The sequence below is a fragment of the Petromyzon marinus genome, assembly GCF_048934315.1.
Source record: "Petromyzon marinus isolate PM22_M1 ecotype Great Lakes invasive population chromosome 85 unlocalized genomic scaffold, UKy_Petmar_22M1.pri1.0 chr85_unloc.1, whole genome shotgun sequence".
In the NCBI taxonomy this organism is placed as follows: Eukaryota; Metazoa; Chordata; class Hyperoartia; order Petromyzontiformes; family Petromyzontidae; genus Petromyzon; species Petromyzon marinus.
The window spans coordinates 1289902-1361990 of NW_027422646.1; the positions used below are offsets into that span (position 1 = coordinate 1289902).

At 44.4% G+C, this 72089-nt stretch overlaps 1 long non-coding RNA gene across 4 annotated transcripts; it reads right to left on the reverse strand.

Moving 5' to 3' along the window:
• Window positions 1–2012: 2012 nt before the first annotated feature.
• On the reverse strand, window positions 2013–33926 carry LOC142908520 (uncharacterized). 4 transcript variants are annotated; one of them, XR_012931862.1, is made up of 9 exons: window positions 33248–33926; window positions 28819–28952; window positions 25613–25746; window positions 15970–16103; window positions 13209–13342; window positions 10478–10611; window positions 7166–7299; window positions 3854–6052; window positions 2015–2740 (listed from the first exon to the last, which is right to left on the reverse strand). It is a non-coding gene; the product is annotated as an uncharacterized LOC142908520 (long non-coding RNA). The 4 variants fall into 4 exon arrangements; XR_012931860.1 differs by lacking the exon at window positions 33248–33926 and having other exon boundaries at window positions 2013–2740; window positions 28819–29332; XR_012931859.1 differs by lacking the exons at window positions 25613–25746; window positions 28819–28952; window positions 33248–33926 and having other exon boundaries at window positions 2013–2740; window positions 15970–16421.
• Between the last annotated feature and the right edge of the window lie 38163 nt (window positions 33927–72089).

Genomic DNA, 72089 nt, shown 5'->3' on the forward strand with positions numbered 1-72089 from the left:
CGATAAAGTACACATTATTACTTCCGTGATTTCCAGTACTCCAAGCTAGAGCGATGTTGTGAATGCTCTATGATGTGTTGGGATAAAAAGGAATTCCTTTTTAGCTCCAGAAGTGTTCACTTATTTCAGGATGACAACAATTTTATACTTCCATAGATGCGTTGCTTCGTCTGGTGGTTGTATCATCGGGACTGTTAAATGTGTGGTGTTTATGGTAGAAGGTGCCACGTGTTGTCATCTTCTCACAGCTACTTGAGTGTTGCAGTTTATTCTAGACTTCGTCACGTTAAGGTGGTGCTTTGTAGTCATATCGGATTACTTGTTGATGTGGTGTGATACACAGTGGTTGTGAGGTGGTCCAATTCCTGATTTTAGTGTCGTGACTAAGTGGCCTTGTTGAGCTAAAGTTGGAGAAAGACTGTGATCATAACGTTGCCCTATATTTTAAACATTTTTCTTTAATTTTCTTTATTGTTTGATTAAAAAAACTTCTTCAAAGTGTCGGTTTCAGAATGTGCGTTCGTTGTTCCTGTGTTTGATGGCTTGGACTTGTGGACGAATGGCTTCAGTCGATATAGACGTCAATTGGGAAGGATTAAGACGTTCACGTGTTTGATTTTGAGAATATTTTATGACTGTTGAATTACTGAAAGTGAAATCATTTTCCTAGTTCCTTAACTGTTTGAAAAAGCGAATTAATAAAGATTTTGACGCGAGTTTTAACGTTGATATTGTTGCAGATTAATAAAGTCCTGATTTGTATTTAAAGATGACTGATCGTACATTATTGCTACCATATCCTTCCTTAAAAAGAACATGGACGAGTAGACATTCACACACGAGTGTGCATCCTAACACAACTGTTTATATATGCAGCGGTGTGCATTTACACACGAGTGTGCATATACAGGGGTGTACATACAGACAGACATACAACGCAGTGTACATACACAGCAGTGTACAAACACAAGGATTGCGTTCCACTGCGAACACGCACGATTGTACCTGCATACATACATACACACATACGTATACGGGTTTTCATTCTCAGAAGAAGAGCCACTCCATGTTGTTTGGCATTCCCCTGCCACGAATAAAGTTCTGTATTAACAACCTTCAACTTCGTCGGCGTTCCCGGTCGGTAACGCTGTGGTGGATAAGAGCAATGTCCTTGAGGGAAGTCTCGTAGCCACCACAGCGGCCCACGAGGTCTCTGGACGGGTGCGAGGTGCTGGTAACACCTCCATATTCAATGCAGTTACCGTAACAAAAACACGTCCAAAATATAAAACACGTGCATAAATATTGAACACGAACACGAGGGTATACATACACACTGAAGACTAAATATGTATGATTGACTTTTTTGCGGTACGTTATGTTAAACCACGCTTACAAAGCTAAACCATTCAGATGATTATTCAAAGTTTATGACGGAAATTAGAACATATCAACCTCGTTTTCTAGAAACACCCCGCTCAACACGAGTGGCCTTAAATATATTTATGAAACCAAGTCAGTACACTGTAAATTTGCACCTCTTAGTCCAAATAAAACTTTTTTTTTGATAATTCAGACTGTGTATTGCTATTAAATCCTGAATAACTTGCAGCAGTGTAGAGGACATTACGGGGTGAATATTAGCAAATTAACAGGAAGCACGGAATTATGCATGGAAATGTACATCTTTATTCAAACGGAAGCGTACAATTATGCAGTGGTATGTACAAACATATTAAGGTTTAATCTAAATGGCCAGATTAGCTAAGCTATGTTGATTGATCTGCGGATTGTTAATGTAAAAATTAACAATTGAATGCAAAGTCCATGATAGGCCAATTCGAGAACAAAGGATTTGGATGCTAGAGGGGAGTTATAAGGGGCTTAAAATCAGACATCAAGACCATTTGGAGAGGAATTTTCCTGAGGATAGACGCTCGACTCATCGCTCTGCAGATTTCCCTTCTCCTGCGAGACTCAGCCTGGCGAGCACGATTGCTTGGCGACTGGTTGGCGACTTTGCTTCGGGAGAGTTCGTGGCGATCTCTTCAGACGGGTCACAGGGTCATCGATACACCGTGCATCGACAAGTAAGTGTCTTTGTTAGTGGATAACCTGGTAATCGCGTGTGTAGTCCGTCTCACGGGGCGTTACTTTGTCTCGGTTGGACGTTCGTGAGAGTTTGCTTTGTGGCGATTTGAGCCATGCAGCTTAGAGGGCACCGTTAACTCTCAACAACACCCGCGACTGTTACTCTGCTCTGTAGAATCAGTCACATGGAGCAGATGAACTCTCCACAGTGCCACACAACAAGTAATCCGATATGACTACAAAGCACCACCTTAACGTGACGAAGTCTAGAATAAACTACAACACTCAAGTAGCTGTGAGAAGATGACAACACGTGGCACCTTCTACCATAAACACCACACATTTAACAGTCCCGATGATACAACCACCAGACGAAGCAACGCATCTATCGAAGTATAAAATTGTTGTCATCCTGAAATAAGTGAACACTTCTGGAACTTAAAAGGAAGACTTTTGTCCGAACACATCATAAAGCATTCACAACATCGCTCTAGCTTGGAGTCCTGGAAATCACGGAAGTAATAATGTGAACCTTATTGATTGATCTAACAGACACACAAACATGCACATTCCAGGACTTCAAGAGTTAACAGAAGTACTCAATACTTTGACCCTCCAGCCACTCCAGCAGCCATTTCTCAGTATCCACCTGCATGGGGTCGAAAGAGGAATTGTGGTCAGGGCTCATTACATCCAGCAGTCTCTCAGGATCAAACTGCATGAGGTCGAAAGTGGAATTGTTGCCAGGAGTCATTACATCCACTACATCCAGGCATCTCTCAGGATTCACCTGTATAGGGTCGACAGATTAATTTTGTTCAGGACTCACTGCAGCACTTTGCATTTCACCTTTTGATTTCACTTCACTCTCATTGCGGATCTTTGCATGCTTGTTTCGGGGTGATGACCGTGTCCTCTTTAACGGAGAACAATTGAATGGCTTCTCGCCCGTGTGTGTTTTATGGTGTCTGTTAAGAGTTGTTTTCCGTGCAAATGCCTTCCCACACACAGAACAATTGAATGGCTTCTCACCCGTGTGTGTTTTCTGGTGTCTGTTAAGAATTGTTTTCCGTGAAAATTTCTTCCCACACAAGGAGCACTTGAATGGCTTCTCGCCCGTGTGTGTTTTCTGGTGACTGTGAAGATGTGATTTCTGTGCAAATGCCTTCCCACACACAGAGCACTTGACTGACTTCTCACCAGTGTGTATTTTCTGGTGTCTGTTAAGAGATGATTTCTCTGCAAATGCCTTCCCACAAACAGAACAATTGAATGGCTTCTCGCCCGTGTGTGTTTTCTGGTGTCTGTTAAGAATTGTTTTGCGTGCAAATGCCTTCCCACACAATGAGCAATTGAACGGCTTCTCGCCCGTGTGTGTTTTCTGGTGTCTGTTAAGAATTGTTTTCCGTGCAAATGCCTTCACACAAACAGAGCACTTGAACGGCTTCTCACCCGAGTGTGTTTTCTTGTGAGTGTTAAGATTTGATTTCCATGCAAATGCCTTCTCACACACAGAGCAATTGAACGGCTTCTCGCCCGTGTGTGTGTGGCACTGTGGAGAGTTAATCTGCTCCATGTGACAGATTCTACAGAGCAGAGTAACAGTCGCGGGTGTTGTTGAGAGTTAACGGCGCCCTCTAAGCTGCATGGCTCAAATCGCCACAAAGCAAACTCTCACGAACGTCCAACCGAGACCCAGTAACGCCCCCTGAGACGGACTACACACGCGATTACCTGGCTATCCACTCACAAAGACACTTACTTGTTGATGCACGGTGTATCGATGACCCTGTAACCCGTCTGAAGAGATCGCTACGAACTCTCCCGAAGCAAAGTCGCCAACCAGTCGCCAAGCAATCGTGCTCGCCAGGCTGAGTCTCGCAGGAGAAGGGAAATCTGCAGAGCGATGAGTCGAGCGTCTATCCTCAGTAAAATTCCTCTCGAAATGATCTTGAGGTCTGATTTTAAGCCCCTTATAACTCCCCTCTAGCATCCAAATCCTTTGTTCTCGATTTGGCCTATCATGGACTTTGCATTCAATTGTTAATTTTTACATTAACAATCGGCATATCAATCAACATAGCTTAGCTAATCTGGCCATTGTACTTAAACCTTAATAAGTATGTACATCCCACTGCATAATTGTACACTTCCGTTTGAATAAAGATGTACATCTCCAAGCATTATTCTGTGCTTCCTGTTAATTTGCTAATATTCACCCGGCTATGTCCTCTAAACTTGCAGCAGTTTAGAGGATTTAACAGTGACATACAGTCTAAAGAATCAAAATGAATATGTCGAGTTTGATTCGGACAAAGAGGTGCAAATTTACACTGTACTGACTTTGTTTCATAAATAGTTTTAAGGACACTAGTGTTGAGCGAGGTGTTTCTAGAAAACGAGGTGGTTATGTTCTAATTTCCGTCATAAACTTTGAGTAATCATCTGAATGGTTTAGCTTGTAAGCGTGGTTTAACATGACGTACCGCAAAAAAATCAATCTTCAATATTTAGTCTTCAGTGTGTATGTATACTCTTGTGTATGTGCTCAATATTTATGCACGTGTTTTATATTTTGGACGTGTTTTTGTTACGGTAACTGCATTGAATATGGAGGTGTTACCAGCACCTCGCACCCGTCCAGAGACCTCGTGGGCCGCTGTGGTGGCTGCGAGACTTCCCTCAAGGACATTGCTCTTATCCACCACAGCGTTACCGTCCGGGAACGCCGATGAAGTTGAAGGTAGTTAATACAGAACTTTATTCGTGGCAGGGGAATGCCAAACAACATGGAGTGGCTCTTCTTCTGAGAATGAAAACCCGTATACGTATGTGTATGCAGGTACAATCGTGCGTGTTCGCAGTGGAACGCAATCCTTGTGTTCGTACACTGCTGTGTATGTACACTGCGTTGTATGTCTGTATGTATGTACACCCCTGTATATGCACACTCGTGTGTGAATGCACACCGCTGTATATATAAACAGTTGCGTTAGGATGCACACTCGTGTGTGAATGTCTACTCGTCCATGTTCTTTTTAAGGAAGGAAATGGTAACAATAATGTACGATCAGTCATCTTTAAAAACACAAATCAGGTCTTTATTAATCTGCAACAATATCAACGTTAAAACTCTAATCAAAATCTTTATTAATTCGCTTTTTCAAACAGTTAAGGAACTAGGAAAATAATTTAACTTTCATTAATTCAACAGTCATAAAATATTCTCAAAATCATGCACGTGAACGTCTTAATCCTTCCCAATTGACGTCCTTATCGACTGAAGCCATTCATCGACAAGTCCAAGCCATCAAACACAGGAACAACGAACGCACATTCTGAAACCGACACTTTGAAGTAGTTTTTTTTTAATCAAACGATAAAGAAAATTAAAGAAAAATGTTTAAAATATAGGGCAACATTATGATGACAGTCTTTCTCCAACTTTAGCTCAACAAGGCCACTTAGTCACGACAGTAAAATCAGGAATTGGACCACCTCACAACCACTGTGCATCACACCACATCAACAAGTAATCCGATTTGACTACAAAGCGCCACCTTAACGTGACGAAGTCTAGAATAAACTACAACACTCAAGTAGCTGTGAGAAGATGACAACACGTGGCACCTTCTACCATAAACACCACACATCTAACAGTGCCGATGATACAACCACCAGACGAAGCAACGCATCTATCGATGTATAAAATTGTTGTCATCCTGAAATAAGCGAACACTTCTGGAACTTTAAAGGAATTCATTTTTTCTCGAACACATCTTAGAGCATTAACAACATCACTCTAGCTTGGAGTACTGGAAATCACGGAAGTAATAATGTGTACCTTATTGATTGATCTAACAGAGACACAAACATGCACATTCCAGGACTTCAAGAGTTAACAGAAGTCCTCAATACTTTGACCCTCCAGCCACTCCAGCAGCAATTTCTCAGTATCCACCTGCATGGGGTGGAAAGAGGAATTGTGGTCAGGGCTCATTACATCCAGCAATCTCTCAGGGTCCAACTGCATGAGGTCGAAAGTGGAATTGTTGCCAGGAGTCATTACATCCACTACATCCAGGCATCTCTCAGGATCCACCTGTATAGGGTCGACAGATTCATTTTGTTCAGGACTCACTGCAGCACTTTGCATTTCACCTTTTGATTTCACTTCACTCTCATTGCGGATCTTCGCATGCTTGTTTCGGGGTGATGACCGTGTCCTCTCTAACGGAGAACAATTGAATGGCTTCTCGCCCGTGTGTGTTTTCTGGTGTCTGTTAAGAGTTGTTTTCCGTGCAAATGCCTTCCCACACACAGAACAATTGAATGGCTTCTCACCCGTGTGTGTTTTCTGGTGTCTGTTAAGAATTGTTTTCCGTGAAAATTTCTTCCCACACAAGGAGCACTTGAATGGCTTCTCGCCCGTGTGTGTTTTCTGGTGACTGTGAAGATGTGATTTCTGTGCAAATGCCTTCCCACACACAGAGCACTTGACTGACTTCTCACCAGTGTGTATTTTCTGGTGTCTGTTAAGAGATGATTTCTCTGCAAATGCCTTCCCACAAACAGAACAATTGAATGGCTTCTCGCCCGTGTGTGTTTTCTGGTGTCTGTTAAGAATTGTTTTGCGTGCAAATGCCTTCCCACACAATGAGCAATTGAACGGCTTCTCGCCCGTGTGTGTTTTCTGGTGTCTGTTAAGAATTGTTTTCCGTGCAAATGCCTTCACACAAACAGAGCACTTGAACGGCGTCTCACCCGAGTGTGTTTTCTTGTGAGTGTTAAGATTTGATTTCCATGCAAATGCCTTCCCACACACAGAGCAATTGAACGGCTTCTCGCCCGTGTGTGTGTGGCACTGTGGAGAGTTAATCTGCTCCATGTGACAGATTCTACAGAGCAGAGTAACAGTCGCGGGTGTTGTTGAGAGTTAACGGCGCCCTCTAAGCTGCATGGCTCAAATCGCCACAAAGCAAACTCTCACGAACGTCCAACCGAGACCCAGTAACGCCCCCTGAGACGGACTACACACACGATTACCTGGCTATCCACTCACAAAGACACTTACTTGTTGATGCACGGTGTATCGATGACCCTGTAACCCGTCTGAAGAGATCGCTACGAACTCTCCCGAAGCAAAGTCGCCAACCAGTCGCCAAGCAATCGTGCTCGCCAGGCTGAGTCTCGCAGGAGAAGGGAAATCTGCAGAGCGATGAGTCGAGCGTCTATCCTCAGTAAAATTCCTCTCGAAATGATCTTGCGGTCTGATTTTAAGCCCCTTATAACTCCCCTCTAGCATCCAAATCCTTTGTTCTCGATTTGGCCTATCATGGACTTTGCATTCAATTGTTAATTTTTACATTAACAATCGGCATATCAATCAACATAGCTTAGCTAATCTGGCCATTGTACTTAAACCTTAATAAGTATGTACATCCCACTGCATAATTGTACACTTCCGTTTGAATAAAGATGTACATCTCCAAGCATTATTCTGTGCTTCCTGTTAATTTGCTAATATTCACCCGGCTATGTCCTCTAAACTTGCAGCAGTTTAGAGGATTTAACAGTGACATACAGTCTAAAGAATCAAAATGAATATGTCGAGTTTGATTCGGACAAAGAGGTGCAAATTTACACTGTACTGACTTTGTTTCATAAATAGTTTTAAGGACACTAGTGTTGAGCGAGGTGTTTCTAGAAAACGAGGTGGTTATGTTCTAATTTCCGTCATAAACTTTGAGTAATCATCTGAATGGTTTAGCTTGTAAGCGTGGTTTAACATGACGTACCGCAAAAAAATCAATCTTCAATATTTAGTCTTCAGTGTGTATGTATACTCTTGTGTATGTGCTCAATATTTATGCACGTGTTTTATATTTTGGACGTGTTTTTGTTACGGTAACTGCATTGAATATGGAGGTGTTACCAGCACCTCGCACCCGTCCAGAGACCTCGTGGGCCGCTGTGGTGGCTGCGAGACTTCCCTCAAGGACATTGCTCTTATCCACCACAGCGTTACCGTCCGGGAACGCCGATGAAGTTGAAGGTAGTTAATACAGAACTTTATTCGTGGCAGGGGAATGCCAAACAACATGGAGTGGCTCTTCTTCTGAGAATGAAAACCCGTATACGTATGTGTATGCAGGTACAATCGTGCGTGTTCGCAGTGGAACGCAATCCTTGTGTTCGTACACTGCTGTGTATGTACACTGCGTTGTATGTCTGTATGTATGTACACCCCTGTATATGCACACTCGTGTGTGAATGCACACCGCTGTATATGTAAACAGTTGCGTTAGGATGCACACTCGTGTGTGAATGTCTACTCGTCCATGTTCTTTTTAAGGAAGGAAATGGTAACAATAATGTACGATCAGTCATCTTTAAAAACACAAATCAGGTCTTTATTAATCTGCAACAATATCAACGTTAAAACTCTAATCAAAATCTTTATTAATTCGCTTTTTCAAACAGTTAAGGAACTAGGAAAATAATTTAACTTTCATTAATTCAACAGTCATAAAATATTCTCAAAATCATGCACGTGAACGTCTTAATCCTTCCCAATTGACGTCCTTATCGACTGAAGCCATTCATCGACAAGTCCAAGCCATCAAACACAGGAACAACGAACGCACATTCTGAAACCGACACTTTGAAGTAGTTTTTTTTTAATCAAACGATAAAGAAAATTAAAGAAAAATGTTTAAAATATAGGGCAACATTATGATGACAGTCTTTCTCCAACTTTAGCTCAACAAGGCCACTTAGTCACGACAGTAAAATCAGGAATTGGACCACCTCACAACCACTGTGCATCACACCACATCAACAAGTAATCCGATTTGACTACAAAGCGCCACCTTAACGTGACGAAGTCTAGAATAAACTACAACACTCAAGTAGCTGTGAGAAGATGACAACACGTGGCACCTTCTACCATAAACACCACACATTTAACAGTGCCGATGATACAACCACCAGACGAAGCAACGCATCTATCGATGTATAAAATTGTTGTCATCCTGAAATAAGCGAACACTTCTGGAACTTTAAAGGAATTCATTTTTTCTCGAACACATCTTAGAGCATTAACAACATCACTCTAGCTTGGAGTACTGGAAATCACGGAAGTAATAATGTGTACCTTATTGATTGATCTAACAGAGACACAAACATGCACATTCCAGGACTTCAAGAGTTAACAGAAGTCCTCAATACTTTGACCCTCCAGCCACTCCAGCAGCAATTTCTCAGTATCCACCTGCATGGGGTGGAAAGAGGAATTGTGGTCAGGGCTCATTACATCCAGCAATCTCTCAGGGTCCAACTGCATGAGGTCGAAAGTGGAATTGTTGCCAGGAGTCATTACATCCACTACATCCAGGCATCTCTCAGGATCCACCTGTATAGGGTCGACAGATTCATTTTGTTCAGGACTCACTGCAGCACTTTGCATTTCACCTTTTGATTTCACTTCACTCTCATTGCGGATCTTCGCATGCTTGTTTCGGGGTGATGACCGTGTCCTCTCTAACGGAGAACAATTGAATGGCTTCTCGCCCGTGTGTGTTTTCTGGTGTCTGTTAAGAGTTGTTTTCCGTGCAAATGCCTTCCCACACACAGAACAATTGAATGGCTTCTCACCCGTGTGTGTTTTCTGGTGTCTGTTAAGAATTGTTTTCCGTGAAAATTTCTTCCCACACAAGGAGCACTTGAATGGCTTCTCGCCCGTGTGTGTTTTCTGGTGACTGTGAAGATGTGATTTCTGTGCAAATGCCTTCCCACACACAGAGCACTTGACTGACTTCTCACCAGTGTGTATTTTCTGGTGTCTGTTAAGAGATGATTTCTCTGCAAATGCCTTCCCACAAACAGAACAATTGAATGGCTTCTCGCCCGTGTGTGTTTTCTGGTGTCTGTTAAGAATTGTTTTGCGTGCAAATGCCTTCCCACACAATGAGCAATTGAACGGCTTCTCGCCCGTGTGTGTTTTCTGGTGTCTGTTAAGAATTGTTTTCCGTGCAAATGCCTTCACACAAACAGAGCACTTGAACGGCGTCTCACCCGAGTGTGTTTTCTTGTGAGTGTTAAGATTTGATTTCCATGCAAATGCCTTCCCACACACAGAGCAATTGAACGGCTTCTCGCCCGTGTGTGTGTGGCACTGTGGAGAGTTAATCTGCTCCATGTGACAGATTCTACAGAGCAGAGTAACAGTCGCGGGTGTTGTTGAGAGTTAACGGCGCCCTCTAAGCTGCATGGCTCAAATCGCCAAAAAGCAAACTCTCACGAACGTCCAACCGAGACACAGTAACGCCCCCTGAGACGGACTACACACGCGATTACCTGGCTATCCACTCACAAAGACACTTACTTGTTGATGCACGGTGTATCGATGACCCTGTAACCCGTCTGAAGAGATCGCCACGAACTCTCCCGAAGCAAAGTCGCCAACCAGTCGCCAAGCAATCGTGCTCGCCAGGCTGAGTCTCGCAGGAGAAGGGAAATCTGCAGAGCGATGAGTCGAGCGTCTATCCTCAGGAAAATTCCTCTCGAAATGATCTTGAGGTCTGATTTTCAGCCCCTTATAACTCCCCTCTAGCATCCAAATCCTTTGTTCTCGATTTGGCCTATCATGGACTTTGCATTCAATTGTTAATTTTTACATTAACAATCGGCATATCAATCAACATAGCTTAGCTAATCTGGCCATTGTACTTAAACCTTAATAAGTATGTACATCCCACTGCATAATTGTACACTTCCGTTTGAATAAAGATGTACATCTCCAAGCACTATTCTGTGCTTCCTGTTAATTTGCTAATATTCACCCGGCTATGTCCTCTAAACTTGCAGCAGTTTAGAGGATTTAACAGTGACATACAGTCTAAAGAATCAAAATGAATATGTCGAGTTTGATTCGGACAAAGAGGTGCAAATTTACACTGTACTGACTTTGTTTCATAAATAGTTTTAAGGACACTAGTGTTGAGCGAGGTGTTTCTAGAAAACGAGGTGGTTATGTTCTAATTTCCGTCATAAACTTTGAGTAATCATCTGAATGGTTTAGCTTGTAAGCGTGGTTTAACATGACGTACCGCAAAAAAATCAATCTTCAATATTTAGTCTTCAGTGTGTATGTATACTCTTGTGTATGTGCTCAATATTTGTGCACGTGTTTTATATTTTGGACGTGTTTTTGATACGGTAACTGCATTGAATATGGAGGTGTTACCAGCACCTCGCACCCGTCCAGAGACCTCGTGGGCCGCTGTGGTGGCTACGAGACTTCCCTCAAGGACATTGCTCTTATCCACCACCGCGTTACCGACCGGGAACGCCGATGAGGTTGAAGGTTGTTAATACAGAACTTTATTCGTGGCAGGGGAATGCCAAACAACATGGAGTGGCTCTTCTTCTGAGAATGAAAACCCGTATACGTATGTGTATGTATGCAGGTACAATCGTGCGTGTTCGCAGTGGAACGCAATCCTTGTGTTCGTACACTGCTGTGTATGTACACTGCGTTGTATGTCTGTATGTATGTACACCCCTGTAAATGCACACTCGTGTGTGAATGCACACCGCTGTATATATAAACAGTCGTGTTAGGATGCACACTCGTGTGTGAATGTCTACTCGTCCATGTTCTTTTAAAGGAATGAAATGGTAGCAACAATGTACGATCAGTCATCTTTAAATACAAATCAGGACTTTATTAATCTGCAACAATATCAACGTTAAAACCTCGCCACAAAATCTTTATTAATTCGCTTTACTCAAACAGTTAAGGAACTAGGAAAATTATTTCACTTTCATTAATTCAACAGTTATAAAATATTCTCAAAATCAAACACGTGAACGTCTTAATCCTTCCCAATTGACGTCTATATCGACTGAAGCCATTCGTCCACTAGTCCAAGCCATCAAACACAGGAACAACGAACGCACATTCTGAAACCGACACTTTGAAGAAGCTTTTTAATCAAACAATAAATAAAATTAAATCAATGGCGACGTTATGATGACAGTCTTTCTCCAACTTTAGCTCAACAAGGCCACTTAGTCACGACAGTAAAATCAGGAATTGGACCACCTCACAACCACTGTGCATCACACCACATCAACAAGTAATCCGATATGACTACAAAGCACCACCTTAACGTGACGAAGTCTAGAATAAACTACAACACTCAAGTAGCTGTGAGAAGATGACAACACGTGGCACCTTCTACCATAAACACCACACATTTAACAGTCCCGATGATACAACCATCAGACGAAGCAACGCATCTATGGAAGTATAAAATTGTTGTCATCCTGAAATAGGTGAACACTTCTGGAGCTTAAAAGGAATTCCTTTTTATCCCAACACATCATAGAGCATTCACAACATCGCTCTAGCTTGGAGTCCTGGAAATCACGGAAGTAATAATGTGTACCTGATCGATTGATCTAACAGAGACACAAACATGCACATTCCAGGACTTCAAGAGTTAACAGAAGTCCTCAAAACTTTGACCCTCCAGCCACTCCAGCAGCGATTTCTCAGCATCCACCTGCATGAGGTCGAAAGAGTAATTGTTGCCAGGACTCATTACCTCCACTACATCCAGGCATCCCGTGTGAGTTTTCTGGTGACTGTGAAGATGTGAATTCTGTGCAAATGCCTTCCCACACACTGAGTAATTGAACGGCTTCTCGCCCGTGTGTGTTTTCTGGTGACTCTGAAGATGTGATTTCCATGCAAATGCCTTCCCACACGCAGAGCACTTGAATGGCTTCTCGCCCGTGTGTTTTCTGGTGTCTGCTAAGAGTTGATTTCCGTGAAAATGCCTTCACACACACAGAACAATGGAATGGCTTCTCGCCCGTGTGGGCTTGGCACTGTGTAGAGTTCATCTGCTCCATGTGACAGATTCTACAGAGCAGAGTAACAGTCGCGGGTGTTGTTGAGAGTTAACGGTGCCTCCTATGCTGCGTGGATGTGTGGCTCAAATCGCCAAAAAGCAAACTCTCACGAACGTCCAACCGAGACACAGTAACGCCCCGTAAGACGGACTACACACGCGATTACCTGGCTATCCACTAACAAAGACACTTACTTGTTGATGCACGGTGTATCGATGACCCTGTAACCCGTCTAAAGAGATCGCCACGAACTCTCCCGAAGCAAAGTCGCCAACCAGTCGCCAAGCAATCGTGCTCGCCAGGCTGAGTCTCGCAGGAGAAGGGTAATCTGCAGAGCGATGAGTCGAGCGTCTATCCTCAGGAAAATTCCTCTCGAAATGATCTTGAGGTCTGATTTTCAGCCCCTTATAACTCCCCTCTAGCATCCAAATCCTTTGTTCTCGATTTGGCCTATCATGGACTTTGCATTCAATTGTAGATTTGTAACATTTACAATCCGCATTTAAATAAATAAAGCTTAGCTAATCTGGCCATTTAAATTAAACTTTAATATGTATGTACATCCCACTGCATAATTGTACACTTGCGTTTGAATAAAGATGTACATCTCCATGCATAATTCCGTGCTTCCTGTTAATTTGCTAATATTAACCCCGCAATGTCCTCTACACTGCTCCAAGATTTTCAGGATTTAAAAGCGATACACAGTCTGAATTATCAACATAAAGAGTTTTATTTGGACAAAGAGGTGCAAATTTACACTGTACTGACTTTGTTTCATAAATATATTTAAGGACACTCGTGTTGAGCGGGGTGTTTCTAGAAAACGAGGTTGATATGTTATAATTTAAGTCATAAACTTTGAGTAGTCATCTGAATGGTTTTGCTTGTAAGCGTGGTTTAACATAACGTACCGCAAAAAAAATCAATTATCCATATTTAGTCTTCAGTGTGTATGTATACTCTTGTGTATGTGCTCAATATTTATGCACGTGTTTTATATTTTGGACTTTTTTTTGTTACGGTAACTGCATTGAATATGGAGGTGTTACCAGCACCTCGCACCCGTCCAGAGACCTCGTGGGCCGCTGTGGTGGCTACGAGACTTCCCTCAAGGACATTGCTCTTATCCACCACAGCGTTACCGACCGGGAACGCCGATGAAGTTGAAGGTTGTTAATACAGAACTTTATTCGTGGCAGGGGAATGCCAAACAACATGGAGTGGCTCTTCATCTGAGAATGAAAACCCGTATACGTATGTGTGTATGTATGCAGGTACAATCGTGCGTGTTCGCAGTGGAACGCAATCCTTGTGTTCGGACACTGCTGTGTATGTACACTGCGTTGTATGTCTGTATGTATGTACACCCCTGAATATGCACACTCGTGTGTGAATGCACACCGCTGTATATATAAACAGTCGTGTTAGGATGCACACTCTTGTGTGAATGTCTACTCGGAAATGTTCTTTTTAAGGAAGGAAATGGTAGCAATAATGTACGATCAGTCATCTTTAAGATCACAAATCAGGTCTTTATGAATCTTTATTAATTCGCTTTTTCAAACAGTTAAGGTACTATGAAAATAATGTAACTTTCATTAATTCAACAGTCATAAAATATTCTCAAAATCAAACACGTGAACGTCTTAATCCTTCCCAATTGACGTCCATATTGACTGAAGCCATTCGTCCACAAGTCCAAGCCATCAAACACAGGAACAACGAACGCACATTCTGAAACCGACACTTTGAAGTAGTCTTTTTTTAAATCAAACAATAAACAAAATTAAAGAAACATGTTTAAAATATAGGGCAACGTTATGATCACAGTCTTTCTCCAACTTTATCTCAACAAGGCCACTTAGTCACGAGGGTAAAATCAGGAATGGACCACCTCACAACCACTGTGCATCACACCACATCAACAAGTAATCCGATATGACTACAAAGCACCACCTTAACGTGACGAAGTCTAGACTGAACTACAACACTCAAGTAGCTGTGAGAAGATGACAACACGTGGCACCTTCTACCATAAACACCACACATTTAACAGTCCCGATGATACAACCACCAGACGAAGCAACGCATCTATGGAAGTATAAAATTGTTGTCATCCTGAAATAAGTGAACACTTCTGAAGCTTAAAAGGAATTCCTTTTTATCGAACACATCATAGAGCATTCATAACATCGCTCTAGCTTGGAGAGCTGGAAATCACGGAAGTAATAATGTGTACCTTATCGATTGATCTAACAAAGACACAAACATGCACATTCCAGGACTTCAAGAGTTAACAGAAGTCCTCAAAACTTTGACCCTCCAGCCACTCCAGCAGCGATTTCTCAGCATCCACCTGCATGAGGTCGAAAGAGTAATTGTTGCCAGGACTCATTACCTCCACTACATCCAGGCATCCCGTGTGAGTTTTCTGGTGACTGTGAAGATTTGATTTCCATGCAAATGCCTTCCCACACGCAGAGCAAGTGAATGGCTTCTCGCCCGTGTGAGTTTTCTGGTGACTGTGAAGAATTGTTTTCCGTGCAAATGATTTCCCACACACAGAACATGACTCTGAAGATGTGATTTCCATGCAAATGCCTTCCCACACGCAGAGCACTTGAATGGCTTCTCGCCCGTGTGTTTTCTGGTGTCTGCTAAGAGTTGATTTCCGTGAAAATGCCTTCACACACACAGAACAATGGAATGGCTTCTCGCCCGTGTGGGCTTGGCACTGTGTAGAGTTCATCTGCTCCATGTGACAGATTCTACAGAGCAGAGTAACAATCGCGGGTGTTGTTGAGAGTTAACGGTGCCTCCTATGCTGCGTGGATGTGTGGCTCAAATCGCCAAAAAGCAAACTCTCACGAACGTCCAACCGAGACACAGTAACGCCCCGTAAGACGGACTACACACGCGATTACCTGGCTATCCACTAACAAAGACACTTACTTGTTGATGCACGGTGTATCGATGACCCTGTAACCCGTCTAAAGAGATCGCCACGAACTCTCCCGAAGCAAAGTCGCCAACCAGTCGCCAAGCAATCGTGCTCGCCAGGCTGAGTCTCGCAGGAGAAGGGTAATCTGCAGAGCGATGAGTCGAGCGTCTATCCTCAGGAAAATTCCTCTCGAAATGATCTTGAGGTCTGATTTTCAGCCCCTTATAACTCCCCTCTAGCATCCAAATCCTTTGTTCTCGATTTGGCCTATCATGGACTTTGCATTCAATTGTAGATTTGTAACATTTACAATCCGCATTTAAATAAATAAAGCTTAGCTAATCTGGCCATTTAAATTAAACTTTAATATGTATGTACATCCCACTGCATAATTGTACACTTGCGTTTGAATAAAGATGTACATCTCCATGCATAATTCCGTGCTTCCTGTTAATTTGCTAATATTCACCCCGCAATGTCCTCTACACTGCTCCAAGATTTTCAGGATTTAAAAGCGATACACAGTCTGAATTATCAACATAAAGAGTTTTATTTGGACAAAGAGGTGCAAATTTACACTGTACTGACTTTGTTTCATAAATATATTTAAGGACACTCGTGTTGAGCGGGGTGTTTCTAGAAAACGAGGTTGATATGTTATAATTTAAGTCATAAACTTTGAGTAGTCATCTGAATGGTTTTGCTTGTAAGCGTGGTTTAACATAACGTACCGCAAAAAAAATCAATTATCCATATTTAGTCTTCAGTGTGTATGTATACTCTTGTGTATGTGCTCAATATTTATGCACGTGTTTTATATTTTGGACTTTTTTTTGTTACGGTAACTGCATTGAATATGGAGGTGTTACCAGCACCTCGCACCCGTCCAGAGACCTCGTGGGCCGCTGTGGTGGCTACGAGACTTCCCTCAAGGACATTGCTCTTATCCACCACAGCGTTACCGACCGGGAACGCCGATGAAGTTGAAGGTTGTTAATACAGAACTTTATTCGTGGCAGGGGAATGCCAAACAACATGGAGTGGCTCTTCATCTGAGAATGAAAACCCGTATACGTATGTGTGTATGTATGCAGGTACAATCGTGCGTGTTCGCAGTGGAACGCAATCCTTGTGTTCGGACACTGCTGTGTATGTACACTGCGTTGTATGTCTGTATGTACACCCCTGAATATGCACACTCGTGTGTGAATGCACACCGCTGTATATATAAACAGTCGTGTTAGGATGCACACTCTTGTGTGAATGTCTACTCGGAAATGTTCTTTTTAAGGAAGGAAATGGTAGCAATAATGTACGATCAGTCATCTTTAAGATCACAAATCAGGTCTTTATGAATCTTTATTAATTCGCTTTTTCAAACAGTTAAGGTACTATGAAAATAATGTAACTTTCATTAATTCAACAGTCATAAAATATTCTCAAAATCAAACACGTGAACGTCTTAATCCTTCCCAATTGACGTCCATATTGACTGAAGCCATTCGTCCACAAGTCCAAGCCATCAAACACAGGAACAACGAACGCACATTCTGAAACCGACACTTTGAAGTAGTCTTTTTTTAAATCAAACAATAAACAAAATTAAAGAAACATGTTTAAAATATAGGGCAACGTTATGATCACAGTCTTTCTCCAACTTTATCTCAACAAGGCCACTTAGTCACGAGAGTAAAATCAGGAATTGGACCACCTCACAACCACTGTGTATCACACCACATCAACAAGTAATCCGATATGACTACAAAGCACCACCTTAACGTGACGAAGTCTAGAAGGAACTTCAACACTCAAGTAGCTGTGAGAAGATGACAACACGTGGCACCTTCTACCATAAACACCACACATTTAACAGTCCCGATGATACAACCACCAGACGAAGCAACGCATCTATGGAAGTATAAAATTGTTGTCATCCTGAAATAAGTGAACACTTCTGAAGCTTAAAAGGAATTCCTTTTTATCGAACACATCATAGAGCATTCATAACATCGCTCTAGCTTGGAGAGCTGGAAATCACGGAAGTAATAATGTGTACCTTATCGATTGATCTAACAAAGACACAAACATGCACATTCCAGGACTTCAAGAGTTAACAGAAGTCCTCAAAACTTTGACCCTCCAGCCACTCCAGCAGCGATTTCTCAGCATCCACCTGCATGAGGTCGAAAGAGTAATTGTTGCCAGGACTCATTACCTCGACTACATCCAGGCATCCCGTGTGAGTTTTCTGGTGACTGTGAAGATTTGATTTCCATGCAAATGCCTTCCCACACGCAGAGCAAGTGAATGGCTTCTCGCCCGTGTGAGTTTTCTGGTGACTGTGAAGAATTGTTTTCCGTGCAAATGATTTCCCACACACAGAACATGACTCTGAAGATGTGATTTCTGTGAAAATTCCTTCCCACACACAGAGCAATTGAATGGCTTCTCGCCCGTGTGTGTTTTCTGGTGTCTGCTAAGAGTTGATTTCCGTGAAAATGCCTTCACACACACAGAACAATGGAATGGCTTCTCGCCCGTGTGTGCGTGGCACTGTGGAGAGTTCATCTGCTCCATGTGACTGATTCTACAGAGCAGAGTAACAGTCGCGGGTGTTGTTGAGAGTTAACGGCGCCCTCTAAGCTGCGTGGCTCAAATCGCCACAAAGCAAACTCTCACGAACGTCCAACCGAGACACAGTAACGCCCCGTGAGACGGACGACACACGCGATTACCTGGCTATCCACTAACAAAGACACTTACTTGTTGATGCACGGTGTCCCGAAGCAAAGTCGCCAACCAATCGCCAAGCAATCGTGCTCGCCAGGCTGAGTCTCGCAGGAGAAGGGAAATCTGCAGAGCGATGAGTCGAGCGTCTATCCTCAGGAAAATCCCTCTCGAAATGATCTTGGTGTCTGATTTTAAGCCCCTTATAACTCCCCTCTAGCATCCAAATCCTTTGTTCTCGATTTGGCCTAGCATGGACTTTGCATTCAATTGTTAATTTGTAACATTAACAATCGGCATATCAATCAACATAGCTTAGCTAATATGGCCATTGTACTTAAACTTTAATAATTATGTACATCACACTGCATAATTGTACACTTCCGTTTGAATAAAGATGTACATCTCCATTCATAATTCCATGCTTCCTGTTAATTTGCTAATATTCACCCCGCAATGTCCTCTACACTGATGCAAGATTTTCAGGATTTAAAAGCGATACACAGTCTGAATCATCAACGACACTTTGAAGTAGTTTTTTTTTAATAAACAATGACTAAAAATTAAGAAAAATGTTTAAAATATAGGGCAACGTTATGATCACAGTCTTTCTCCAACTTTAGCTCAACAAGACCACTTAGTCACGAGAGTAAAATCAGGAATTTGACCACCTCACAACCACTGTGCATCACACAACATCAACAAGTAATCCGATATGACTACAAAGCACCACCTTAACGTGACGAAGTCTAGAATAAACTACAACACTCAAGCAGCTGTGAGAAGATGACAACACGTGGCACCTTCTACCATAAACACCACACGTTTAACAGTCCCGATGGTACAACCACCAGACGAAGCAACGCATCTATGGAAGTATAAAATTGGTGTCATCCTGAAATAAGTGCACACTTCTGGAGCTTAAAAGGAATTCCTTTTTATCCCAACACATCATAGAGCATTCACAACATCGCTCTAGCTTGGAGTACTGGAAATCACGGAAGTAATAATGTGTACCTTATTGATTGATCTAACAGAGACACAAACATGCACATTCCAGGACTTCAAGAGTTAACAGAAGTACTCAATACTTTGATCTTACAGCCACTCCAGCAGCCATTTCTCAGTATCCACCTGCATGGGGTCGAAAGAGGAATTGTGGTCAGGGCTCATTACATCCAGCAATCTCTCAGGATCCAATTGCACGAGGTCGAAAGTGGAATTGTTGCCAGGAGTCATTACATCCACTACGTCCAGGCATCTCTCAGGATCCACCTGAATAGGGTCGACAGATTCATTTTGTTCAGGACTCACTGCAGCACTTTGCATTTCACCTTTTGATTTCACTTCACTCTCATTGCAGATCTTCGCATGCTTGTTTCGGGGTGATGACCGTGTCCTCTCTAACGGAGAACAATTGAATGGCTTCTCGCCCGTGTGTATTTTCTTGTGAGTGTTAAGATTTGATTTCTGTGCAAATGCCTTCCCACACACAGAGCACTTGAATGACTTCTCACCAGTGTGTATTTTCTTGTGAGTGTTAAGATTTGATTTCTATGCAAATGCCTTCCCACACACAGAATAATTGAATGGCTTCTCACCCGTGTGTGTTTTCTTGTGAGTGTTAAGATTTGATTTCTGTGCAAATGCCTTCCCACACACAGAGCACTTGAATGACTTCTCACCAGTGTGTATTTTCTTGTGAGTGTTAAGATTTGATTTCTATGCAAATGCCTTCCCACAAACAGAACAATTGAATGGCTTCTCGCCCGTGTGTGTTTTCTGGTGTCTGCTAAGAGTTGATTTCCGTGAAAATGCCTTCACACACACAGAGCAATTGAATGGCTTCTCGCCCGTGTGGGCTTGGCACTGTGGAGAGTTCATCTGCTCCATGTGACTGATTCTACAGAGCAGAGTAACAGTCGCGGGTGTTGTTGAGAGTTAACGGTGCCCTCTATGCTGCGTGGATGCGTGGCTCAAATCGCCAAAAAGCAAACTCTCACGAACGTCCAACCGAGACACAGTAACGTCTCGTAAGACGGACTACACACGCGATTACCTGGCTATCCACTAACAAAGACACTTACTTGTTGATGCACGGCGTATCGATGACGCTGTTACCCGTCTAAAGATATCGCCACGAACTCTCCCGAACCAAAGTCGCCAACCAGTCGCCAAGCAATCGTGCTCGCCAGGCTGGGTCTCGCAGGAGAAGGGTAATCTGCAGAGCGATGAGTCGAGCGTCTATCCTCAGGAAAATTCCTCTCCAAATGGTCTTGAGGTTTGATTTTAAGCCCCTTTTAACTCCCCTCTAGCATCCAAATCCTTTGTTCTCGATTTGGCCTATCATGGACTTTGCATTCAATTGTTAATTTTTACATTAACAATCCGCATATCAATCAATGTTGGTTAGCTAATCTGGATATTGTACTTAAACCTTAATAAGTATGTACATCCCACTGCATAATTGTACACTTCCGTTTGAATAAAGATGTACATCTCCATGCATAATTCCGTGCTTCCTGTTGATTTGCTAATATTCACCCCGCAATGTCCTCTACACTGCTCCAAGATTTTCAGGATTTAAAAGCGATACACAGTCTGAATTATCAACATAAAGAGTTTTATTTGGACAAAGAGGTGCAAATTTACACTGTACTGACTTTGTTTCATAAATATATTTAAGGACACTCGTGTTGAGCGGGGTGTTTCTAGAAAACGAGGTTGATATGTTATAATTTAAGTCATAAACTTTGAGTAGTCATCTGAATGGTTTTGCTTGTAAGCGTGGTTTAACATAACGTACCGCAAAAAAAATCAATTATCCATATTTAGTCTTCAGTGTGTATGTATACTCTTGTGTATGTGCTCAATATTTATGCACGTGTTTTATATTTTGGACGTGTTTTTGTTACGGTAACTGCATTGAATATGGAGGTGTTACCAGCACCTCGCACCCGTCCAGAGACCTCGTGGGCCGCTGTGGTGGCTACGAGACTTCCCTCAAGGACATTGCTCTTATCCACCACAGCGTTACCGACCGGGAACGCTGATGAGGTTGAAGGTTGTTAATACAGAACTTTATTCGTGGCAGGGGAATGCCAAACAACATGGAGTGGCTCTTCTTCTGAGAATGAAAACCCGTATACGTATGTGTGTATGTATGCAGGTACAATCGTGCGTGTTCGCAGTGGAACGCAATCCTTGTGTTCGTACACTGCTGTGTATGTACACTGCGTTGTATGTCTGTATGTATGTACACCCCTGTATATGCACACTCGTGTGTGAATGCACACCGCTGTATATATATACAGTCGTGTTGGGATGCACACTCGTGTGTGAATGTCTACTCGTCCATGTACTTTTTAAGGAAGGATATGGTAGCAATAATGTACGATCAGTCATCTTTAAAAACACAAACCAGATCTTTATTAATCTGCAACAATATCAACGTTAAAACTCGCGTCGAAATCTTTATTAATTCGCGTTTTCAAACAGTTAAGGAACCAGGAAAATTATTTCACTTTCATTAATTCAACAGTCATAAAATATTCTCAAAATCAAACACGTGAACGTCTTAATCCTTCCCAATTGACGTCCTTATCGACTGAAGCCATTCGTCCACAAGTCCAAGCCATCAAATACAGGAACAACGAACGCACATTCTGACACCGACACTTTGAAGAAGTTTTTTTAATCAAACAATAAAGAAAATTAAAGAAATTGTTAAAAATATAGGGCAACGTTATGATCACAGTCTTTCTCCAAATTTAGCTCAACAAGGCCACTTAGTCACGACAGTAAAATCAGGAATTGGACCACCTCACAACCACTGTGCATCACACCACATCAACAAGTAATCCGATATGACTACAAAGCACCACCTTAACGTGACGAAGTCTAGAATAAACTACAACACTCAAGTAGCTGTGAGAAGATGACAACACGTGGCACCTTCTACCATAAACACCACATATTTAACAGTCCCGATGATACAACCACCAGACGAAGCAACGCATCTATGGAAGTATAAAATTGTTGTCATCCTGAAATAAGTGAACACTTCTGGAGCTTAAAAGGAATTCCTTTTTATCCCAACACGTCATAGAGCATTCACAACATCGCTCTAGCTTGGAGTACTGGAAATCACGGAAGTAATAATGTATACCTTATCGATTGATCTAACAGAGACACAAACATGCACATTCCAGGACTTCAAGAGTTAATATTTTTAAGTACACTCGTGTTGAGCGGGGTGTTTCTAGAAAACGAGGTTGATATGTTATAATTTAAGTAATAAACTTTGAGTAATCAGCGGAATAGATTTGCATCTAAGCGTGGTTTAACATAACGTACCGCAAAAACATCAATCATCCATATTTAGTCTTCAGTGTGTATGTATACTCTTGTGTATGTGCTCAATATTTATGCACGTGTTTTATATTTTGGACGTGTTTTTGTTACGGTAACTGCATTGAATATGGAGGTGTTACCAGCACCTCGCACCCGTCCAGAGACCTCGTGGGCCGCTGTGGTGGCTACGAGACTTCCCTCAAGGACATTGCTCTTATCCACCACAGCGTTACCGACCGGGAACGCCGATGAGGTTGAAGGTTGTTAATACAGAACTTTATTCGTGGCAGGGGAATGCCAAACAACATGGAGTGGCTCTTCTTCTGAGAATGAAAACCCGTATACGTATGTTTACGTGTGTATGTATGCAGGTACAATCGTGCGTGTTCGCAGTGGAACGCAATCCTTGTGTTCGTACACTGCTGTGTATGTACACTGCGTTGTATGTCTGTATGTATACCCCTGTATATGCACACTCGTGTGTGAATGCACACCGCTGTATATATATAAACAGTCGTGTTAGGATGCACACTCTTGTGTGAATGTCTACTCGGAAATGTTCTTTTTAAGGAAGGAAATGGTAGCAATAATGTACGATCAGTCATCTTTAAGATCACAAATCAGGTCTTTATGAATCTTTATTAATTCGCTTTTTCAAACAGTTAAGGTACTATGAAAATAATTTAACTTTCATTAATTCAACAGTCATAAAATATTCTCAAAATCAAACACGTGAACGTCTTAATCCTTCCCAATTGACGTCCTTATTGACTGAAGCCATTCGTCCACAAGTCCAAGCCATCAAACACAGGAACAACGAACGCAAATTCTGAAACCGACACTTTGAAGTAGTTTTTTTATTAAACAATAAAGAAAATTAAAGAAAAATGTTAAAAATATAGGGCAACGTTATGATCACAGTCTTTCTCCAACTTTAGCTCAACAATGCCACTTAGTCACGAGGGTAAAATCAGGAATGGACCACCTCACAACCACTGTGCATCACACCACATCAACAAGTAATCCGATATGACTACAAAGGACCACCTTAACGTGACGAAGTCTAGACTGAACTACAACACTCAAGTAGCTGTGAGAAGATGACAACACGTGGCACCTTCTACCATAAACACCACACATTTAACAGTCCCGATGATACAACCACCAGACGAAGCAACGCATCTATGGAAGTATAAAATTGTTGTCAGCCTGAAATAAGTGAACACTTCTGAAGCTTAAAAGGAATTCCTTTTTATCGAACACATCATACAGCATTCACAACATCGCTCTAGCTTGGAGTACTGGAAATCACGGAAGTAATAATGTGTACCTTATCGATTGATCTAACAGAGACACTAACGTGCACATTCCAGGACTTCAAGAGTTAACAGAAGTCCTCAAAACTTTGACCCTCCAGCCACTCCAGCAGCGATTTCTCAGCATCCACCTGCATGAGGTCGAAAGAGTAATTGTTGCCAGGACTCATTACCTCCACTACATCCAGGCATCCCGTGTGAGTTTTCTGGTGACTGTGAAGATTTGATTTCCATGCAAATGCCTTCCCACACGCAGAGCAAGTGAATGGCTTCTCGCCCGTGTGAGTTTTATGGTGACTCTGAAGATGTGATTTCTGTGAAAATTCCTTCCCACACACATAGCACCTGAATGGCTTATCACCCGTGTGTGTTTTCTGGTGACTCTGAAGATGTGATTCCTGTGCAAATGCCTTCCCACACACAGAGCAATTGAACGGCTTCTCGCCCGTTTGTGTTTTCTGGTATTTGTTAAGAGCTGATTTATCCGCAAATGCCTTCCCACACACAGAGCAATTGAATGGCTTCTCGCCCGTGTGTGTTTTCTTGTGAGTGTTAAGATTTGATTTCTATGCAAATGCCATCCCACAGACAGAGCACTTGAATGGCTTCTCGCCCGTGTGTATTTTCTTGTGAGTGTTAAGATTTGATTTCTGTACAAATGCCTTCGACACACAGAGCACTTGAATGACTTCTTACCCGTGTGTATTTTCTTATGAGTGTTAAGATTTGATTTCTGTGCAAATGCCTTCCCACACACAGAGCACTTGAATGGCTTTTCGCCCGTGTGTGTTTTCTTGTGAGTGTTAAGATTTGATTTCTGTGCAAATGCCTTCCCACACACAGAGCACTTGAATGGCTTCTCGCCCGTGTGTGTTTTCTTGTGAGTGTTAAGATTTATTTTCTGTGCAAATGCCTTCCCACACACAGAGCACTTGAATGGCTTCTCGCCCGTGTGTGTTTTCTTGTGAGTGTTAAGATTTGATTTCTGTGCAAATGCCTTCCCACACACAGAGCAATTGAACGGCTTCTCGCCCGTGTATGCTTGGCACGGTTTAGAGTTAATCTGCTCCATGTGAGTGATTCTACAGAGCAGAGTAAAAGTCGCGGGTGTTGTTGAGAGTTAACGGCGCCTTCTAAGCTGCATGGCTCAAATCGCCAAAAAGCAAACTCTCACGAACGCCCAACCGAGACACAGTAACGTCTCGTAAGACGGACTACACACGCGATTACCAGGTTATCCACTCACAAAGACACTTACTTGTTGATGCACGGTGTATCGATGACCCTGTAACCCGTCTAAAGAGATCGCCACGAACTCTCCCGAAGCAAAGTCGCCAACCAGTCGCCAAGCAATCGTGCTCGCCAGGCTGAGTCTCGCAGGAGAAGGGAAATCTGCAGAGCGAGGAGTCGAGCGTCTATCCTCAGTAAAATTCCTCTCGAAATGATCTTGAGGTCTAATTTTAAGCCCCTTATAACTCCCCTCTAGCATCCAAATCCTTTGTTATCGACTTGGCCTATCATAGACTGTGCATTCAATTGTTAATTTTTACATTAACAATCCGCATATAAATCAACGTAACTTAGCTAATCTGGCACATTGTACTTAAACCTTAATAAGTATGTACATCCCACTGCATAATTGTACGCTTGCGTTTGAATAAAGATGTACATCTCCATGCATAATTCCGTGCTTCCTGTGAATAATATTCACCCCGCAATGTCCTCTACACTGCTGCAAGATTATCAGATTTAAAAGCGAATCACAGTCTGAATTATCAACATAAAGAGTTTTATTTGGACTAAGAGGTGCAAATTTACAGTGTACTGACTTTGTTTCATAAATATATTTAAGGACACTCGTGTTGAGCGGGGTGTTTCTAGAAAACGAGGTTGATATGTTATAATTTAAGTCATAAACTTTGAGTAATCAGCGGAATAGATTAGATGGTAAGCGTGGTTTAACATAACGTACCGCAAAAAAACATCAATCATCCATATTTAGTCTTCAGTGTGTATGTATACTCTTGTGTATGTGCTCAATATTTATGCACGTGTTTTATATTTTGGACGTGTTTTTGTTACGGTAACTGCATTGAATATGGAGGTGTTACCAGCACCTCGCACCCGTCCAGAGACCTCGTGGGCCGCTGTGGTGGCTACGAGACTTCCCTCAAGGACATTTCTCTTATCCACCACAGCGTTACCGACCGGGAACGCCGATGAAGTTGAAGGTTGTTAATACAGAACTTTATTCGTGGCAGGGGAATGCCAAACAACATGGAGTGGCTCTTCTTCTGATAATGAAAACCCGTATACGTATGTGTGTGTGTATGTATGCAGGTACAATCGTTCGTGTTCGCAGTGGAACGCAATCCTTGTGTTCGTACACTGCTGTGTATGTACACTGCGTTGTATGTCTGTATGTATGTACACCCCTGTATATGCACACTCGTGTGTGAATGCACACCGCTGTATATATAAACAGTCGTGTTAGGATGCACACTCTTGTGTGAATGTCTACTCGGAAATATTCTTTTTAAGGAAGGAAATGGTAGCAATAATGTACGATCAGTCATCTTTAAGATCACAAATCAGGTCTTTATGAATCTTTATTAATTCGCTTTTTCAAACAGTTAAGGTACTATGAAAATAATTTAACTTTCATTAATTCAACAGCCATAAAATATTCTCAAAATCAAACACGTGAACGTCTTAATCCTTCCCAATTGACGTCCTTATTGACTGAAGTTATTCGTCCACAAGTCCAAGCCATCAAACACAGGAACAACGAACGCACATTCTGAAACCGACACTTTGAAGAAGTTTTTTTAATCAAACAATAAAGAAAATTAAAGAAAAATGTTTAAAATATAGGGCAACGTTATGATCACAGTCTTTCTCCAACTTTAGCTCAACAAGGCCACTTAGTCACGACAGTAAAATCAAGAATTGGACCACCTCACAACCACTGTGCATCACACCACATCAACAAGTAATCCGATATGACTACAAAGGACCACCTTAACGTGACGAAGTCTAGACTGAACTACAACACTCAAGTAGCTGTGAGAAGATGACAACACGTGGCACCTTCTACCATAAACACCACACATTTAACAGTGCCGATGATACAACCACCAGACGAAGCAACGCATCTATGGAAGTATAAAATTGTTGTCATCCTGAAATAAGTGAACACTTCTGAAGCTTAAAAGGAATTCCTTTTTATCGAACACATCATAGAGCACTCACAACATCGCTCTAGCTTGGAGTACTGGAAATCACGGAAGTAATAATGTGTACCTTATTGATTGATCTAACAGAGACACAAACATGCACGTTCCAGGACTTCAAGAGTTAACAGAAGTCCTTAAAACTTTGACCCTCCAGCCACTCCAGCAGCGATTTCTCAGCATCCACCTGCATGAGGTCGAAAGAGTAATTGTTGCCAGGACTCATTACCTCCACTACATCCAGGCATCCCGTGTGAGTTTTCTGGTAACTGTGAAGATTTGATTTCCATGCAAATGCCTTCCCACACGCAGAGCAAGTGAATGGCTTCTCGCCCGTGTGAGTTTTCTGGTGACTCTGAAGATGTGATTTCTGTGAAAATTCCTTCCCACACACATAGCACCTGAATGTCTTATCACCCGTGTGTGTTTTCTGGTGACTCTGAAGATGTGATTCCTGTGCAAATGCCTTCCCACACACAGAGCAATTGAACGGCTTCTCGCCCGTTTGTGTTTTCTGGTATTTGTTAAGAGCTGATTTATCCGCAAATGCCTTCCCACACACAGAGCACTTGAATCGCTTCTCGCCCGTGTGTGTTTTCTTGTGAGTGTTAAGATTTGATTTCTATGCAAATGCCTTCCCACAGACAGAGCACTTGAATGGCTTCTCGCCCGTGTGTATTTTCTTGTGAGTGTTAAGATTTGATTTCTGTGCAAATGCCTTCCCACACACAGAGCACTTGAATGGCTTCTCGCCCGTGTGTGTTTTCTTGTGAGTGTTAAGATTTGATTTCTGTGCAAATGCCTTCCCACACACAGAGCACTTGAATGGCTTCTCGCCCGTGTGTGTTTTCTTGTGAGTGTTAAGATTTATTTTCTGTGCAAATGCCTTCCCACACACAGAGCACTTGAATGGCTTCTCGCCCGTGTGTGTTTTCTTGTGAGTGTTAAGATTTGATTTCTGTGCAAATGCCTTCCCACACACAGAGCAATTGAACGGCTTCTCGCCCGTGTATGCGTGGCACGGTTTAGAGTTAATCTGCTCCATGTGACAGATTCTACAGAGCAGAGTAACAGTCGCGGGTGTTGTTGAGAGTTAACGACGCCCTCTAAGCTGCGTGGCTCAAATCGCCAAAAAGCAAACTCTCACGAACGTCCAACCGAGACACACTAACGCCCCGTAAGACGGACTACACACGGGATTACCAGGTTATCCACTAACAAAAACACTTACTTGTTGATGCACGGTGTATCGATGACCCTGTAACCCGTCTAAAGAGATCGCCACGAACTCTCCCGAAGCAAAGTCGCCAACCAGTCGCCAAGCAATCGTGCTCGCCAGGCTGAGTCTCGCAGGAGAAGGGAAATCTGCAGAGCGAGGAGTCGAGCGTCTATCCTCAGTAAAATTCCTCTCGAAATGATCTTGAGGTCTAATTTTAAGCCCCTTATAACTCCCCTCTAGCATCCAAATCCTTTGTTATCGACTTGGCCTATCATAGACTTTGCATTCAATTGTTAATTTTTACATTAACAATCCGCATATAAATCAACGTAACTTAGCTAATCTGGCACATTGTACTTAAACCTTAATAAGTATGTACATCCCACTGCATAATTGTACGCTTGCGTTTGAATAAAGATGTACATCTCCATGCATAATTCCGTGCTTCCTGTGAATTTGCTAATATTCACCCCGTAATGTCCTCTACACTGCTGCAAGATTTTCAGGATTTAAAAGCGATACACAGTCTGAATTATCAACATAAAGAGTTTTTTTTGGACTAAGAGGTGCAAATTTACACTGTACTGACTTTGTTTCATAAATATATTTAAGGACACTCGTGTTGAGCGGGGTGTTTCTAGAAAACGAGGTTGATATGTTATAATTTAAGTCATAAACTTTGAGTAGTCATCTGAATGGTTTAGCTTGTAAGCGTGGTTTAACATAACGTACCGCAAAAAAATCAATCATCCATATTTAGTCTTCAGTGTGTATGTATACTCTTGTGTATGTGCTCAATATTTATGCACGTGTTTTATATTTTGGACGTGTTTTTTGTTACGGTACCTGCATTGAATATGGAGGTGTTACCAGCACCTCGCACCCGTCCAGAGACCTCGTGGGCCGCTGTGGTGGCTACGAGACTTCCCTCAAGGACATTGCTCTTATCCACCACAGCGTTACCGACCGGGAACGCCGATGAGGTTGAAGGTTGTTAATACAGAACTTTATTCGTGGCAGGGGAATGCCAAACAACATGGAGTGGCTCTTCTTCTGAGAATGAAAACCCGTATACGTATGTGTGTGTGTATGTATGCAGGTACAATCGTGCGTGTTCGCAGTGGAACGCAATCCTTGTGTTCGTACACTGCTGTGTATGTACACTGCGTTGTATGTTTGCATGTATGTACACCCCTGTATATGCACACTCGTGTGTGAATGCACACCGCTGTATATATAAACAGTCGTGTTAGGATGCACACTCGTGTGTGAATGTCTACTCGTCCATGTTCTTTTAAAGGAAGGATATGGTAGCAATAATGTACGATCAGTCATCTTTAAAAACACAAATCAGGTCTTTATTAATCTGCAACAATATCAACGTTAAAACTCGCGTCGAAATCTTTATTAATTCGCGTTTTCAAACAGTTAAGGAACTAGGAAAATAATTTAACTTTCATTAATTCAACAGTCATAAAATATTCTCAAAATCAAACACGTGAACGTCTTAATCCTTCCCAATTGACGTCCTTATCGACTGAAGCCATTCGTCCACAAGTCCAAGCCATCAAACACAGAAACAACGAACGCACATTCTGAAACCGACACTTTGAAATAGTTATTTTTTATTAAACAATACAGAAAATTTAAGAAATTGTTTAAAATATAGGGCGACGTTATGATCACATTCTTTCTCCAACTTTAGCTCAACAAGAGCACTTAGTCACGACAGCAAAATCAGAAATTGGACCACCTCACAACCACTGTGCATCACACCACATCAACAAGTAATCCGATATGACTACAAAGCACCACCTTAACGTGACGAAGTCTAGAAGGAACTTCAACACTCAAGTAGCTGTGAGAAGATGACAACACGTGACACCTTCTACCATAAACATCACACATTTAACAGTCCCGATGATACAACCACCAGACGAAGCAACGCATCTATGGAAGTATAAAATTGTTGTCATCCTGAAATAAGTGAACACTTCTGCAACTTTAAAGGAATACTTTTTTTCCGAACACATCATAAAGCATTCACAACATCACTCGAGCTTGGAGTACTGGAAATCATGGAAGTAATCATGTGCACCTTAATAATTTATCTAACAGAGACACAAACATGCACATTCCAGGACTTCAAGAGTTAAAATTTTTAAGTACACTCGTGTTGAGCGGGGTGTTTCTAGAAAACGAGGTTGATATGTTATAATTTAAGTAATAAACTTTGAGTAATCAGCGGAATAGATTTGCATCTAAGCGTGGTTTAACATAACGTACCGCAAAAACATCAATCATCCATATTTAGTCTTCAGTGTGTATGTATACTCTTGTGTATGTGCTCAATATTTATGCACGAGTTTTATATTTTGGACGTGTTTTGTTACGGTAACTGCATTGAATATGGAGGTGTTACCAGCACCTCGCACCCGTCCAGAGACCTCGTGGGCCGCTGTGGTGGCTACGAGACTTCCCTCAAGGACATTGCTCTTATCCACCACAGCGTTACCGATCGGGAACGCCGATGAAGTTGAAGGTTGTTAATACAGAACTTTATTCGTGGCAGGGGAATGCCAAACAACATGGAGTGGCTCTTCTTCTGAGAATGAAAACCCGTATACATATGTGTGTATATATGCAGGTACAATCGTGCGTGTTCGCAGTGGAACGCAATCCTTGTGTTCGTACACTGCTGTGTATGTACACTGCGTTGTATGTCTGTATGTATACCCCTGTATATGCACACTCGTGTGTGAATGCACACCGCTGTATATATATAAAAACAGTCGTGTTAGGATGCACACTCTTGTGTGAATGTCTACTCGGAAATGTTCTTTTTAAGGAAGGAAATGGTAGCAATAATGTACGATCAGTCATCTTTAAGATCACAAATCAGGTCTTTATGAATCTTTATTAATTCGCTTTTTCAAACAGTTAAGGTACTATGAAAATAATTTAACTTTCATTAATTCAACAGTCATAAAATATTCTCAAAATCAAACACGTGAACGTCTTAATCCTTCCCAATTGACGTCCTTATTGACTGAAGCCATTCGTCCACAAGTCCAAGCCATCAAACACAGGAACAACGAACGCAAATTCTGAAACCGACACTTTGAAGTAGTTTTTTTATTAAACAATAAAGAAAATTAAAGAAAAATGTTAAAAATATAGGGCAACGTTATGATCACAGTCTTTCTCCAACTTTAGCTCAACAATGCCACTTAGTCACGAGGGTAAAATCAGGAATGGACCACCTCACAACCACTGTGCATCACACCACATCAACAAGTAATCCGATATGACTACAAAGGACCACCTTAACGTGACGAAGTCTAGACTGAACTACAACACTCAAGTAGCTGTGAGAAGATGACAACACGTGGCACCTTCTACCATAAACACCACACATTTAACAGTCCCGATGATACAACCACCAGACGAAGCAACGCATCTATGGAAGTATAAAATTGTTGTCAGCCTGAAATAAGTGAACACTTCTGAAGCTTAAAAGGAATTCCTTTTTATCGAACACATCATAGAGCATTCACAACATCGCTCTAGCTTGGAGTACTGGAAATCACGGAAGTAATAATGTGTACCTTATCGATTGAACTAACAGAGACACAAACATGCACATTCCAGGACTTCAAGAGTTAACAGAAGTCCTCAAAACTTTGACCCTCCAGCCACTCCAGCAGCGATTTCTCAGCATCCACCTGCATGAGGTCGAAAGAGTAATTGTTGCCAGGACTCATTACCTCCACTACATCCAGCCATCCCGTGTGAATTTTCTGGTGACTGTGAAGATTTGAATTCCATGCAAATGCCTTCCCACACGCAGAACAAGTGAATGGCTTCTCGCCCGTGTGAGTTTTCTGGTGACTGTGAAGAATTGTTTTCCGTGCAAATGCCTTCCCACACACAGAACACTTGAATGGCTTCTCGCCCGTGTGTGTTTTCTGATGACTCTGAAGATGTGATTTCTGTGCAAATGCCTTCCCACACACAGAGCAATTGAACGGCTTCTCGCCTGTGTGAGTTTTCTGGTGACTCTGAAGATGTGATTTCTGTGAAAATTCCTTCCCACACACAGAGCAATTGAACGGCTTCTCGCCTGTGTGTGTTTTCTGGTGTCTGCTAAGAGTTGATTTCCGTGAAAATGCCTTCACACACACAGAACAATGGAATGGCTTCTCGCCCGTGTGTGCGTGGCACTGTGGAGAGTTCATCTGCTCCATGTGACTGATTCTACAGAGCAGAGTAACAGTCGCGGGTGTTGTTGAGAGTTAACGGTGCCTTCTATGCTGCGTGGATGTGTGGCTCAAATCGCCAAAAAGCAAAATCTCACAAACGTCCAACCGAGACAAAGTAACGCCCCGTAAGACGGACTACACACGCGATTACCTGGCTATCCACTAACAAAGACACTTACTTGTTGATGCACGGTGTATCGATGACCCTGTAACCCGTCTAAAGAGATCGCCACGAACTCTCCCGAAGCAAAGTCGCCAACCAGTGGCCAAGCAAACGTGCTCGCCAGGCTGAGTCTCGCAGGAGAAGGGAAATCTGCAGAGCGATGAGTTGAGCGTCTATCCTCGGTAAAATTCCTCTCCAAATGGTCTTGAGATCTGATTTTGAGCCCCTTATAACTCCCCCCTCGCATCCAAATCCTTTGTTCTCGATTTGGCCTATCATGGACTTTGCATTCAATTGTAGATTTGTAACATTTACAATCCGCATATAAATCAACAAAGCTTAGCTAATCTGGCCATTTAAATTAAACCTTAATATGTATGTACATCCCACTGCATAATTGTACGCTTCCGTTTGAATAAAATGTACATCTCCATGCATAATTCCGTGCTTCCTGTTGATTTGCTAATATTCACCCCGCAATGTCCTCTACACTGCTGCAAGTTTAAAGGATTAAACAACAACATATAGTCTAAAGAATCAAAATGCTGTTGTCCAGTTTGATTTGGACAACGAGGTGCAAATTTACAGTGTACTGACTTTGTTTCATAAATATCTTGAAGGACACTCGTGTTGAGCGAGGTGTTTCTAGAAAACGAGGATGTTATGTTATAATTTCCGTCATAAACTTTGAGTAGTCATCTCAAAGTATGTATGTACACCCCTGTATATGCACACTCGTGCGTGAATGCACACCGCTGTATATATACAGTCGTGTTAGGATACACACTCGTGTGTGCATGGCTACTTGTCCATATTCTTTTTAAGGAAATGGTAGCAATAATGTACGATCAGTCATCTTTAAGAACACAAATCAGGTCTTCTGAAACCGACACTTTGAAGAAGTTTTTTTTAATCAAACAATAAAGAAAATTAAAGAAAATATTTAAAATATAGGGCAACGTTATGATCACAGTCTTTCTCCAACTTTAGCTCAACAAGGCCACTTAGTCACGACAGTAAAATCAGGAATTGGACCACCTCACAACCACTGTGTATCACACCACATCAACAAGTAATCCGATATGACTACCAATCACCACCTTAACGTGACGAAGTCTAGAATAAACTTCAACACTCAAGTAGCTGTGAGAAGATGACAACACGTGGCACCTTCTACCATAAACACCACACATTTAACAGTGCCGATGATACAACCACCGGACGAAGCAACGCATCTATCGAAGTATAAAATTGTTGTCAACCTGAAATAAGTGAACACTTCTGGAACTTAAAAGGAAGACTTTTTTTCCCGAACACTTCATAGAGCATTCACAACATCATTCGAGCTTGGAGTACTGCAAATCAAGGAAGTAATAATGTGTACCTTATCGATTGATTTAACAGAGACACAAACATGCACATTCCAGGACTTCAAGAGTTAACATAAGTTCTCAATACTTTGATCCTCCAGCCACTCCAGCAGCCATTTCTCAGTATCCACCTGCATGGGGTCGAAAGAGGAATTGTTGCCAGGGCTCATTACATCCAGCAATCTCTCAGGATCCAACTGCATGAGGTCGAAAGTGGAATTGTTGCCAGGAGTCATTACATCCACTACATCCAGGCATCTCTCAGGATTCACCTGTATAGGGTCGACAGATTCATTTTGTTCAGGACTCACTGCAGCACTTTGCATTTCACCTTTTGATTTCACTTCACTCTCATTGTGGATCTTCGAATGCTTGTTTCGGGGTGATGACCGTGTCCTCTCTAACGGAGAACAATTGAATGGCTTCTCGCCCGTGTGTGTTTTATGGTGTCTGTTAAGAGTTGTTTTCCGTGCAAATGCCTTCCCACACACAGAACAATTGAATGGCTTCTCACCCGTGTGTGTTTTCTGGTGTCTGTTAAGAATTGTTTTCCGTGAAAATTTCTTCCCACACAAGGAGCACTTGAATGGCTTCTCGCCCGTGTGTGTTTTCTGGTGACTGTGAAGATGTGATTTCTGTGCAAATGCCTTCCCACACACAGAGCACTTGACTGACTTCTCACCAGTGTGTATTTTCTGGTGTCTGTTAAGAGATGATTTCTCTGCAAATGCCTTCCCACAAACAGAACAATTGAATGGCTTCTCACCCGTGTGTGTTTTCTGGTGTCTGTTAAGAATTGTTTTCCGTGCAAATGCCTTCCCACACAATGAGCACTTGAAAGGCTTCTCACCCGAGTGTGTTTTCTTGTGAGTGTTAAGATTTGATTTCCATGCAAATGCCTTCCCAAACACAGAGCAATTGAACGGCTTCTCGCCCGTGTGTGTGGCACTGTGGAGAGTTCATCTGCTCCATGTGACTGATTCTACAGAGCAGAGTAACAGTCGCGGGTGTTGTTGAGAGTTAACGGCGCCCTCTAAGCTGCATGGCTCAAATAGCCAAAAAGCAAACTCTCACGAACGTCCAACCGAGACCCAGTAACGCCCCGTGAGACGGACTACACACGCGATTACCTGGTTATCCACTAACAAAGACACTTACTTGTTGATGCACGGTGTATCGATGACCCTGTAACCCGTCTGAAGAGATCGCCACGAACCCTCCCGAAGCAAAGTCGCCAACCAGTCGCCAAGCAATCGTGCTCGCCAGGCTGAGTCTCGCAAGAGAAGGGAAATCTGCAGAGCGAGGAGTCGAGCGTCTATACTCAGGAAAATTCCTCTCCAAATGGTCTTGAGGTCTGATTTTAAGCCCCTTATAACTCCCCTCTAGCATCCAAATCCTTTGTTCTCGATTTGGCCTATCATGGACTTTGCATTCAATTGTTAATTTTTACATTAAAAATCAACGTAGCTTAGCTAATCTGGCACATTGTAATTAAACCTTAATAAGTATGTACATCCCACTGCATAATTGTACACTTCAATAACAATTGAATGCAAGGAAGTTTATGAAGACAATTACAAATAATTCTAGAGCGATTACTTAAACGGGAGAATAATCTCAACCGGTGTGCCGTGGCAAAGGCGAACAAATGGTATTAAATAAACAAAACTAATGACTTCACTAACACTCATTAAACATGGGGCCACTATTTAAAACATTATTAATGATTCCAAGCGTTTGTATTGGAATACAGAGAATGGATTAGAATGTCACGCGTTTCTGGCATTTGCTTAACGTTCTTCAGTGTTGAGGGGCATCTAAGATTCAGATCGTCGGTTTAATTAGTGAAAATAATCACGAAACCCCGCTATCCTAGTCTGCTACTGTTTGTATGTACGTGAATCTGTACTACTGTGTATGTCCACTCGTGTGTTTATTTACACTCGTTGATGTGGATATGTACACGCGTGAATGTGTGTACAGGTATGTACTATCATTTGTTCGTACATTTGTTCGTGAAGTAGAACGCAATCCCCGTGTACGTACACTGCTGTGCATGCACGCTCCTGTTGTGTATACGCACTCTTGTATGCATGTGCATCCGTGTGTGTATGCCTGGGTATTTTGTACCATCGGGCACTCCACCCTCTCCACAACTCCCAATCGGTGCTGGGGCAGTTGTGGAGAGAGTGGAGAGTTTCCCATACTTGGGCAGTGTGCTTATGACCGGCTACGGTTTAACAGCAGAGGTCTCACTCCGAATCAGTCGAGCGGCAATATCATTTCATCGGTTGCGTAACGCTGTGTGGAAGCTACCTGGTCTGTCGCTCCGCACTAAGCTTCAGGTCTTCTCGGCCACGGTCATTCCCTCCCTTCTCTACGCTTGCGAAACGTGGACCCCCCTAATGGAACATCTTCGCCGGTTAGAAACATTTAGGCTGGCCTGCCTACGATCAATCCTGGGTTTAACCAGACTGGATTGTGTGATGAGCTCACAAATCCTTGAAATATCTGGGCAAGGTCCCATCGGTGAGCTCCTCCGGCAGGCAAGGCTGCGTTGGCTGGGTCATGTAGCCCGCATGCCCAGCCACCGCATGCCGAAACAGCTTTTGTTCGGCCGGATCGGCAAAACGGGTGCGGCACGGGCTAGAGAAGAGATGGAGTGATGTGGTAGAGGAAGATGTGGAGCTGAGTGGACTTGCCGATGACTGGTACCAGCGGTGTCAAGATCGGCTTAGCTAATCTGGCCATTGTAATCAAACCTTATTATATATGTACATCCCACTGCATAATTGTACGCTTCCGTTTGAATAAAATGTACATCTCCATGCATAATTCCGTGATTCCTGTTAATTTGCTAACATTCACCCCGCAATGTCCTCTACACTGCTGCAAGTTTAAAGGATTAAACAACGACATATAGTCTAAAGAATCAAAATGCTGTTGTCCAGTTTGATTTGGACTAAGAGGTGCAAATTCACAGTGTACTGACTTTGTTTCATAAATATATTTAAGGACACTCGTGTTGAGCGAGGTGTTTCTAGAAAACGAGGTTGATATGTTATCATTTAAGTCATACACTTTGAGTAATCAGCGGAAGCGTGGTTTAAGATAACGTACCGCAAAAAAATCAATCATCAATATTTAGTCTTCAGTGTGTCTGTATACTCTTGTGAATGTGTTCAATAATTTGGACGTTTTTTTAAATATATTGGACGTGTTTTTGTTACGGTAAGTGCATTGAAGATGGAGGGTTACCAGCACCTCGCACCCGTCCAGAGACCTCGTGGGCCGCTGTGGTGGCTACGAGACTTCCCTCAAGGACATTGCTCTTATCCACCACAGCGTTACCGACCGGGAACGCCGATGAAGTTGAAGGTTGTTAATACAGAACTTTATTCGTGGCAGGGGAATGCCAAACAACATAAAGTGGCTCTTCTTCTGAGAATGAAAACCCGTATACGTATGTGTGTGTATGTATGCAGGTACAATCGTGCGTGTTCGCAGTGGAACGCAATCCTTGTGTTCGTACAATGCTGTGTATGTACACTGCGTTGTTTGAAGTAGTTTTTTAATCAAACAATGAATAAAAATTAGGAAAAATGTTTAAAATATAGGGCGACGTTATGATCACTTAGTCACGAGAGTAAAATCAGGAATTGGACCACCTCACAACCACTGTGCATCACACCACATCAACAAGTAATCCGATATGACTACAAAGCACCACCTTAACGTGACGAAATCTAGAATAAACTACAACACTCAAGTAGCTGTGAGAAGATGACAACACGTGGCACCTTCTACCATAAACACCACACATTTAACAGTCCCGATGATGCAACCACCAGACGAAGCAACGCATCTATGGAAGTATAAAATTGTTGTCATCCTGAAATAAGTGAACACTTCTGGAACTTAAAAGGAAGACTTTTGTCCGAACACATCATAAAGCATTCACAACATCGCTCTAGCTTGGAGTCCTGGAAATCACGGAAGTAATAATGTGAACCTTATTGATTGATCTAACAGACACACAAACATGCACATTCCAGGACTTCAAGAGTTAACAGAAGTACTCAATACTTTGACCCTCCAGCCACTCCAGCAGCCATTTCTCAGTATTCACCTGCATGGGGTCGAAAGAGGAATTGTGGTCAGGGCTCATTACATCCAGCAATCTCTCAGGATCAAACTGCATGAGGTCGGAAGTGGAATTGTTGCCAGGAGTCATTACATCCACTACATCCAGGCATCTCTCAGGATTCACCTGTATAGGGTCTACAGATTCATTTTGTTCAGGACTCACTGCAGCACTTTGCATTTCACCTTTTGATTTCACTTCACTCTCATTGCGGATCTTCGCATGCTTGTTTCGGGGTGATGACCGTGTCCTCTCCAACGGAGAACAATTGAATGACTTCTCGCCCGTGTGTGTTTTCTGGTGTCTGTTAAGAGATGATTTCTCTGCAAATGCCTTCCCACACACAGAGCAATTGAATGGCTTCTCGCCCGTGTGTGTTTTCTGGTGTCTGCTCAGAGTTGATTTCCGTGAAAATGCCTTCACACACACAGAACAATGGAATGGCTTCTCGCTCGTGTGGGCTTGGCACTGTGGAGAGTTCATCTGCTCCATGTGACTGATTCTTCAGAGCAGAGTAACAGTCGCGGGTGTTGTTGAGAGTTAACGGTGCCCTCTATGCTGCGTGGATGTGTGGCTCAAATCGCCAAAAAACAAACTCTCACGAACGTCCAACCGAGACAAAGTAACGTCCCGTAAGATTTGATTTCTGTGCAAATGCCTTCCCACACACAGAACAATTGAATGGCTTCTCGCCCGTGTGTGTTTTCTTGTGAGTGTTAAGATTTGATTTCTGTGCAAATGCCTTCCCACACAGAGCAATTGAACGGCTTCTCGCGCGTGTATGCGTGGCACGGTTTAGAGTTAATCTGCTCCATGTGACTGATTCTACAGAGCAGAGTAACAGTCGCGGGTGTTGTTGAGAGCTAACGGCGCCCTCTAAGCTGCATGGCTCAAATCGCCAAAAAGCAAACTCTCACGAACGTCCAACCGAGACACAGTAACGCCCAGTAAGACGGACTACACACGCGATTACCAGGTTATCCACTAACAAAGACACTTACTTGTTGATGCACGGTGTATCGATGTCCCTGTAACCCGTCTAAAGAGATCGCCACGAACTCTCCCGAAGCAAAGTCGCCAACCAGTCGCCAAGCAATCGTGCTCGCCAGGCTGAGTCTCGCAGGAGAAGGGAAATCTGCAGAGCGATGAGTCGAGCGTCTATCCTCAGGAAAATTCCTCTCCAAATGGTCTTGAGGTCTGATTTTAAGCCCCTTATAACTCCCCTCTAGCATCCAAATCCTTTGTTCTCGATTTGGCCTATCATGGACTTTGCACTCAATTGTAGATTTGTAACATTTACAATCCGCATATCAATCAACATAGCTTAGCTAATCTGGCACATTGTACTTAAACCTTAATAAGTATGTACATCCCACTGCATAATTGTACGCTTCCGTTTGAATAAGATGTACATCTCCAAGCATAATTCCGTGCTTCCTGTTGATTTGCTAATATTCACCCCGCAACGTCCTCTACACTGCTGCAAGATTATCAGGATTTAAAAGCGATACACAGTCTGAATTATCAACATAAAGAGTTTTATTTGGACTAAGAGGTGCAAATTTACACTGTACTGACTTTGTTTCATAAATATATTTAAGGACACTCGTGTTGAGCGGGGTGTTTCTAGAAAACGAGGTTGTTATGTTCTAATTTCCGTCATAAAATTTGAGTAATCATCTGAATGGTTTAGCTTGTAAGCGTGGTTTAACATAACGTACCGCAAAAAAGTCAATCATCCATATTTAGTCTTCAGTGTGTATGTATACTCTTGTGTATGTGCTCAATATTTATGCACGTGTTTTATATTTTGGACGTGTTTTTGTTACGGTAACTGCATTGAATATGGAGGTGTTACCAGCAACCTCGCACCCGTCCAGAGACCTCGTGGGCCGCTGTGGTGGCTACGAGACTTCCCTCAAGGACATTGCTCTTATCCACCACAGCGTTACCGACCGGGAACGCCGATGAAGTTGAAGGTTGTTAATACAGAACTTTATTCGTGGCAGGGGAATGCCAAACAACATGGAGTGGCTCTTCTTCTGAGAATGAAAACCTGTATACGTATGTGTGTGTGTATGTATGCAGGTACAATCGTGCGTGTTCGCAGTGGAACGCAATCCTTGTGTTCGTACACTGCTGTGTATGTACACTGCGTTGTATGTCTGTATGTATGTACACCCCTGTATATGCACACTCGTGTGTAAATGCACACCGCTGTATATATATACAGTCGTGTTGGGATGCACACTCGTGTGTGAATGTCTACTCGTCCATGTTCTTTAAGGAAGGAAATGGTAGCAATAATGTACGATCAGTCATCTTTAAAAACACAAATCAGGCCTTTATTAATCTGCAACAATATCAACGTTAAAACTCGCATCGAAATGTTTATTAATTCGCTTTTTCAAACAGTTAAGGAACGAAGAAAATTATTTCACTTTCATTAATTATACAGTCATAAAATATTCTCAAAATCAAACACGTGAACGTCTTAATCATTCCCAATTGACGTCCTTATCGACTGAAGCCATTTGTCCACAAGTCCAAGCCATCAAACACAGGAACAACGAACGCACATTCTGAAACCGACACTTTGAAGAAGTTATTTTAATCAAACAATAAAGAAAATTAAAGAAAAATGTTTAAAATATAGGGCAACAAGGCCACTTAGTCACGACAGTAAAATCAGGAATTGGACCACCTCACAACCACTGTGCATCACACAACATCAACAAGTAATCCGATATGACTACAAAGCACCACCTTAACGTGACGAAGTCTAGAATAAACTTCAACACTCAAGTAGCTGTGAGAAGATGACAACACGTGGCACCTTCTACCATAAACACCACACATTTAACAGTCCGGATGATACAACCACCAGACGAAGCAACGCATCTATGGAAGTATAAAATTGTTGTCATCCTGAAATAAGTGAACACTTCTGGAGCTTAAAAGGAATTCCTTTTTATCCCAACACATCATAGAGCATTCACAACTTCGCTCTAGCTTGGAGTACTGGAAATCACGGAAGTAATAATGTATACCTTATCGATTGATCTAACAGAGACACAAACATGCACATTCCAGGACTTCAAGAGTCAACAGAAGTCCTCAAAACTTTGACCCTCCAGCCACTCCAGCAGCGATTTCTCAGCATCCACCTGCATGAGGTCGAAAGAGTAATTGTTGCCAGGACTCATTACCTCCACTACATCCAGGCATCCCGTGTGAGTTTTCTGGTGACTGTGAAGATTTGATTTCCATGCAAATGCCTTCCCACACGCAGAGCAAGTGAATGGCTTCTCGCCCGTGTGAGTTTTCTGGTGACTCTGAAGATGTGATTTCTGTGCAAATGCCTACCCACACACAGAGCAATTGAATGGCTTCTCGCCCGTGTGTGTTTTCTGGTGTCTGCTCAGAGTTGATTTCCGTTAAAATGCCTTCCCACATACAGAGCAATTGAATGGCTTCTCGCCCGTGTGGGCTTGGCACTGTGGAGAGTTCATCTGCTCCATGTGACTGATTCTACAGAGCAGAGTAACAGTCGCGGGTGTTGTTGAGAGTTAACGGCGCCCTCTAAGCTGCGTGGCTTAAATCGCCAAAAAGCAAACTCTCACGAACGTCCAACCGAGACACAGTAACGCCCCGTAAGACGGACTACACACGCGATTACCTGGTTATCCACTAACAAAGACACTTACTTGTTGATGCACGGCGTATCGATGACCCTGTAACCCGTCTAAAGAGATCGCCACGAACTCTCCCGAAGCAAAGTCGCCAACCAGTCGCCAAGCAATCGTGCTCGCCAGGCTGAGTCTCGCAGGAGAAGGGAAATCTGCAGAGCGAGGAGTCGAGCGTCTATCCTCAGTAAAATTCCCCTCCAAATGGTCTTGAGATCTGATTTTAAGCCCCTTATAACTCCCTTCTAGCATCCAAATCCTTTGTTCTCGATTTGGCCAATCATGGACTTTGCATTCAATTGTCGATTTGTAACATTAACAATCGGCATATAAATCAACAAAGCTTAGCTAATCTGGCCATTTAGATTAAGCCTTAATAAGTATGTACATCCCATTGCATAATTGAACGCTTTTATTTGAATAAAGATGTACATCTCCATGCATAATTCCGTGCTTCCTGTTAATTTGCTAAGATTCACCCGGCAATGTCCTCTACACTGATGCAATATTTTCAGGATTTAAAAGCGATTCACAGTCTGAATTATCAACATAAAGAGTTTTATTTGGACTAAGAGGTGCAAATTTACACTGTACTGACTTTGTTTCATAAATAGTTTTAAGGACACTCGTGTTGAGCGGGGTTTTTCTAGAAAACGAGGATGTTATGTTCTAATTTCCTTCATGAACTTTGAGTAATCATCTGAATGGTTTAGATTGTAAGCGTGCTTTAACATAACGTACCGCAAAAAAATCAATCATCACCTTTTAGTCTTCAGTGTGTATTTATACTCTTGTGTATGTGCTCAATATTTATGCACGTGTTTTATATTTTGGACGTGTTTTTGTTACGGTAACTGCATTGAATATGGAGGTGTTACCAGCACCTCGCACCCGTCCAGAGACCTCGTGGGCCGCTGTGGTGGCTACGAGACTTCCCTCAAGGACATTGCTCTTATCCACCACAGCGTTACCGACCGGGAACGCCGATGAGGTTGAAGGTTGTTAATACAGAACTTTATTCGTGGCAGGGGAATGCCAAACAACATGGAGTGGCTCTTCTTCTGAGAATGAAAACCCGTATACGTATGTGTGTATGTATGCAGGTACAATCGTGCGTGTTCGCAGTGGAACGCAATCCTTGTGTTCGTACACTGCTGTGTATGTACACTGCGTTGTATGTCTGTATGTATGTACACCCCTGTATATGCACACTCGTGTGTAAATGCACACCGCTGTATATATATACAGTCGTGTTGGGATGCACACTCGTGTGTGAATGTCTACTCGTCCATGTTCTTTAAGGAAGGAAATGGTAGCAATAATGTACGATCAGTCATCTTTAAAAACACAAATCAGGCCTTTATTAATCTGCAACAATATCAACGTTAAAACTCGCATCGAAATGTTTATTAATTCGCTTTTTCAAACAGTTAAGGAACGAAGAAAATTATTTCACTTTCATTAATTATACAGTCATAAAATATTCTCAAAATCAAACACGTGAACGTCTTAATCATTCCCAATTGACGTCCTTATCGACTGAAGCCATTTGTCCACAAGTCCAAGCCATCAAACACAGGAACAACGAACGCACATTCTGAAACCGACACTTTGAAGAAGTTATTTTAATCAAACAATAAAGAAAATTAAAGAAAAATGTTTAAAATATAGGGCAACAAGGCCACTTAGTCACGACAGTAAAATCAGGAATTGGACCACCTCACAACCACTGTGCATCACACAACATCAACAAGTAATCCGATATGACTACAAAGCACCACCTTAACGTGACGAAGTCTAGAATAAACTTCAACACTCAAGTAGCTGTGAGAAGATGACAACACGTGGCACCTTCTACCATAAACACCACACATTTAACAGTCCGGATGATACAACCACCAGACGAAGCAACGCATCTATGGAAGTATAAAATTGTTGTCATCCTGAAATAAGTGAACACTTCTGGAGCTTAAAAGGAATTCCTTTTTATCCCAACACATCATAGAGCATTCACAACTTCGCTCTAGCTTGGAGTACTGGAAATCACGGAAGTAATAATGTATACCTTATCGATTGATCTAACAGAGACACAAACATGCACATTCCAGGACTTCAAGAGTCAACAGAAGTCCTCAAAACTTTGACCCTCCAGCCACTCCAGCAGCGATTTCTCAGCATCCACCTGCATGAGGTCGAAAGAGTAATTGTTGCCAGGACTCATTACCTCCACTACATCCAGGCATCCCGTGTGAGTTTTCTGGTGACTGTGAAGATTTGATTTCCATGCAAATGCCTTCCCACACGCAGAGCAAGTGAATGGCTTCTCGCCCGTGTGAGTTTTCTGGTGACTCTGAAGATGTGATTTCTGTGCAAATGCCTACCCACACACAGAGCAATTGAATGGCTTCTCGCCCGTGTGTGTTTTCTGGTGTCTGCTCAGAGTTGATTTCCGTTAAAATGCCTTCCCACATACAGAGCAATTGAATGGCTTCTCGCCCGTGTGGGCTTGGCACTGTGGAGAGTTCATCTGCTCCATGTGACTGATTCTACAGAGCAGAGTAACAGTCGCGGGTGTTGTTGAGAGTTAACGGCGCCCTCTAAGCTGCGTGGCTTAAATCGCCAAAAAGCAAACTCTCACGAACGTCCAACCGAGACACAGTAACGCCCCGTAAGACGGACTACACACGCGATTACCTGGTTATCCACTAACAAAGACACTTACTTGTTGATGCACGGCGTATCGATGACCCTGTAACCCGTCTAAAGAGATCGCCACGAACTCTCCCGAAGCAAAGTCGCCAACCAGTCGCCAAGCAATCGTGCTCGCCAGGCTGAGTCTCGCAGGAGAAGGGAAATCTGCAGAGCGAGGAGTCGAGCGTCTATCCTCAGTAAAATTCCCCTCCAAATGGTCTTGAGATCTGATTTTAAGCCCCTTATAACTCCCTTCTAGCATCCAAATCCTTTGTTCTCGATTTGGCCAATCATGGACTTTGCATTCAATTGTCGATTTGTAACATTAACAATCGGCATATAAATCAACAAAGCTTAGCTAATCTGGCCATTTAGATTAAGCCTTAATAAGTATGTACATCCCATTGCATAATTGAACGCTTTTATTTGAATAAAGATGTACATCTCCATGCATAATTCCGTGCTTCCTGTTAATTTGCTAAGATTCACCCGGCAATGTCCTCTACACTGATGCAATATTTTCAGGATTTAAAAGCGATTCACAGTCTGAATTATCAACATAAAGAGTTTTATTTGGACTAAGAGGTGCAAATTTACACTGTACTGACTTTGTTTCATAAATAGTTTTAAGGACACTCGTGTTGAGCGGGGTTTTTCTAGAAAACGAGGATGTTATGTTCTAATTTCCTTCATGAACTTTGAGTAATCATCTGAATGGTTTAGATTGTAAGCGTGCTTTAACATAACGTACCGCAAAAAAATCAATCATCACCTTTTAGTCTTCAGTGTGTATTTATACTCTTGTGTATGTGCTCAATATTTATGCACGTGTTTTATATTTTGGACGTGTTTTTGTTACGGTAACTGCATTGAATATGGAGGTGTTACCAGCACCTCGCACCCGTCCAGAGACCTCGTGGGCCGCTGTGGTGGCTACGAGACTTCCCTCAAGGACATTGCTCTTATCCACCACAGCGTTACCGACCGGGAACGCCGATGAGGTTGAAGGTTGTTAATACAGAACTTTATTCGTGGCAGGGGAATGCCAAACAACATGGAGTGGCTCTTCTTCTGAGAATGAAAACCCGTATACGTATGTGTGTATGTATGCAGGTACAATCGTGCGTGTTCGCAGTGGAACGCAATCCTTGTGTTCGTACACTGCTGTGTATGTACACTGCGTTGTATGTCTGTATGTATGTACACCCCTGTATATGCACACTCGTGTGTGAATGCACACCGCTGTATATATATACAGTCGTGTTGGGATGCACACTCGTGTGTGAATGTCTACTCGTCCATGTACTTTTTAAGGAAGGATATGGTAGCAATAATGTACGATCAGTCATCTTTAAATACAAATCAGGACTTTATTAATCTGCAACAATATCAACGTTAAAACCTCCCGACAAAATCTTTATTAATTCGCTTTACTCAAACAGTTAAGGAACTAGGAAAATTATTTCACTTTCATTAATTCAACAGTTATAAAATATTCTCAAAATCAAACACGTGAACGTCTTAATCCTTCCCAATTGACGTCTATATCGACTGAAGCCATTCGTCCACTAGTCCAAGCCATCAAACACAGGAACAACGAACGCACATTCTGAAACCGACACTTTGAAGAAGCTTTTTAATCAAACAATAAATAAAATTAAATCAATGGCGACGTTATGATGACAGTCTTTCTCCAACTTTAGCTCAACAAGGCCACTTAGTCACGACAGTAAAATCAGGAATTGGACCACCTCACAACCACTGTGCATCACACAACATCAACAAGTAATCCGATATGACTACAAAGCACCACCTTAACGTGACGAAGTCTAGAATAAACTTCAACACTCAACTAGCTGTGAGAAGATGACAACACGTGGCACCTTCTACCATAAACACCACACATTTAACAGTGCCGATGATACAACCACCAGACGAAGCAACGCATCTATGGAAGTATAAAATTGTTGTCATCCTGAAATAAGTGAACACTTCTGGAGTTTAAAAGGAATTCCTTTTTATTCCAACACATCATAGAGCATTCACAACTTCGCTCTAGCTTGGAGTACTGGAAATCACGGAAGTAATAATGTATACCTTATCGATTGATCTAACAGAGACACAAACATGCACATTCCAGGACTTCAAGAGTCAACAGAAGTCCTCAAAACTTTGACCCTCCAGCCACTCCAGCAGCGATTTCTCAGCATCCACCTGCATGAGGTCGAAAGAGTAATTGTTGCCAGGACTCATTACCTCCACTACATCCAGGCATCCCGTGTGAGTTTTCTGGTGACTGTGAAGATTTGATTTCCATGCAAATGCCTTCCCACACGCAGAGCAAGTGAATGGCTTCTCGCCCGTGTGAGTTTTCTGGTGACTCTGAAGATGTGATTTCTGTGCAAATGCCTACCCACACACAGAGCAATTGAATGGCTTCTCGCCCGTGTGTGTTTTCTGGTGTCTGCTCAGAGTTGATTTCCGTTAAAATGCCTTCCCACATACAGAGCAATTGAATGGCTTCTCGCCCGTGTGGGCTTGGCACTGTGGAGAGTTCATCTGCTCCATGTGACTGATTCTACAGAGCAGAGTAACAGTCGCGGGTGTTGTTGAGAGTTAACGGCGCCCTCTAAGCTGCGTGGCTCAAATCGCCAAAAAGCAAACTCTCAAGAACGTCCAACCGAGACACAGTAACGCCCCGTAAGACGGACTACACACGCGATTACCTGGTTATCCACTAACAAAGACACTTACTTGTTGATGCACGGCGTATCGATGACCCTGTAACCCGTCTAAAGAGATCGCCACGAACTCTCCCGAAGCAAAGTCGCCAACCAGTCGCCAAGCAATCGTGCTCGCCAGGCTGAGTCTCGCAGGAGAAGGGAAATCTGCAGAGCGATGAGTCAAGCGTCTATCCTCAGGAAAATTCCTCTCCAAATGGTCTTGAGGTCTGATTTTAAGCCCCTTATAACTCCCCTCTAGCATCCAAATCCTTTGTTCTCGATTTGGCCTATCATGGACTTTGCACTCAATTGTAGATTTGTAACATTTACAATCCGCATATCAATCAACATAGCTTAGCTAATCTGGCACATTGTACTTAAACCTTAATAAGTATGTACATCCCACTGCATAATTGTACGCTTCCGTTTGAATAAGATGTACATCTCCAAGCATAATTCCGTGCTTCCTGTTGATTTGCTAATATTCACCCCGCAACGTCCTCTACACTGCTGCAAGATTATCAGGATTTAAAAGCGATACACAGTCTGAATTATCAACATAAAGAGTTTTATTTGGACTAAGAGGTGCAAATTTACACTGTACTGACTTTGTTTCATAAATATATTTAAGGACACTCGTGTTGAGCGGGGTGTTTCTAGAAAACGAGGTTGTTATGTTCTAATTTCCGTCATAAAATTTGAGTAATCATCTGAATGGTTTAGCTTGTAAGCGTGGTTTAACATAACGTACCGCAAAAAAGTCAATCATCCATATTTAGTCTTCAGTGTGTATGTATACTCTTGTGTATGTGCTCAATATTTATGCACGTGTTTTATATTTTGGACGTGTTTTTGTTACGGTAACTGCATTGAATATGGAGGTGTTACCAGCAACCTCGCACCCGTCCAGAGACCTCGTGGGCCGCTGTGGTGGCTACAAGACTTCCCTCAAGGACATTGCTCTTATCCACCACAGCGTTACCGACCGGGAACGCCGATGAAGTTGAAGGTTGTTAATACAGAACTTTATTCGTGGCAGGGGAATGCCAAACAACATGGAGTGGCTCTTCTTCTGAGAATGAAAACCCGTATACGTATGTGTGTGTGTATGTATGCAGGTACAATCGTGCGTGTTCGCAGTGGAACGCAATCCTTGTGTTCGTACACTGCTGTGTATGTACACTGCGTTGTATGTCTGTATGTATGTACACCCCTGTATATGCACACTCGTGTGTAAATGCACACCGCTGTATATATATACAGTCGTGTTGGGATGCACACTCGTGTGTGAATGTCTACTCGTCCATGTTCTTTAAGGAAGGAAATGGTAGCAATAATGTACGATCAGTCATCTTTAAAAACACAAATCAGGCCTTTATTAATCTGCAACAATATCAACGTTAAAACTCGCATCGAAATGTTTATTAATTCGCTTTTTCAAACAGTTAAGGAACGAAGAAAATTATTTCACTTTCATTAATTATACAGTCATAAAATATTCTCAAAATCAAACACGTGAACGTCTTAATCATTCCCAATTGACGTCCTTATCGACTGAAGCCATTTGTCCACAAGTCCAAGCCATCAAACACAGGAACAACGAACGCACATTCTGAAACCGACACTTTGAAGAAGTTATTTTAATCAAACAATAAAGAAAATTAAAGAAAAATGTTTAAAATATAGGGCAACAAGGCCACTTAGTCACGACAGTAAAATCAGGAATTGGACCACCTCACAACCACTGTGCATCACACAACATCAACAAGTAATCCGATATGACTACAAAGCACCACCTTAACGTGACGAAGTCTAGAATAAACTTCAACACTCAAGTAGCTGTGAGAAGATGACAACACGTGGCACCTTCTACCATAAACACCACACATTTAACAGTGCCGATGATACAACCACCAGACGAAGCAACGCATCTATGGAAGTATAAAATTGTTGTCATCCTGAAATAAGTGAACACTTCTGGAGCTTAAAAGGAATTCCTTTTTATTCCAACACATCATAGAGCATTCACAACTTCGCTCTAGCTTGGAGTACTGGAAATCACGGAAGTAATAATGTATACCTTATCGATTGATCTAACAGAGACACAAACATGCACATTCCAGGACTTCAAGAGTCAACAGAAGTCCTCAAAACTTTGACCCTCCAGCCACTCCAGCAGCGATTTCTCAGCATCCACCTGCATGAGGTCGAAAGAGTAATTGTTGCCAGGACTCATTACCTCCACTACATCCAGGCATCCCGTGTGAGTTTTCTGGTGACTGTGAAGATTTGATTTCCATGCAAATGCCTTCCCACACGCAGAGCAAGTGAATGGCTTCTCGCCCGTGTGAGTTTTCTGGTGACTCTGAAGATGTGATTTCTGTGCAACTGCCTACCCACACACAGAGCAATTGAATGGCTTCTCGCCCGTGTGTGTTTTCTGGTGTCTGCTCAGAGTTGATTTCCGTTAAAATGCCTTCCCACATACAGAGCAATTGAATGGCTTCTCGCCCGTGTGGGCTTGGCACTGTGGAGAGTTCATCTGCTCCATGTGACTGATTCTACAGAGCAGAGTAACAGTCGCGGGTGTTGTTGAGAGTTAACGGCGCCCTCTAAGCTGCGTGGCTTAAATCGCCAAAAAGCAAACTCTCACGAACGTCCAACCGAGACACAGTAACGCCCCGTAAGACGGACTACACACGCGATTACCTGGTTATCCACTAACAAAGACACTTACTTGTTGATGCACGGCGTATCGATGACCCTGTAACCCGTCTAAAGAGATCGCCACGAACTCTCCCGAAGCAAAGTCGCCAACCAGTCGCCAAGCAATCGTGCTCGCCAGGCTGAGTCTCGCAGGAGAAGGGAAATCTGCAGAGCGAGGAGTCGAGCGTCTATCCTCAGTAAAATTCCCCTCCAAATGGTCTTGAGATCTGATTTTAAGCCCCTTATAACTCCCTTCTAGCATCCAAATCCTTTGTTCTCGATTTGGCCAATCATGGACTTTGCATTCAATTGTCGATTTGTAACATTAACAATCGGCATATAAATCAACAAAGCTTAGCTAATCTGGCCATTTAGATTAAGCCTTAATAAGTATGTACATCCCATTGCATAATTGAACGCTTTTATTTGAATAAAGATGTACATCTCCATGCATAATTCCGTGCTTCCTGTTAATTTGCTAAGATTCACCCGGCAATGTCCTCTACACTGATGCAATATTTTCAGGATTTAAAAGCGATTCACAGTCTGAATTATCAACATAAAGAGTTTTATTTGGACTAAGAGGTGCAAATTTACACTGTACTGACTTTGTTTCATAAATAGTTTTAAGGACACTCGTGTTGAGCGGGGTTTTTCTAGAAAACGAGGATGTTATGTTCTAATTTCCTTCATGAACTTTGAGTAATCATCTGAATGGTTTAGATTGTAAGCGTGCTTTAACATAACGTACCGCAAAAAAATCAATCATCACCTTTTAGTCTTCAGTGTGTATTTATACTCTTGTGTATGTGCTCAATATTTATGCACGTGTTTTATATTTTGGACGTGTTTTTGTTACGGTAACTGCATTGAATATGGAGGTGTTACCAGCACCTCGCACCCGTCCAGAGACCTCGTGGGCCGCTGTGGTGGCTACGAGACTTCCCTCAAGGACATTGCTCTTATCCACCACAGCGTTACCGACCGGGAACGCCGATGAGGTTGAAGGTTGTTAATACAGAACTTTATTCGTGGCAGGGGAATGCCAAACAACATGGAGTGGCTCTTCTTCTGAGAATGAAAACCCGTATACGTATGTGTGTATGTATGCAGGTACAATCGTGCGTGTTCGCAGTGGAACGCAATCCTTGTGTTCGTACACTGCTGTGTATGTACACTGCGTTGTATGTCTGTATGTATGTACACCCCTGTATATGCACACTCGTGTGTGAATGCACACCGCTGTATATATATACAGTCGTGTTGGGATGCACACTCGTGTGTGAATGTCTACTCGTCCATGTACTTTTTAAGGAAGGATATGGTAGCAATAATGTACGATCAGTCATTTTTAAATACAAATCAGGACTTTATTAATCTGCAACAATATCAACGTTAAAACCTCCCGACAAAATCTTTATTAATTCGCTTTACTCAAACAGTTAAGGAACTAGGAAAATTATTTCACTTTCATTAATTCAACAGTTATAAAATATTCTCAAAATCAAACACGTGAACGTCTTAATCCTTCCCAATTGACGTCTATATCGACTGAAGCCATTCGTCCACTAGTCCAAGCCATCAAACACAGGAACAACGAACGCACATTCTGAAACCGACACTTTGAAGAAGCTTTTTAATCAAACAATAAATAAAATTAAATCAATGGCGACGTTATGATGACAGTCTTTCTCCAACTTTAGCTCAACAAGGCCACTTAGTCACGACAGTAAAATCAGGAATTGGACCACCTCACAACCACTGTGCATCACACAACATCAACAAGTAATCCGATATGACTACAAAGCACCACCTTAACGTGACGAAGTCTAGAATAAACTTCAACACTCAACTAGCTGTGAGAAGATGACAACACGTGGCACCTTCTACCATAAACACCACACATTTAACAGTGCCGATGATACAACCACCAGACGAAGCAACGCATCTATGGAAGTATAAAATTGTTGTCATCCTGAAATAAGTGAACACTTCTGGAGTTTAAAAGGAATTCCTTTTTATTCCAACACATCATAGAGCATTCACAACTTCGCTCTAGCTTGGAGTACTGGAAATCACGGAAGTAATAATGTATACCTTATCGATTGATCTAACAGAGACACAAACATGCACATTCCAGGACTTCAAGAGTCAACAGAAGTCCTCAAAACTTTGACCCTCCAGCCACTCCAGCAGCGATTTCTCAGCATCCACCTGCATGAGGTCGAAAGAGTAATTGTTGCCAGGACTCATTACCTCGACTACATCCAGGCATCCCGTGTGAGTTTTCTGGTGACTGTGAAGATTTGATTTCCATGCAAATGCCTTCCCACACGCAGAGCAAGTGAATGGCTTCTCGCCCGTGTGAGTTTTCTGGTGACTCTGAAGATGTGATTTCTGTGCAAATGCCTACCCACACACAGAGCAATTGAATGGCTTCTCGCCCGTGTGTGTTTTCTGGTGTCTGCTCAGAGTTGATTTCCGTTAAAATGCCTTCCCACATACAGAGCAATTGAATGGCTTCTCGCCCGTGTGGGCTTGGCACTGTGGAGAGTTCATCTGCTCCATGTGACTGATTCTACAGAGCAGAGTAACAGTCGCGGGTGTTGTTGAGAGTTAACGGCGCCCTCTAAGCTGCGTGGCTCAAATCGCCAAAAAGCAAACTCTCAAGAACGTCCAACCGAGACACAGTAACGCCCCGTAAGACGGACTACACACGCGATTACCTGGTTATCCACTAACAAAGACACTTACTTGTTGATGCACGGCGTATCGATGACCCTGTAACCCGTCTAAAGAGATCGCCACGAACTCTCCCGAAGCAAAGTCGCCAACCAGTCGCCAAGCAATCGTGCTCGCCAGGCTGAGTCTCGCAGGAGAAGGGAAATCTGCAGAGCGAGGAGTCGAGCGTCTATCCTCAGTAAAATTCCCCTCCAAATGGTCTTGAGATCTGATTTTAAGCCCCTTATAACTCCCTTCTAGCATCCAAATCCTTTGTTCTCGATTTGGCCAATCATGGACTTTGCATTCAATTGTCGATTTGTAACATTAACAATCGGCATATAAATCAACAAAGCTTAGCTAATCTGGCCATTTAGATTAAGCCTTAATAAGTATGTACATCCCATTGCATAATTGAACGCTTTTATTTGAATAAAGATGTACATCTCCATGCATAATTCCGTGCTTCCTGTTAATTTGCTAAGATTCACCCGGCAATGTCCTCTACACTGATGCAATATTTTCAGGATTTAAAAGCGATTCACAGTCTGAATTATCAACATAAAGAGTTTTATTTGGACTAAGAGGTGCAAATTTACACTGTACTGACTTTGTTTCATAAATAGTTTTAAGGACACTCGTGTTGAGCGGGGTTTTTCTAGAAAACGAGGATGTTATGTTCTAATTTCCTTCATGAACTTTGAGTAATCATCTGAATGGTTTAGATTGTAAGCGTGCTTTAACATAACGTACCGCAAAAAAATCAATCATCACCTTTTAGTCTTCAGTGTGTATTTATACTCTTGTGTATGTGCTCAATATTTATGCACGTGTTTTATATTTTGGACGTGTTTTTGTTACGGTAACTGCATTGAATATGGAGGTGTTACCAGCACCTCGCACCCGTCCAGAGACCTCGTGGGCCGCTGTGGTGGCTACGAGACTTCCCTCAAGGACATTGCTCTTATCCACCACAGCGTTACCGACCGGGAACGCCGATGAGGTTGAAGGTTGTTAATACAGAACTTTATTCGTGGCAGGGGAATGCCAAACAACATGGAGTGGCTCTTCTTCTGAGAATGAAAACCCGTATACGTATGTGTGTATGTATGCAGGTACAATCGTGCGTGTTCGCAGTGGAACGCAATCCTTGTGTTCGTACACTGCTGTGTATGTACACTGCGTTGTATGTCTGTATGTATGTACACCCCTGTATATGCACACTCGTGTGTGAATGCACACCGCTGTATATATATACAGTCGTGTTGGGATGCACACTCGTGTGTGAATGTCTACTCGTCCATGTACTTTTTAAGGAAGGATATGGTAGCAATAATGTACGATCAGTCATTTTTAAATACAAATCAGGACTTTATTAATCTGCAACAATATCAACGTTAAAACCTCCCGACAAAATCTTTATTAATTCGCTTTACTCAAACAGTTAAGGAACTAGGAAAATTATTTCACTTTCATTAATTCAACAGTTATAAAATATTCTCAAAATCAAACACGTGAACGTCTTAATCCTTCCCAATTGACGTCTATATCGACTGAAGCCATTCGTCCACTAGTCCAAGCCATCAAACACAGGAACAACGAACGCACATTCTGAAACCGACACTTTGAAGAAGCTTTTTAATCAAACAATAAATAAAATTAAATCAATGGCGACGTTATGATGACAGTCTTTCTCCAACTTTAGCTCAACAAGGCCACTTAGTCACGACAGTAAAATCAGGAATTGGACCACCTCACAACCACTGTGCATCACACAACATCAACAAGTAATCCGATATGACTACAAAGCACCACCTTAACGTGACGAAGTCTAGAATAAACTTCAACACTCAACTAGCTGTGAGAAGATGACAACACGTGGCACCTTCTACCATAAACACCACACATTTAACAGTGCCGATGATACAACCACCAGACGAAGCAACGCATCTATGGAAGTATAAAATTGTTGTCATCCTGAAATAAGTGAACACTTCTGGAGTTTAAAAGGAATTCCTTTTTATTCCAACACATCATAGAGCATTCACAACTTCGCTCTAGCTTGGAGTACTGGAAATCACGGAAGTAATAATGTATACCTTATCGATTGATCTAACAGAGACACAAACATGCACATTCCAGGACTTCAAGAGTCAACAGAAGTCCTCAAAACTTTGACCCTCCAGCCACTCCAGCAGCGATTTCTCAGCATCCACCTGCATGAGGTCGAAAGAGTAATTGTTGCCAGGACTCATTACCTCGACTACATCCAGGCATCCCGTGTGAGTTTTCTGGTGACTGTGAAGATTTGATTTCCATGCAAATGCCTTCCCACACGCAGAGCAAGTGAATGGCTTCTCGCCCGTGTGAGTTTTCTGGTGACTCTGAAGATGTGATTTCTGTGCAAATGCCTACCCACACACAGAGCAATTGAATGGCTTCTCGCCCGTGTGTGTTTTCTGGTGTCTGCTCAGAGTTGATTTCCGTTAAAATGCCTTCCCACATACAGAGCAATTGAATGGCTTCTCGCCCGTGTGGGCTTGGCACTGTGGAGAGTTCATCTGCTCCATGTGACTGATTCTACAGAGCAGAGTAACAGTCGCGGGTGTTGTTGAGAGTTAACGGCGCCCTCTAAGCTGCGTGGCTCAAATCGCCAAAAAGCAAACTCTCAAGAACGTCCAACCGAGACACAGTAACGCCCCGTAAGACGGACTACACACGCGATTACCTGGTTATCCACTAACAAAGACACTTACTTGTTGATGCACGGCGTATCGATGACCCTGTAACCCGTCTAAAGAGATCGCCACGAACTCTCCCGAAGCAAAGTCGCCAACCAGTCGCCAAGCAATCGTGCTCGCCAGGCTGAGTCTCGCAGGAGAAGGGAAATCTGCAGAGCGAGGAGTCGAGCGTCTATCCTCAGTAAAATTCCCCTCCAAATGGTCTTGAGATCTGATTTTAAGCCCCTTATAACTCCCTTCTAGCATCCAAATCCTTTGTTCTCGATTTGGCCAATCATGGACTTTGCATTCAATTGTCGATTTGTAACATTAACAATCGGCATATAAATCAACAAAGCTTAGCTAATCTGGCCATTTAGATTAAGCCTTAATAAGTATGTACATCCCATTGCATAATTGAACGCTTTTATTTGAATAAAGATGTACATCTCCATGCATAATTCCGTGCTTCCTGTTAATTTGCTAAGATTCACCCGGCAATGTCCTCTACACTGATGCAATATTTTCAGGATTTAAAAGCGATTCACAGTCTGAATTATCAACATAAAGAGTTTTATTTGGACTAAGAGGTGCAAATTTACACTGTACTGACTTTGTTTCATAAATAGTTTTAAGGACACTCGTGTTGAGCGGGGTTTTTCTAGAAAACGAGGATGTTATGTTCTAATTTCCTTCATGAACTTTGAGTAATCATCTGAATGGTTTAGATTGTAAGCGTGCTTTAACATAACGTACCGCAAAAAAATCAATCATCACCTTTTAGTCTTCAGTGTGTATTTATACTCTTGTGTATGTGCTCAATATTTATGCACGTGTTTTATATTTTGGACGTGTTTTTGTTACGGTAACTGCATTGAATATGGAGGTGTTACCAGCACCTCGCACCCGTCCAGAGACCTCGTGGGCCGCTGTGGTGGCTACGAGACTTCCCTCAAGGACATTGCTCTTATCCACCACAGCGTTACCGACCGGGAACGCCGATGAGGTTGAAGGTTGTTAATACAGAACTTTATTCGTGGCAGGGGAATGCCAAACAACATGGAGTGGCTCTTCTTCTGAGAATGAAAACCCGTATACGTATGTGTATGTATGCAGGTACAATCGTGCGTGTTCGCAGTGGAACGCAATCCTTGTGTTCGTACACTGCTGTGTATGTACACTGCGTTGTATGTCTGTATGTATGTACACCCCTGTATATGCACACTCGTGTGTGAATGCACACCGCTGTATATATATACAGTCGTGTTGGGATGCACACTCGTGTGTGAATGTCTACTCGTCCATGTACTTTTTAAGGAAGGATATGGTAGCAATAATGTACGATCAGTCATCTTTAAATACAAATCAGGACTTTATTAATCTGCAACAATATCAACGTTAAAACCTCCCGACAAAATCTTTATTAATTCGCTTTACTCAAACAGTTAAGGAACTAGGAAAATTATTTCACTTTCATTAATTCAACAGTTATAAAATATTCTCAAAATCAAACACGTGAACGTCTTAATCCTTCCCAATTGACGTCTATATCGACTGAAGCCATTCGTCCACTAGTCCAAGCCATCAAACACAGGAACAACGAACGCACATTCTGAAACCGACACTTTGAAGAAGCTTTTTAATCAAACAATAAATAAAATTAAATCAATGGCGACGTTATGATGACAGTCTTTCTCCAACTTTAGCTCAACAAGGCCACTTAGTCACGACAGTAAAATCAGGAATTGGACCACCTCACAACCACTGTGCATCACACAACATCAACAAGTAATCCGATATGACTACAAAGCACCACCTTAACGTGACGAAGTCTAGAATAAACTTCAACACTCAAGTAGCTGTGAGAAGATGACAACACGTGGCACCTTCTACCATAAACACCACACATTTAACAGTGCCGATGATACAACCACCAGACGAAGCAACGCATCTATGGAAGTATAAAATTGTTGTCATCCTGAAATAAGTGAACACTTCTGGAGCTTAAAAGGAATTCCTTTTTATTCCAACACATCATAGAGCATTCACAACTTCGCTCTAGCTTGGAGTACTGGAAATCACGGAAGTAATAATGTATACCTTATCGATTGATCTAACAGAGACACAAACATGCACATTCCAGGACTTCAAGAGTCAACAGAAGTCCTCAAAACTTTGACCCTCCAGCCACTCCAGCAGCGATTTCTCAGCATCCACCTGCATGAGGTCGAAAGAGTAATTGTTGCCAGGACTCATTACCTCCACTACATCCAGGCATCCCGTGTGAGTTTTCTGGTGACTGTGAAGATTTGATTTCCATGCAAATGCCTTCCCACACGCAGAGCAAGTGAATGGCTTCTCGCCCGTGTGAGTTTTCTGGTGACTCTGAAGATGTGATTTCTGTGCAACTGCCTACCCACACACAGAGCAATTGAATGGCTTCTCGCCCGTGTGTGTTTTCTGGTGTCTGCTCAGAGTTGATTTCCGTTAAAATGCCTTCCCACATACAGAGCAATTGAATGGCTTCTCGCCCGTGTGGGCTTGGCACTGTGGAGAGTTCATCTGCTCCATGTGACTGATTCTACAGAGCAGAGTAACATTCGCGGGTGTTGTTGAGAGTTAACGGCGCCCTCTAAGCTGCGTGGCTCAAATCGCCAAAAAGCAAACTCTCACGAACGTCCAACCGAGACACAGTAACGCCCCGTAAGACGGACTACACACGCGATTACCTGGTTATCCACTAACAAAGACACTTACTTGTTGATGCACGGCGTATCGATGACCCTGTAACCCGTCTAAAGAGATCGCCACGAACTCTCCCGAAGCAAAGTCGCCAACCAGTCGCCAAGCAATCGTGCTCGCCAGGCTGAGTCTCGCAGGAGAAGGGAAATCTGCAGAGCGAGGAGTCGAGCGTCTATCCTCAGTAAAATTCCCCTCCAAATGGTCTTGAGATCTGATTTTAAGCCCCTTATAACTCCCTTCTAGCATCCAAATCCTTTGTTCTCGATTTGGCCAATCATGGACTTTGCATTCAATTGTCGATTTGTAACATTAACAATCGGCATATAAATCAACAAAGCTTAGCTAATCTGGCCATTTAGATTAAGCCTTAATAAGTATGTACATCCCATTGCATAATTGAACGCTTTTATTTGAATAAAGATGTACATCTCCATGCATAATTCCGTGCTTCCTGTTAATTTGCTAAGATTCACCCGGCAATGTCCTCTACACTGATGCAATATTTTCAGGATTTAAAAGCGATTCACAGTCTGAATTATCAACATAAAGAGTTTTATTTGGACTAAGAGGTGCAAATTTACACTGTACTGACTTTGTTTCATAAATAGTTTTAAGGACACTCGTGTTGAGCGGGGTTTTTCTAGAAAACGAGGATGTTATGTTCTAATTTCCTTCATGAACTTTGAGTAATCATCTGAATGGTTTAGATTGTAAGCGTGCTTTAACATAACGTACCGCAAAAAAATCAATCATCACCTTTTAGTCTTCAGTGTGTATGTATACTCTTGTGTATGTGCTCAATATTTATGCACGTGTTTTATATTTTGGACGTGTTTTTGTTACGGTAACTGCATTGAATATGGAGGTGTTACCAGCACCTCGCACCCGTCCAGAGACCTCGTGGGCCGCTGTGGTGGCTACGAGACTTCCCTCAAGGACATTGCTCTTATCCACCACAGCGTTACCGACCGGGAACGCCGATGAGGTTGAAGGTTGTTAATACAGAACTTTATTCGTGGCAGGGGAATGCCAAACAACATGGAGTGGCTCTTCTTCTGAGAATGAAAACCCGTATACGTATGTGTGTGTATGTATGCAGGTACAATCGTGCGTGTTCGCAGTGGAACGCAATCCTTCTGTTCGTACACTGCTGTGTATGTACACTGCGTTGTATGTCTGTATGTATGTACACCCCTGTATATGCACACTCGTGTGTGAATGCACACCGCTGTATATATATATACAGTCGTGTTAGGATGCACACTCGTGTGTGAATGTCTACTCGTAAATGTTCTTTTTAAGGAAGGAAATGGTAGCAATAATGTACGATAAGTCATCTTTAAAAACACAAATCAGGTCTTTATTAATCTGCAACAATATCAACGTTAAAACCTCGCGTCGAAATCTTTATTAATTCGCTTTTTCAAACAGTTAAGGAACCAGGAAAATTATTTCACTTTCATTAATTCAACAGTCATAAAATATTCTCAAAATCAAACACGTGAACGTCTTAATCCTTCCCAATTGACGTCTATATCGACTGAAGCCATTCGTCCACAAGTCCAAGCCATCAAACACAGGAACAACGAACGCACATTCTGAAACCGACACTTTGAAGTAGTTTTTTTCATTAAACAAAAAAGAAAATTAAAGAAAAATGTTTGAAGTAGAAATCAACGTTATGATCGCATTCTTTCTCCAATTTTAGCTAAACAAGACCACTTAGTCACGACAGTAAAATCAGAAATTGGACCACCTCACAACCACTGTGCATCACACCACATCAACAAGTAATCCGATATGACTACAAAGCACCACCTTAACGTGACGAATTCTAGAAGGAACTTCAACACTCAAGTAGCTGTGAGAAGATGACAACACGTGGCACCTTCTACCATAAACACAACACATTTAACAGTCCCGATGATACAACCACCAGACGAAGCAACGCATCTATGGAAGTATAAAATTGTTGTCATCCTGAAATAAGTGAACACTTCTGAAGCTTAAAAGGAATTCCTTTTTATCCCAACACATCATAGAGCATTCACATCACTCTAGCTTGGAGTACTGGAAATCACGGAAGTAATAATGTGAACCTTGTTCATTGATTTAACAGAGACACAATCATGCACATTCCAGGACTTCAAGAGTTAACAGAAGTACTCAATACTGTGACCCTCCAGCCACTCCAGCAGCGATTTCTCAGCATCCACCTGCATGGCGTCGAAAGAGGAATTGTGGTCAGGGCTCATTACATCCAGCAATCTCTCAGGATCCAACTGCATGAGGTCGAAAGTGGAATTGTTGCCAGGAGTCATTACATCCACTACATCCAGCAATCTCTCAGGATCCACCTGTATAGGGTCGAAAGATTAATTTTGTTCAGGACTCACTGGAGCACTTTGCATTACAACTTTTGATTTCACTTCCCTCTCATTGCGGATCTTCGCATGCTTGTTTCGGGGTGATGACTGTGTCCTCTCCAACGGAGAACAATTGAATAACTTCTCGCCCGTGTGTTTTCTGGTGTCTGTTAAGAGATGATTTCTCTGCAAATGCCTTCCCACAAACAGAACAATTGAATGGCTTCTCGCCCGTGTGTGTTTTCTGGTGTCTGTTAAGAATTGTTTTCCGTGCAAATGCCTTCCCACACAATGAGCAATTGAACGGCTTCTCGCCCGTGTGTGTTTTCTGGTGTCTGTTAAGAATTGTTTTCCGTGCAAATGCCTTCCCACAAACAGAGCTCTTGAACGGCTTCTCACCTGAGTGTGTTTTCTTGTGAGTGTTAAGATTTGATTTCCATGCAAATGCCTTCCCACACACAGAGCACTTGAATGGCTTCTCGCCCGTGTGTGTTTTCTTGTGAGTGTTAAGATTTGATTGCTGTGCAAATGCCTTCCCACACACAAAGCACTTGAATGGCTTCTCGCCCGTGTGTATTTTCTTGTGAGTGTTAAGATTTGATTTCTGTGCAAATGCCTTCCCACACACAGAGCACTTGAATGGCTTCTCGCCCGTGTGTGTTTTCTGGTGTCTGCTAAGAGTTGATTTCCGTGAAAATGCCTTCACACACACAGAACAATGGAATGGCTTCTCGCCCGTGTGGGCTTGGCACTGTGGAGAGTTAATCTGCTCCATGTGACTGATTCTACAGAGCAGAGTAACAGTCGCGGGTGTTGTTGAGAGTTAACGGTGCCCTCTAAGCTGCGTGGATGTGTGGCTCAAATCGCCAAAAAGCAAACTCTCACGAAAGTCCAACCGAGACACAGTAACGTCTCGTAAGACGGACTACACACGCGATTACCAGGTTATCCACTAACAAAGATACTTAGTTGATGCACGGTGTATCGATGACTCTGTAACCCGTCTAAAGAGATCGCCACGAACTCTCCCGAAGCAAAGTCGCCAACCAGTCGCCAAGCAATCGTGCTCGCCAGGCTGAGTCTCGCAGGAGAAGGGAAATCTGCAGAGCGATGAGTCGAGCGTCTATCCTCAGGAAAATTCCTCTCCAAATGGTCTTGAGGTCTGATTTTAAGCCCCTTATAACTCCCCTCTAGCATCCAAATCCTTTGTTCTCGGTTTGGCCTATCATGGACTTTGCATTCAATTGTAGATTTGTAACATTAACAATCGGCATATCAATCAACATAGCTTAGCTAATCTGGCCATTGTACTTAAACCTTAATAAGTATGTACATCCCACTGCATAATTGTACACTTCCGTTTGAATAAAGATGTACATCTCCAAGCATTATTCTGTGCTTCCTGTTAATTTGCTAATATTCACCCCGCAATGTCCTCTACACTGCTGCAAGATTATCAGGATTTAAAAGCGAATCACAGTCTGAATTATCAACATAAAGAGTTTTATTTGGACTAAGAGGTGCAAATTTACACTGTACTGACTTTGTTTCATAAATATATTTAAGGACACTCGTGTTGAGCGGGGTGTTTCTAGAAAACGAGGTTGTTATGTTCTAATTTCCGTCATAAAATTTGAGTAATCATCTTAATGGTTTAGCTTTGTAAGTGTGGTTTAACATAACGTACCGCAAAAAAACATCAATCATCCATATTTAGTCTTCAGTGTGTATGTATACTCTTGTGTATGTGCTCAATATTTATGCACGTGTTTTATATTTTGGACGTGTTTTTGTTACGGTAACTGCATTGAATATGGAGGTGTTACCAGCACCTCGCACCCGTCCAGAGACCTCGTGGGCCGCTGTGGTGGCTACGAGACTTCCCTCAAGGACATTGCTCTTATCCACCACAGCGTTACCGACCGGGAACGCCGATGAAGTTGAAGGTTGTTAATACAGAACTTTATTCGTGGCAGGGGAATGCCAAACAACATGGAGTGGCTCTTCTTCTGAGAATGAAAACCCGTATACGTATGTGTGTGTATGTATGCAGGTACAATCGTGCGTGTTCGCAGTAGAACGCAATCCTTCACACACACAGAACAATGGAATGGCTTCTCGCCCGTGTGGGCTTGGCACTGTGGAGAGTTCATCTGCTCCATGTGACTGATTCTACAGAGCAGAGTAACAGTCGCGGGTGTTGTTGAGAGTTAACGGTGCCTTCTATGCTGCGTGGATGTGTGGCTCAAATCGCCAAAAAGCAAACTCTCACGAACGTCCAACCGAGACACAGTAACGCCCCGTAAGACGGACTACACACGCGATTACCTGGCTATCCACTAACAAAGACACTTACTTGTTGATGCACGGTGTATCGATGACCCTGTAACCCATCTAAAGAGATCGCCACGAACTCTCCCGAAGCAAAGTCGCCAACCAGTCGCCAAGCAATCGTGCTCGCCAGGCTGAGTCTCGCAGGAGAAGGGAAATCTGCAGAGCGATGAGTCGAGCGTCTTTCCTCAGGAAAATTCCTCTCCAAATGGTCTTGAGGTCTGATTTTAAGCCCCTTATAACTCCCCTCTAGCATCCAAATCGTTTGTTCTCGATTTGGCCAATCATGGACTTTGCATTCAATTGTAACATTTACAATCCGCATATAAATCAACAAAGCTTAGCTAATCTGGCCATGTAAATTAAACCTTAATATGTATGTACATCCCACTGCATAATTGTACGCTTCCGTTTGAATAAAATGTACATCTCCATGCATAATTCCGTCCTTCCTGTTAATTTGCTAATATTCACCCCGCAATGTCCTCTACACTGCTGCAAGTTTAAAGGATTAAACAACGACATATAGTCTAGCAGCCTCCTACCGTTGTTATTGAGCTGATCTGGCCCATGCCCTCCAATCACTCCAGACCAGGTGCCAGCATCATTACCAACTCGGGCATTGAAGTCACTCAACATGATGACTCTATCCCGAGGGGCCACTTTAGCCAGCACCTGTGACAGGAGGTCATAGAAGGCATCTGACTCATCGGCTTTGCCTGCATCCCTCCACGGATGTTCATCTGCGGTGGTGGCATAAGTAACCACGACCACCATTCCTCGCCTCCGGTTGATGGGAAGGCGAGCCCAAAGTAGCCTGGGGCTTACAGCTCCCCACACCTCACCGCCACGCTCCCACGCCCCCTTCATTCTTTTGTTCAAAAGAAGAGCCACACCCTGTTGTTTGGCAGTCTGCTGCCCCGAGTAGAGGACTGTCCACCCCTCATGGTGGCAGGAGCCAGAACCGGTCCACCGGACCTCCTGAATTCCACAGAGATCCAGGCGGTACCGGTCCAGCTCCCGACAGAGGAGTGGCAGCCTCTCCTCCGCAGTGAGCGTTCGAACATTCCACGTGGCCACCCGTAGTGGTTTTTCGTTATTTCTGGAGGAGCCCCGAGGGTAGATATTCAATCTCCTGGCTCCGCCAATTGGGGTTTGGCCAGGAGACGTCATAGACGCCTGTCCCCCCGGGGCCTCCGGCACAAGCTTATTAAAATTTTGTATTCGTAGTTTAATGATAATTAATTGAAGGTGGAGGGGTTACCAGCCCCTCGCACCCGTCCAGAGCCCCCGTTTAGCCCCTGTGGTGGTCACAGACGCCATGAGGGGAGGAGCCAATCACAATTGGACCTCCCCCCACAGCACTGTCCACGACAGAGTTGCCCGTCCGGCACCGCGAGGAGGTAATGAAAAGCTGTCACATGGAAAGAGCTGTGATCACGGTGATGGTGATGATGGTGGTATTAATATTTTCTGATGTTACCAAGGTTATGATGTTGCTGATGAAGTTTGCCATTGTTTGAATGAAATAATTGAAGCAATGGAGATGTTTGGAGTTACATACTTAATCACACACACTCACAAACTCACCACTCACAATCACTCACGCATCACACACTCATCACCCACTCACTCATTCACCCACTCATCACTCACCCACCCTCCCACGCACCCACTCACCCACTCGCCACTCATTCACTCACTCACCCACTCACTCACCCACCCATGCACCCACCCACGCACTCACCCACTCACTCACCCACTCACTCACCTCATCACCCACTCACTCACCCACCCACTCACCCACTCACTCACCCACCCACCCACTCAATCACCGACCCACTCACCCAGTCACTCACTCACTCACCCAGTCACTCACCCACTCACTCACTCACCCAGTCACTCACCCACTCACAAACTCACTCACCCACTCAACCACCCACTCACTCACCCACTTACTCACCCACCCACTCACCCACTCACTCAATCACCCACGCACCTACCCACTCACTCACCCACCCACCCTCACACAAAACCAACCAGACACTTGTAAACTGAATGCAAATGCTATATTTGTGTATTTACATTTGAACATTACCCAAATAATCACTCACAGACTCACCCAGACTCACTCAGACTCACTTAACTCAGCCACAGACTCACTCACAGACTCACCCACAGAGTCACTCACAGACTCACCCACAGACTCACTCACAGACTCACCCAGACTCACTCACAGACTCACCCAAAGCTCCCACCTGTAGCCTTTCGCAGACTGTTGGGGCAAGTGCTGTTAGTAGCGAGTAGCAGCAGCACCTCACTCACCCAATACCCCACCCACTCACTCATCGACTCACTCACTCACTTACCCACAAACCCACCCACTCACTCACCCACTAAGCCGCCAGCTCAGCCACTAACCCACTCACTCACCCATTCATTCACCCACCCACTCAACAACCCACTCACCAATCCACTCACTCACTCACCCAACCATTCACCCACTCTCTCACCCATTCACCCACTCACCACCCACCCACTCACTCACCCACCCACTCAGCAACCCACTCACTCACCCACTCACTCACCCAGCATAATCGAGGCCTCATTCAGGCTCAACTTAGAATATGTGCGGCCTAGTTCAGGCTCAGCCTAGGATACGAGAGGCCTGGATCTAGTCAGGCATTTCCCAGGCCTGGTTCTAAATGAGGACTTGCCCAGGCCTGGTTCTAGTCGAGGCCTAGCCCAGGCCTGGTTCTAGTCGAGGCCTGGATCTAGTCGAGGCCTAGCCCAGCCCTGGTTCTAGTAGAGGCATTGCCGAGGCCTAGTTCTAGTCGAAGCCTTGCCCAGGTCTGGTTCTACTCCAGGCCTGGTTCTAGTCGAGGCCTTGACCAGGCCTGGTTCTAGTCGAGGCCTTATTCGGGCTCAACTTAGGATATGTGCAGCCTAGTTCAGGCTCAGCCTAGGATACGAGAGGCCTGGATCTAGTCAGGCCTTGCCCTGACCTGGTTCTAGGTTAGGCCTAGCCCAGGCCTGGATCTAGTCGAGGCCTTGCCCAGGCCTGGTTCTAGTCGAGGCCTAGCCCAGGCTTGGAACTAGTCGAGGCCTAGTCCAGGCCTAGTTCTAGTCGAGGCCTTGACCAGGCCTGGTTCCAGTTGAGGCATTGCCCAGGCCTGGTTCTAGTCGAGGCCTTGCCCGGGCCTGGTTCTATTCGATGCCTTGCCCAGGTCTGGTTGTAACCGAGGCCTTGCCCCGGCCTGGTTCTTGAAGAGGCCTTGTGCAGGCCTGGTTCTAGTCGAGGACTAGCCCAGGCCTGGATCTAGGCGAGGCAGAGCCCAGGTCTGGTTCTAGTCGAGGCCTAGTCCACTCCTACTTCTAGTCGAGGCCTTACCCAGGCCTGGTTCTAGGCGAGGCCAGACAAGGCCTGGATCTAGTTGAGGCCTAGCCCAAACCTGGTTCTAGTCGAGGCGCTGCCCAGGCCTGGTTCTAGTGGAGGCCTAGCCCAGCCCTAGTTCTATTCGAGGCCTAACCCAGGCCTGGTTCTAGTGGAGGCCTAGCCCAGGGTTTGTTTAAGTCGCGGCCTAGCCCAGGGTTCATTCTAGTCGAGGCCTAGCCCAGGCTTGGTTCTAATGGAGGCCTAGCCCAGGCTTGGATCTAGTCGAGGCTTAGCCCAGGGCTTGGTTATAGTGGAGGCCTAGCCCAGGGTTCGTTCTAGTCGAGGCCTAGTCTAAGCCTGGCTCTAGTCGAGGCCTTGACCAGGCGTGGTTCCAGTCGAGGCATTGCCAAGGCCTGGGTCTAGTCGAGACCTATCCCGGGCCTGATTCTTGTCGAGGCCTTGCCCAGGCCTGGTTCTAGTCGAGGCCTTGCCCGGGCCTATTTCTTGACAAGGCCTTGCCCAGGCCTGGTTCTAGTCGAGGCCTTGCCCAGGCCTGGTTCTAGACGAGGCCTTGCCCAGGCCTGGGTCTTGACGAAGCCTTGCCCAGGCCTGATTCTAGTCGAGGCCTAGCCCAGGCCTGGTTCTAGTCGAGGCCTAGTTCACTCCTGGTTCTACTTAAAGCCTTACCCAGGCCTGGTTCTAGGCGAGGCCTAGCCCAGGCCTGGTTCTTGACGAGGCCTTGCCCAGGCCTGGTTCCAGGCGAGGCCTAGCCCAGGCCTGGTTCTAGTCGAGGCCTATTCCACTCCTGGTTCTAGTCGAGGCTTTGCCCAGGCCTGGCACTAGTGGAGGCCTAGCCCAGGCCTAGTTCTAGTCGAGGCTTTGCCCAGGGTTTGTTTAAGTCGCGGCCTAGCCTAGGCTTGGTTTAAATTGAGGCCTAGCCCAGGCTTGGTTTTAGTTGAGGCCTATCCCAGGCTTGGTTTAAATTGAGGCCTAGCCCAGGCTTGGTTCTAGTTGAGGCCTAGCCCAGGGTTCGTTCTAGAGGAGGCCTAGCCCAGGCTTGGTTCTAGTGGAGGCCTAGCCCAGGGTTCTTTCTAGTCGAGGCCTAGCCCAGGCTTGGTCGTAGTGGAGGCATAGCCCAGGCCTGGTTCTAGTCGAGGCCTAGCCCAGGCCTGGATCTAGTCGAGGCCTAGTCCAGGCCTGGTTCTAATCGAGGCGTAGTCCACTCCTGGTTCTTGTCGAGGCCTAGCACAAGCCTGGTTCTAGTCGAGGCGTTGCCCAGGCCTGGTTCTATTGGAGGCCTAGCCCAGGCCAAGTTCTATTCGAGGCCTAACCCAGGCCTGGTTCTAGTGGAGGCCTAGCCCAGGGCTTGTTTATGTCGCGGCCTAGCCCAGGGTTCATTCTAGTCGAGGTCTAGCCCAGGCTTGGTTCTAATGGAGGTCTATCCCAGGTTTGGATCTAGTCGAGGCTTAGCCCAGGGTGTGGTTATAGTGGAGGCCTAGCCCAGGGTTCATTCTAGTCGAGGCCTAGTCTAAGCCTGGTTCTGGTCTTGGCCTTGACCAGGCCTGGTTCCAGTCGAGGCATTGCCCAGGCCTGGTTCTAGTCGAGACCTAGCCCAGGCCTAGTTCTAGTCGAGGCCTTGCCCGGGCCTGGTTCTTGTCGAGGCCTTGCCCAGGCCTGGTTCTAGTCGAGGCCTTGCCCGGGCCTGGTTCCTGACAAGGCCTTGCCCAGGCCTGGTTCTAGTCGAGGCCTTGCCTAGGCCTGGTTCTTGACGAGGCCTTGCCCAGGCCTGGGGCTAGTCGAGACCTAGCCCAGGCCTGGTTCTAGTCGAGGCCTTGCCCGGGCCTGGTTCTTGTCGAGGCCTTGCCCAGGCCTGGTTCTAGTCGAGGCCTTGCCCAGGCCTGGTTCTTGACGAGGCCTTGCCCAGGCCTGGTTCCAGTCGAGGCCTAGCCCAGGCCTGGTTCTAGTCGAGGCCTAGCCCAGGCCTGGTTCTAGTCGAGACCTAGCCCTGGCCTGGTTCTAGTCGAGGCCTTGCCCGGGCCTGGTTCTTGTCATCGCCTTGCCCAGGCCTGGTTCTAGTCGAGGCCTTGCCCGGGCCTGGTTCTTGACAAGGCCTTGCCCAGACCTGGTTCTTGACTAGGCCTTGCCCAGGCCTGGTTCTAGTCGAGGCCTTGCCCGGGCCTGGTTCTTGACAAGGCCTTGCCCAGGCCTGGTTCTAGTCGAGGCCTTGCCCAGGCCTGGTTCTTGACGAGGCTTGGCCCAGGCCTGGTTCCAGTCGAGGCCTATCCCAGGCCTGGTTCTAGTCGAGGCCTTGCCCGGGCCTGGTTCTTGACAAGGCCTTGCCCAGGCCTGGTGCTAGTCGAGGCCTTGCCCAGGCCTGCTTCTAGTCGAGACCTAGCCCAGGCCTGGTTATAGTCGAGGGCTTGCCCGGGCCTGGTTCTTGTCGATGTCTTGCCCAGGCCTGGTTCTAGTCGAGGCCTTGCCCGGGCCTGGTTCTTGACAAGGCCTTGCCCAGGCCTGGTGCTAGTCGAGGCCTTGCCCAGGCCTGGTTCTTGACGAGGCCTTGCCCAGGCCTGGTTCTTGACGAGGCCTTGCCCAGGCCTGGTTCCAGTCGAGGCCTTGCCCGGGCCTGGTTCTTGACAAGGCCTTGCCCAGGCCTGGTGCTAGTCGAGGCCTTGCCCAGGCCTGGTTCTAGCCGCGACCTAGCCCAGGCCTGGTTCTAGTCGAGGCCTTGCCCGGGCCTGGTTCTTGTCGAGGCCTTGCCCAGGCCTGGTTCTTGACGAGGCCTTGCCCAGGCCTGGTTCGTGACGAGGCCTTGCCCAGGCCTGGTTCCAGTCGAGGCCTTGCCCGGGCCTGGTTCTTGTCGATGCCTTGCCCCGGCCTGGTTCTAGTCGAGGCCTTGCCCAGGCCTGGTTCTTGACAAGGCCTTGCCCAGGCCTGGTGCTAGTCGAGGCCTTGCCCAGGCCTGGTTCTAGCCGAGACCTAGCCCAGGCCTGGTTGTAGTCGAGGCCTTGCCCGGGCCTGGTTCTTGTCGAGGCCTTGCGCAGGCCTGGTTCTAGTCGAGGCCTTGCCCGGGCCTGGTTCTTGACACGGCCTTGCCCAGGCCTGGTTCTTGACTAGGCCTTGCCCAGGCCTGGTTCTAGTCGAGGCCTTGCCCGGGCCTGGTTCTTGACAAGGCCTTGCCCAGGCCTGGTTCTAGTCGAGGCCTTGCCCAGGCCTGGTTCTTGACGAGGCTTTGCCCAGGCCTGGTTCCAGTCGAGGCCTTGCCCAGGCCTGGTTCTTGACGAGGCTTTGCCCAGGCCTGGTTCCAGTCGAGGCCTATCCCAGGCCTGGTTCTAGTCGAGGCCTTGCCCGGGCCTGGTTCTTGACAAGGCCTTGCCCAGGCCTGGTGCTAGTCGAGGCCTTGCCCAGGCCTGCTTCTAGTCGAGACCTAGCCCAGGCCTGGTTATAGTCGAGGCCTTGCCCGGGCCTGGTTCTTGTCGATGTCTTGCCCAGGCCTGGTTCTTGTCGAGGCCTTGCCCAGGCCTGGTTCTTGACAAGGCCTTGCCCAGGCCTGGTGCTAGTCGAGGCCTTGCCCAGGCCTGGTTCTTGACGAGGCCTTGCCCAGGCCTGGTTCTTGACGAGGCCTTGCCCAGGCCTGGTTCCAGTCGAAGCCTTGCATGGGCCTGGTTCTTGTCGATGCCTTGCCCAGACCTGGTTCTAGTCGAGGCCTTGCCCGGGCCTGGTTCTTGACAAGGCCTTGCCCAGGCCTGGTGCTAGTCGAGGCCTTGCCCAGGCCTGGTTCTAGCCGAGACCTAGCCCAAGCCTGGTTCTAGTCGAGGCCTTGCCCGGGCCTGGTTCTTGTCGAGGCCTTGCCCAGGCCTGGTTCTTGACGAGGCCTTGCCCAGGCCTGGTTCTTGACGAGGCCTTGCCCAGGCCTGGTTCCAGTCGAGGCCTTGCCCGGGCCTGGTTCTTGTCGATGCCTTGCCCAGGCCTGGTTCTAGTCGAGGCCTTGCCCAGGCCTGGTTCTTGACAAGGCCTTGCCCAGGCCTGGTGCTAGTCGAGGCCTTGCCCAGGCCTGGTTCTAGCCGAGACCTAGCCCAGGCCTGGTTCTAGTCGAAGCCTTGCCCGGGCCTGGTTCTTGTCGAGGCCTTGCCCAGGCCTGGTTCTAGTCGAGGCCTTGCCCGGGCCTGGTTCTTGACACGGCCTTGCCCAGGCCTGGTGCTAGTCGAGGCCTTGCCCAGGCCTGGTTCTTGACGAGGCCTTGCCCAGGCCTGGTTCCAGTCGAGGCATTGCCCAGGCCTGGTTCTAGTTGAGACCTATACCAAGCCTGGTTGTAGTGGAGGCCTAGCCCATGGTTTGTTTAAGTCGCGGCCTAGCCCAGGCTTGGTTTAAATTGAGGCCTAGCCCAGGTTTGGTTTTAGTCGAGGCCTAGCCCAGGCTTGGTTTAAATTGAGGCCTTAGCCCAGGCTTGGTTCTAGTTGAGGCCTAGCCCAGGGTTCGTTCTAGAGGAGGCCTAGCCCAGGCTTGGTTCTAGTGGAGGCCTAGCCCAGGGTTCATTCTAGTCGAGGCCTAGCCCAGGCTTGGTCGTAGTGGAGGCCTAGCCCAGTGTTTGTTTAAGTCGCGGCCTAGCCCAAGGTTCATTCTAGTCGAGGCCTAGCCCAGGCTTGGTTCTAATCGAGGCCTAGCCCAGGCTTGGATCTAGTCGAGGCTTAGCCCAAGGCTTGGTTATAGTGGAGGCCTAGCCCAGGGTTCGTTCTAGTCGAGGCCTAGTCTAAGCCTGGTTCTAGTCGAGGCCTTGACCAGGCCTGGGTCCAGTCGAGGCATTGCCCAGGCCTGGGTCTAGTCGAGACCTAGCCCAGGCCTGGTTCTAGTCGAGGCCTTGCCCGGGCCTGGTTCTTGCCGAGGCCTTGCCCAGGCCTGGTTCTAGTCGAGGCCTTGCCCGGGCCTGGTTCTTGACAAGGCCTTGCTCAGGCCTGGTTCTAGTCGAGGCCTTGCCCAGGCCTGGTTCTTGACGAGGCCTTGCCCAGGCTTGGTTCTAGTCGAGGCCTAGCCCAGGCCTGGTTCTAGTCGAGGCCTAGTCCACTCCTGGTTCTAGTCAAAGCCTTACCCAGGCCTGGTTCTAGGCGAGGCACCGCAGCCTCAGCAGGGTCATCCTCACTTTGTGCCTGGCTGAGGGATTTTCCCTCCCCCAGGACCTCACAGAAATGCTCAGCAAATCTGCAAACCTGTTCCTGGGGGTTGGAGATTGGATCACCGTTTTTTCTCCTAATGATGGTAATAGGTGTGGCGCTGCAGGTTACTTT